The sequence below is a fragment of the Dendrobates tinctorius genome, unplaced genomic scaffold (assembly GCF_039654945.1).
Source record: "Dendrobates tinctorius isolate UK_male_01 unplaced genomic scaffold, ASM3965494v1 ptg000227l, whole genome shotgun sequence".
NCBI classification, from domain to species: domain Eukaryota; kingdom Metazoa; phylum Chordata; class Amphibia; order Anura; family Dendrobatidae; genus Dendrobates; species Dendrobates tinctorius.
The window spans coordinates 1-72,089 of record NW_027361894.1 but is presented as its reverse complement, the minus strand read 5'-3'; the positions used below and the strand labels follow the sequence as shown (position 1 = coordinate 72,089).

The following is a 72,089-nucleotide window of genomic DNA, read 5'->3' as shown; positions in this document are numbered from 1 at the left end:
GGATTCCTAATATTTTTAATCCCCAAAGTGGGCCTCCACCACCACCAGCAGCAGCTGCATGGCAGTGTTTTGTGCAGGCGGCAGCCTACAGGCCTGATGCTGCCGAACCATTTGGTTATGGCCGACCACCAGCACCACCTACCTCAGGCCATCATATTTCCCCCAACTCCTCAATGTCATCCCAAGACTTATATCCCAACTATGGATATGATGCAGACTATCAAAGTTTCTGATAAATTTTCTTGTCTCACCACCAACCAGTCTGGACGTCCCACCCCCCCTACTCTGTCCTGTTGACAGGGTGCCATTTTTTTGTAATTGCACGTATTTTTTTTTTATAAAACATTAATGTTTAGTAAAAAAAAATTTCTAAAGAAACTGTGTGTATTTTAATCTCTCCGTCAGGCGCCATAGATCTGACAGGCACACAGTAATTAGTTTCACTTCTCTCTCCTTGCCCACTTATCAGAAAACCCCACCCCTCCTAGTTATCTCCTGACTCTACAGGCTCTGTGAAACCTGATATCACAGTGACTCAGCAGACCTTCTAGTGAGCAGATGTCAACACTTTGGCTTCTCAGGCACATTGCGCCTGATTTCAACACAAATTGAAAGGTTAGTATTTTCTTTTTTTATTCATCACGATTGTGTATTTAGCTTGTTTTATGAAGGATTAATGCTAAGTTAGTGTACATAAGTACTGTTTTCTTAGACAAAAGGAGGGTGGCTTCTAAGGCACATTGCGCCCTAACACATACTCTTTCTCTCTTGCTTCAGATTTTCTGCAGCAATGGCCAGAAAACAGTATGATTCATCTAAACCCCTTCATTTAGAAGAAATGAAGATTTTTTTGTTAGAAGATGATGAGGAAGAACCAGCAGTAACTGAGGATTTAGAGGAATCTAGTGACATTTCATCTGACGATGAGGTAGCAGAATGTAACACTGATTCTGGAACAGAGCAGGATAGTGATGACACTGATACAGAGGAAACAGACACAGATCTAGCTTATTATTTGGGCAAAGATAAAAATACAAAGTGGAACAAAAAGGCACCCAAGAACAAACAGCGCAGAGAATCCCACAATATTATTACACACCTTCCTGGAGTTATTGGAAGTGCTAGAAAAGCTAAAACTGCAGTGGAATGTTGGAGTAATCTAATTACAGATAGCATGTTGGAAACTATTGTTCGGTTCACTAACCAGTATATTGACACAATCAAAGAGCAATTCTCCAGAGAGAGGGACATCAAAAACACTGATGTGATTGAACTGAAGGCATTTATTGGCTTGTTATACCTAGCTGGTGCTTTCAGAGCAAATAGGCAAAGTTTGGAGGAGCTGTGGGGGACAGACGGTGATGGCATCGAAAAATTCAGCCTTGTGATGAATCAGAAACGATTCAAAGTCCTGATCCGTTGCCTCCGTTTCGATGATCGAAGTACCCGGACAGAACGAAAAGGTTATGACCGGCTTGCACCAATTCGGGACATATTTCAACAATTTATTATGAATTGTCAAAAAAGCTATTGCCCGGGGCAAAACCTCACTATTGATGAGATGCTTCCAGGTTTCCGTGGAAGATGTGGTTTTCGGCAATATATACCATCAAAGCCAAACAAATATGGAATTAAAATTTTTGCCATGGTTGATGCAAGGATGATGTACACTATGAACATGGAAGTTTATTGTGGAAGACAGCCACCAGGTCCTTTCAATGTGAGCAACAAGCCTAGTGATGTGGTAAAGAGAATTGCTGAGCCAATGTTTGGATCTGGTCGAAATATCACTGCTGACAACTGGTTTACTGACTTTGATCTGATTGATTTTTTAAAAACGAAAAAGTTGTCATATGTGGGAACTGTTAGAAAAAACAAAAGGCAGTTGCCGCCAGATTTTCTATATACAAAAGGCAAACAACAGTATAGCACTATGTTTGGGTTCAGTAATGGAAAGATTTTAGTTTCTTACATCCCACGCGAGAGGAAAAATGTGATTTTGGTCTCTTCATTACATAATGATTACACCATTGATCCAGAGTCTGGGGAGCTAAGGAAACCAGAAATCATAACTTTTTATAATTTGACCAAAAGCGGCGTTGACACTGCTGACCAAATGTGTGGCAATTTCAATGTAAGTCGAAATACCAAACGCTGGCCGATGGTAATCTTCTTTACAATGCTGAATGTGGGTGGCATCAACTCACAAGTAATTTACCTCGGTAATGAACTTAAACAAATGCGCAGAAGAATGTACCTAAAACAATTGGCTAATGAACTGGTGAGTGGAGAGCTAAGCCTAAGAAGTACAAAGACGGTTGGAATGCCCCTTGCCCTGCAACACCGGTTGAAGAGATATCGTCCCAAGGACGTTCCAGAACAAACACCGACTCTACCACCTTCTAAAAGACGCAGTTGTACTACCTGCTCATTTGTATCTGGTTTCAGAAGGCTTTCTAAATATGACTGCAAAATATGTAAAGAATCAATCTGCCTTTCCCATGCAAATTTCGTCTGCCAGCCTTGCTTTTCTAAGTCTACCTGTGCTGCTTCTGCTGCAATTGAAACCACTGAAGATGAGTAGAAAATAATTAAGTAACATCTAAGTGCAATATCCTTTAAGTTTTTTTCCATAATTTTATATTTAAGCAATAGTTAAGTAAAGATAACTGGAGCCTATTTGGCGGTACTACCGAAAAGTGGTACTTTTAGTTTTAATAAGTTTATGGTTAATAAATGTTTTTTTTTGCATCTGATTTGGTGTAATCTCTTTTAATACATTCCTATGAAGGTCACTGACTACTTCTATAGTCCTGAAATTGAAATATGTAGCTACTATAGGTGGTTTTCTGACCTGTGCTTGTCAGGCACATTGCGCATGAACTGAGGAGAATCTATATTGCGCCTGACGGAGGGTTAAAAAAAAAAAGACATACATTAAACACCCATGACTAGGGAGGATGATGTAAAAGGAACTGACCCAGGATGGGAGGGGGGCATTATTACAAGAAGAAGACATTGAATGGGGATATTTTAACAAAAAGGGTTCAGAAGGTGTGACATTTTATCTCAAAGGGGGTCATTAGACGAGGAAGGTGCCCAAGATGGGGGACATTATAACTGGAAGGGTCATACAGTGCCCTTCGTGGTTATGGGCACAGCAGGTTGGTCTTTAAGGGAAACGCCTCCATCACAAAGGGCACTGGATGTGTGGAACCCGGCAAAGGTCTTGGGGCTGGGAGCGTTCCGCCATCTCGAAGAATTGGCTGGCAGCAGTATGGGGGCAGTGGCTGGCAGCAGTATGGGGGCAGTGGCTGGCAGCAGTATGGGGGAACTAGCTTGCCAGCAGTATGGCGGCACTGGCTGGCAGCAGTATCGGGGCACTGGCTGGCAGCAGTATGGGGGCACTGGCTGGCAGCAGTATGGGGGCACTGGCTGGCAGCAGTATGGCGGCACTGGCTGGCAGCAGTATGGCGGCACTGGCTGGCAGCAGTATGGGGGAAGTGGCTGGCAGCAATATGGGGGCAGCGGCTGGCAGCAGTATGGGGGCACTAGCTTGCAGCAGTATGGCGGCAGTGGCTGGCATCAGTATGGGGGCAGTAGCAGATTTAGTTATAAAGTCAGCAGCAAAATCCGCAAGTTTTCTTCGCTGCTGCTGCACGTGAGGTATTTTGAAAACAGCCAGAAAACAAAATGGAGAAAAGGGGATGGAAAAGGAAATGACCTCATAGTAGCTTTTTTTTTTATAAACAACTTTATTTGGGCTCAAAAAACGCTTAAAAAAACGCATCAAAATCGCGTCAAAAACCGCATGCGTTTTTCCTGGCAAGGGTATGCGTTTCTGCTCAGGAAAAAACTGATTGAAAAACGCAACGTGGGCACATAGCCTCAATATGAAACGTACAATGTACATTAGCGAGATAGTACCGCAGCTCTCTGATTCACAGACGTATAAGGTAATCCCAAGAGATCCTACTTTTGAGAAAAACAGAAAGTTTTAATCCTTATTTAAGACCTACCTGGATAGTCACTGACAGTAAAACGGCCACATTTCTAACTTATCCACACACTCTATTATTCCTGTTTTTTATGTCCTCCCGAAAATTCATAAATCTCTCACAAATCCCCCTGGCAGACCCAACGTGGCATCTACTGACTCTGTCCTTTCACCCCTTTCCGTTTTCCTTGAAAAAATACTGACACCATTGGTTAAAACCACCCGTTCATTCCTACTGTACACTGGACATTTTCTCAAAATAATCAATGACCTCAAGATTACATCTCCTGACAGTCTGCTGGTAACATTAGATGCTAACAGCCTTTACACGTCCATTTCCCATACTAAAGGCTTACAAGCCACGAGGTCACTACTGGAAACCTTAAGCATGTCTACTGGATCTATCCAACTTTGCCTGGACCTCCTTACATTGGTCCTATATGAGAACTTTTTCTTATTCGAAGACAAATATTATGCTCAATTACGGGGGACTGCGATGGGATCTAATGTTGCGCCAGCTTACATAAATGCCTTTATGCACGCATTTGAGGTAAATTTTGTATATCCAAGTGAGGTCTTCAATAAATCTATTTGGTGTTATCACCGTTATATAGATATTTTTTTCATCTGGACAGAGAGGATTCAAAAAGATATAAACTGGAGCAGTGGGCAGCAACTAACAGAATGGTTTTTAACAGGGAAAAATGCAAATTACTACATCTGGACAATAAAAATGAAAAAAGCATATACAGAATGGGAGGAATAGGGCTAAGCAACAGCACATGTGAAAAAGACTTGGGTATACTAATAGATCACAGACTGAATATGAGTCAACAGTGTGATGCAGCAGCAAAAAAGGCAAATGCAGTTCTAGGATGTATTAACAGAAGCATACAGTTTAGATCACGTGAAGTCACTATTGCCCTCTACTTCTCTTTGGTCAGACCTCATCTGGAATACTGTGTCCAGTTTTGGGCGCCACATTTTAAAAAAGACATCAACAAACTGGAGCAAGTTCAGAAAAGTGCAACCAGAATGGTGACCGGTCTGCAAACCCTGTCTTACGAGGAAAGGTTGCAGGATTTGGGAATGTTTAGCTTGCAAAAGAGAAGACTGAGAGGAGACTTACCAGCTGTCTACAAATATCTCAAGGGTTGTCACATTGTAGAAGGATCATCTTTATTCTCATTTGCACAAGGAAAGACTAGAAGCAATGGGATGAAACTAAATGGGAGGAGACACAGATTAGATATTAGGAAAAACTTTTTGAGTGATCAATGAATGGAACAGGCTGCCACGAGAGGTGGTGAGTTCTCCCTCAATAGAAGTCTTCAAACAGAGGCTGGACAGACATCTGTCTGGGATGATTTAGTGAATCCTGCTTTGAGCAGGGGGTTGGAACAGATGGCCCAGGAGGTCCCTTCCAACTCTACGATTCTATGACTCCCCCAACTCTCTTCAATCCTTTCACACCTACTTGAACTCATTAGATCAAGATTTACAGTTTACTATCCACTATGATGCCCACTGCATTCCATTTCTAGACACCATGGTACAGAAAGATTCTCAAGGTAACCTTACAACCGACTTATACACCAAACCAACGGACTGTAACAGCCTTTTACACTATTCTAGTAGCCATCCAAGATCTACCAAAAATAGCCTCCCAAGGTCACAATTTACACAGGTTTCTAAAATAGTTACCAACCCGGATCTACTTCCGATCCGTTTGGACGAGATGTCATCCAAAATTAAGGAGAGAAATTATCCATCTACACTGCTTGAACATGAGAAAACCAGGGCTGTGGAGTCAGAGCTCATTTTGGTGGAGTCGGAGTCGGTATAAAATGGACCGACTCCGACTCCTAAAATATATAATAAATTGGGTACAGTAGTTCAATGCAGAATGTGCTGAATATTTTTTTCATAGGAATTTGGGAAAGTTATGAAATGTCCTATAAATGGCTGTTCTATTCCTGATCTAAGGCAACATTCACACACACACCGGTTTTGCTGCTTTTTTCGAGGATACGCTTTTCAGCTGCAAAAGCAGATCACCTTTTTAAAAAACCGCATCAACTGAAAGGTTTTTGAGCTCATAGATAATGTTTTCAATAGCAAAAGCAGATTAGAAAAACGCCACAGAAACGGACATGCTCATTCAGCCCAAAAACAGATCCTCACAAAACAATGTGTCTGAATGTCATATCTTGAAACCCATTGGCTTTGCTGGGATGCCCAGAGTCACTGCATTTTACTGCAAAAAACGGATCCGCAAAAACGCTGTGTGTTAATCATGGCCGCTACAGTGAGGGGCAGCTGCCCCCTCCTAGAAGCAGGGGCACACACCTATCAAAACTCACTTGTATGCTGCAGTGCTCCCGTCCTGCACTGGCTCCAGACTGCAGGGGGCAATCTCCCCTCCTCTGTCCTGCCCTGCACAGGATCCGATTCCTGGGCCCCGAGCTGGAGAAAGTGAGAAAGTTGTGCACACGCTGCAGCTGGCAATAAGAGATAGTCTGCAAGAGGGAAATGCTGGAAATCTAACTGGAAAAGTGAGGAAATTGGTTATTGCCGCCAGAACCCCTAAAATTGATTCCATCTTGAAGAGACGTGCTGGGAAAGGGGCAATTGTCGATCAAGCCACTCGGTGGGGCAGCACTTATTGAATGATTGCGCGATTGCTTGAACTAAAACCGTTTCTTATAGATATGGCAAACCCTCAGGTAACCCTAAATGAAGGTCAATGGACACAGGTGGCTGAATGGAAGGAATTGCTTAATCACCCATTTACCGTGACTAAAAAATTACAAGCTGAGGATTTAACTCCTGGCATTTTCATAAGGGAGTGGAAAAACTTTATTTTGCCTGTTCCAAAGAGGAGGTTTAATCGCAGATGGTATTGCTGCTTCAATGAAATGGAGAGAGACACAGCGATTGGAAAATAAAATTTTTCTGGCAGCTGTTTATGTGGACCCAAGTCATTGTATACTGCTTGATGATCAACAGCTTGCTAAAGGAAAAGAAGCTCTGACTGAGGTAGAAGTTAGGATGAGTGGCCTACAGGAGGACTGCCAGGAGCAAGAGGACTTGGGTCCTGACAGTGTTACTGCTGCCATATCTTCATCCTCATCAGATGAGGAGTTTGACTTTGACAAGTATTTGGATGACGTAGAGCAGGCAAAACGTTGCCGCAAGGAAAAAGATTTCACGCCGTCTCCTATAGCAAGCAGATTGTCCAGATTTCAGCAAAATGTTTCACTTGCTCTCAAAGAAATAGAAAAATTCAACCGTTCATCAAAACTGACTGTGCATGAGGCAATTCCTTTATACCCGGAAATTGTTAGAGATGTTGCCCATGTGGTTACTGCTTTGCCTCCAACCCAAGTTAGTGCACAGAGGTTGTTCTCTGGCCTTAAAATTATTAGGACAGATTTGAGGTCATCTATGAAGGAGGATCTGATGGAGGCAATTCTATTTCTTAGAACAAATTCATAGGCTGCACAAATGTTATTTAGTATGTTTTTGTTGAAAACTGTTTTTTGCCACTTACATAGTTTATTACATAGTGCTTTATATATATATATATATATATATATATATATATATAAACACACACATACAATATATATATGTAATCGATATTACATAGTGTATTACATATTTACAATTTATTACAGTTTTTTGTGTTCTAAAGTTGTATTCCAATAAATATATATTATGTTCTAAATATCTTGATTATTGTATCACAAAAATGATTAAAATGTCTGATGTTCACATTGTACTACAGAAGTAACATGCTGCGGATTTTGTACCGCAGGAAAACCGCGCGGAAAAATCTGCAGCGTCTGCACAGCGGTTTTTTTTTTTCATTGATTTTAAGGCTACTGTAAATGACAATGCGGATATGCAACGTTTCTGCGCGGTAAAATCCGCTGCGGATCCGCTGCAAATCTAAATCGTGTGCACAAAGCCTTAGTTGGATACCTTATCCCCAAAGGGCTTAAATAGGGAAATTATTTGGCTCCGATATTGTTATATAACTAATATTATTCATGTTCTTACAGACACGTTGACGGCCTTCAATAATTGGTAAGTTGTACCATACTCCAATACCTGTTTATTTTTCTAAATTTATTTTTTTTCACTATTTTTCATCCTTTTCAATTTATCATGTTGCAATAAATTTATGATTCTTTATTTTATTGGTTCATAATATCCTTGTGCCACTTTCAAACAACATCCTATCTATATTTTTCATAATTTTTCATACTTAATTTTTCTATTATTTTTTCATTTTCGTTCATTTATTTTTTATTTATTTATTTCCAAATAATTTTATTTTTATTTCTCTCTACATTTTTCAAATTACTAACTACATTCTCCGTTTAATGACATTAGATTTACTCCAGCTTTTCGTACTATGCCAGTCCTTCAATTCATATGCCCTGCAAGCCCGATTCTTATTTGCATCCTCTCCAGGATTGGTTGCTGCCCCTTGGTTTTTATTCCTTTATTAAAGAATTCATGCTTGCCCTGATATTGCACAACATGCCTGTGCCCTTTGCCTGTTAGCCTCTCTGGCCATCACTAATCTTCGCTATGTGCTCTTGCAACTGTGGCCTTAAACACTCCCTCCTCTTCCTGGCAATACCAGGAACTAACATGGTGACTGCCGCAACTACCGCGCATGCGCGGTTACGCTATGTGGTCTTGCAGCTATGGCCTTTAATACGCCCGCTTCTTCCTGGCGATACCAGTAACAAATGTGGCGACCGCCGGTTACACTGTGCACTACAGCGCTGTGTCACTTCCGGGCCAGATGACGCACTTCTGGTCCGGTGGTACACAGGGCTGTTCTTAAGCCCGGATGTGCCCCACAGTCTCACACTAGCTCATCCAGTGGACGGGTCAGGGCGCAGGAGCGCCGCCTCCATGCCATCCTCACATTAACCCTGACTACCTCCCAGGTAATTGTACACTATACGATATACCCTCTTTTTGCCACTGTGTTAGGGACCTTTTACATATGGTGCCATTCGATTTATATAGGTTGAAACAGGAAAGATGTATATCTTTGTACCGTGTTAGCCAGTAGATAGAAAAATATTCAGGATTGAGAGTCCTCAGTAGTTGATACCTTTTAATGGCTAACTGAAAAGATGGTAATACATTGCAAGCTTTCGAGACTACTCAGGTCTCTTCATCAGGCTAGACTAATACAAAATCTGAAGTCACATATTTATGCACAATACAGCCTAGAAAAAATGCAATAGATAAGACAAGTGACGTGAAGCAGAACTATCAATATGGGAGAGGGAGAAACATAAATATAAACATTGGACCAGTTCATAGATAAGGAGTCTGGATGTTTTATGGTCCTCTGATTGGGGTCTAGTTCTGTGTTGCCCTGCAAGGTTTTAAAAGGAAATTCCTTAATTGATGTAAAAAGACATAAATCCATGCGACACATTCATTCCAGCACTGAGAGTGTCAAAGTTCGTCATAAATGGGAGTACAAATTTATGACGAACTTTGACACTCTCAGTGCTGGAATGAATGTGTCGCATGGATTTATGTCTTTTTACATCAATTAAGGAATTTCCTTTTAAAACCTTGCAGGGCAACACAGAACTAGACCCCAATCAGAGGACCATAAAACATCCAGACTCCTTATCTATGAACTGGTCCAATGTTTATATTTATGTTTCTCCCTCTCCCATATTGATAGTTCTGCTTCACGTCACTTGTCTTATCTATTGCATTTTTTCTAGGCTGTATTGTGCATAAATATGTGACTTCAGATTTTGTATTAGTCTAGCCTGATGAAGAGACCTGAGTAGTCTCGAAAGCTTGCAATGTATTACCATCTTTTCAGTTAGCCATTAAAAGGTATCAACTACTGAGGACTCTCAATCCTGAATATTTTTCTATAGGTTGAAAGCAATTTATGACGGCCATTGCAGACCTTGTTCACCCTTATGCATACATACCAGGTATATTCCACACCCTTAATACCTAGTCCTACTCTGCTTTTCTTGTGAGCTTTTTATACCTATTAATGCATATACCATTACCTGTAGCACCTGGGGACATCCTAAAGGGATCTACATTCTTTACCAGTGCCTTATTTCTGACACTACAGCTGCCATGGTAACATGATGAGTTCTCCTGTTTTTCTACATCCCTTGTGCCTTATTTCTGTAATATCCTTTATTCAGCAGTATCTTATATATTCGTTGATTATATAATATTTAACGTTGCTGTATTACATATTAGATATAGATCAGGACTTATTTAGTTAAAATCTCTTTATATGCTACTACACTTATGTCCTACATTTGAATTTTCAGTCCTGATATTGTACAGGATGGATGTCTGTAAATAAACTCACGATTTTTGCATAAATAACGGCCCAGTCAGTCGTCAGAGAGCAGCATACACCGCAGGGACTGAGGCTCTGCCGCCACTGAGGAGTCTGTCAGACAGGGGAGCCGACATTTTGCTGCTCTCTCCCTAACACCTCAGACGCGGCCTCAAGGTAAAAGTGGCGCAGGCTCCCGGTGGCCCCTTCATGTGACGGGGCCATGACAACGGCCCCCTCTGCCTCCCCCAGTAGCTAGGCTACTGCGCCACAACAGGTAAGACGGCCATTTCTACGCTTCTGAGTCTCCAGGCGTTTTCCTTGCGATTCTCTGACCCATGAACACTCCTGAGGTGACTGATTTGTAGCTGAAGGGTCTCACACACTTTGTTGTTGCCCGCATGTAGTTTTGCCCGTTGACAACCAAAATAAAGTACCACAGCTCAGAGTCGGGTCTCATTCACACGTCAGTTTCTCTCGCATGAGTGCGAACCGGTTTTTTTTTTTTTTCACGTAAAGCACTTGTACCTATGATGGGGCTCTTCACAGGTCTGAGTTTTACCGCAAACCGAGTGGACCACGGAAAATATCGGAGACTTGTCTGATTTTTGATCCGTGTATCGATATATGGGCTCATACTCACTTGCGAGAGACTCGCACAATTCTTGTGCGAGTCTCTCACAAGTGAGTATGAGCCCATATATCGATACACGGCTCAAAAATCAGGCGCTGCCTGTCTGTGTAGCCTTTGCTGATTTGAATTTATAGGGAGTCATATTTTCTAGGGGTCCCCCATAAACTAACCAGTAAAGGCCAAGCAATCAGCTGTGAGCAGTTATTAATAGCCGGGAAACCTTTTTGGATATTGTCCCTTTTCCCATATAAGTAACATCAGCCCCCAGCTGTGGGCTTTCCTTCTGCTGGTTATGAAAATTATGCAGGAGACCACACTATTTTTAAGCAATGCAATTCCTAATTTTACCCAAGATGTACATAACGGGCGCTGAATTCAACTTCCAACATTGTCGCCTGATCGCGCTGATCACAGGGAATCCAGGCGACAATGATCAGAGCTGCCTTCAGCACCCTGTGCCTGGGATCAGCGCGAACTGTACTACTTCTTTCCAGGGGCCGGTATGTGTCACGCTGATGTGTCATCAGTATGCAGCACGTATTTTATCTGTGCTGTGCAAAAAAACCTGACAAGGCTGCGGGTTTTTCACACTGACACACAGTCCGTGTTAAAAGCCTAACGTGAGCACCACCACTAAATACAATGGGTGTACGTGTCCATATTTGTATTCCTTAAAAAATGGACCGCATACGGTCATACAAAATGGACGTGTGAAAGGAGGTCTAACACTGTCTGCCTCTTAGACGTAATGGCACATTAGGGGTTCCAGCTTAATCCTGTTTTTCAAGGCTTCAGATGGAAGCCCAGAAAAAAAAGAGAGAAATATGGCAAAACACGCAAACGGAACATATGCTAAGGACTTAATGATCAGCTCAAAACAATTGTTACAATTCACTTAAGCTTTTTCTTCGTCATATCTGTTTTTGGTATAACTAGGTGACAATTTAAAAGGCCTCCATTACCGCATTCACTGGGGATAGAATTCAGATTTCATGCAATGACTCGACCAATGTACCGTCTATAGATCTAAATTAAAGGTTGAAGAAAGTGACTTAAGATGACAATGTAATAGGGGGAAAAATTTACAAAACTATCAAGTCCCATGTTGAATGAAACCTTTGCTGCAAAATGCCAGTTTCTATCGATAATGTGCACATGTTCTAGCTTTCTTTACCTGGTTAGCAGTGTTGTGGTGCGCCGTGCAATTAGCTGTGCCATTCCAGGGATGATATAAGACTCTGTGTGGTCGGATTGTACTTCCCTCACCCCCGGATGGGCGCCATTTCGCTGATCGCTTCTTCCAGGGGGCGTGTGAGGTGAGGGGTGCCAATGCTGATGTAAGTACTCTCCTCGTCAAAAATGAAAGCCACGCTGTGATTGGTTGAAATGGCCAACACAATTTCATAAATCTGCCTCAATTACTTTCATTTTTTCATGTTATATTGATTTTAGAACATTCATTTAGTGTATCCCCTCCCGCCATATTAAATTAATGTTTAAAGTGGATTGTTAATACAGTCATTTTTATAGCAGCACATACTATTAAGATTACTCTCAGGACTAATCCGTCCTCATCCCTGTAGCGCAAGATGGCAGTCAGTCATTTGTTGCCTTCTGTAACCAATCACAGTGAAGCTTTTATTTGTCCACAGCAGTTTAGAAAATAAAAGCAGCGTTCCCATTGGTTGCTATGGACAACCAGGCCTGCTCTTCTGCTAGACAGATTTAGTACATAAGGCCTATGGGCCACGCTTGTCTGTCAGATGTCCTAGGTCAGTGATGGCAAACCTTTCTGAGACCGTGCCGAAACTGCAACCTAAAACCCAGTTATTTATGATGAAGTGCCACCAGGGCTATTTTGTCTGATGAAAAATGTGTAGTGGCCGTCTCAAGGTACTGCAGCGCTGCCCTCATTCAAAGTGAATGAGAACTACTCAGCAGCGCTGCATAGGAGAGTCCGCAGCTGCCAACTCTCTTCCCTGTACAGCGCTTGCCGTCCCTAAACCCTGATGATCAATTCTATTATGAAAACAATTCATTGATTTTAAAGGGAAGGTGCCGTGTTTTTTCATAATTTAATTTAAAAAAGAAAATAGTATAAAAAGATATTGTCCCCTAAGCTTGACTCAGTGGTGTGTATGGATTTTTTTTTTTTCTGTAGTAATGCAGCCACTGGGGGCTGCCATCTTACCTCTTTGGCTGCTGAACGACACTTTCCATGCTCATTTACGGAAGTCCCTGGGCATAAGAGACAATAGTCGGCTGCTGACCCTATCTCTTTCATTGCAGCTGCATCAGGAGTGAACTGGCCACGCCTCTGTGGGCAGCTCAATTCACAGCTGTAGGTGTGGCCAGGCGCCATCTTATTAGAGCCCAGTCCTTTTCTTTTAGCTTCATTTACACTCTATTGCAAGCCCTGGATGCTGTATTGTTCCAGCATAACAGGGCTTGGATGTTCACTCTGCACATACCAGCTGTAGGAGAGGAACCAGGATGAGATTCTGGACACCAAGCTGCTCTTTCCAAAACACACGGCCAGCTGCTGCCCCTGCTCTTGCAAAACATAGGTGGAGCTGCTCCCTGCTGTTTCAAAACACTTGGCAATCTGCTGGACATCTAATCCTCTCCTGTGTGATACTGACTGCTGAGCCCTGTATCTAATCCTATCCTGTGTGATACTGACTGCTGAGCCCTGTATCTAATCCTCTCCTGTGTGATACTGTGTGCTGAGCCGTGTATCTAATCCTATCCTGTGTGATACTGTCTGCTGAGCCGTGTATCTAATCCTCTCCAGTGTGATACTGACTGCTGAGCCGTGTATCTAATCCTATCCTGTGTGATACTGACTGCTGAGCCGAGTATCTAATCCTATCCTGTGTGATACTGTCTGCTGAGCTGTGTATCTAATCCTATCCTGTGTGATACTGACTGCTAAGCCATGTGTCTAATCCTATCCCGTGTGATACCGCTCTCCTGAAATACTGTGCTGCTGTCACCCTGCTCCTCCACCATATATCTCCCTCTGTGCCCCCATAGAGCAGCACACTGCTCTCCTGAAATACTCTGTGCTGCTGTCACCCTGCTCCTCCACCATACATCTCCCTCTGTGCCCCCCATAGACCAGTACACTGCTCTCCTGAAATACTCTGTGCTGCTGTCACCCTGCTCCTCTGCCATATATCTCCCTTTGTGACCTCCCCCATAGACCAGCACACTGCTCTCCTGAAATACTCTGTGCTGCTGTCACCCTACTCCCAGAATCCTTGCTGCCTGCCATCCTCGGTGACCGAAGACCCCATTCCTCTCCTCAGATCCCGTCCTGGCGATGTGTGAAAGCGAGGCGACAGGGGCCTGATATATGGTGGAAGGAGCAGGGCGACAGCAGAACAGAGTATTTCAGGAGAGCAGTGTGCTGCTCTATGGGGGCGCTGTTGTGAGTTCATTTTCCCCTTCACTACTGAGGCCCGAGGAACTCCCTCTTCTGGTAAAGAAAGGTAGTGAGCCTGATTATCAAACACCTGAGTCTGATGATGATGACTGGCTGAGTGGAGTTACTGACTGGATATAAGGCTGCCGACGCCCTTCTGCCCTGCGGGTGATTTCTCTGTGGGATCCTTGGAGACCAGTCTGAATTCCTGCTCCTCTAAAGCTAAGTTTTCTGCTCGGCTTTTTGCATTTGTGCTTAGACTTTGTTTTGCTTTGTTTTTCTGGATTTCTGCCATTCCCTGCTGGGGTGTGCTGAATTCCTTTAGCTCTGTCTTCTGAAAATACCTGAGTGCTGATTTAGTTTTTGAAGCCTAGCTGCTTCAGGGTCTTTTTCATATCAGCTTGTTGGCTTATGTCTTTGATAGGGTTTTGGCAGATTGCAGACAGCAACCTTCCTTTCCTGTTCTGTTTAGCTAGCTTGGGCCCCATCGTTTGCTCAGCCTATCTTTCTATCTGTGTGAGTGTTTTTTCATCTTGCTTCACCGTCATTATATGTTGGGGGCTGCCTTTTACTTTGGGGTCTGCTCTGGGGCAGTTTAGATTTCCTTTTCTGTCTTTAGGCTATTTAGAGCTCCGGCTGTGATCGAGGGGTCTAGGGCATCGTAGGAACCCCCCACGGCTACTGCTGTTGTGTTGATAGGTTCAGGGGTCTGCAATCTGATAGTTGCCAAACTCTCTGGTTTTCTGGACGTAGCTTCTATTTTTGTGTCTGCCTCCTACGGTTACTCAATCATAACAGGGCGCCCTGTTTGGTGCCAGGGACTGTACATAGAGCGCTGTGTTTTATACACATGGATGGACCATCTGCTTGTCTGCTCCACAGAAATCCAGGAAACATTTCTGCTGATTGATGACCTGTCCTGATCCAGACTTTGAATGCAAAGACAGTCAGTAACTTTGCAAGCCCCATCAAAATGGCTGCTCACTGTGTTCCTAGATGTCATCCTCTCTTTTCTCTTAGCAAACACCCAGAAGGGGAGGAGAGGAGTGACACCACACCCATGTCAGCAGATTCCGCCCATAATTACTGCAGTGCAGTAATGTGAGCTAGTTGTACACTCGATTTTTGTGCCAAATTTCAGTAGCTGCTCCCCCTAGTGTTAACAAGTGGAAATGCCAAACTTTTTAAAATTATTTTTCATATTTTACAAAATTAAAAACGATATTTTTTAAGAAAATGTAAACATTAATTCTTCACATTTTTTCAATTGCTGAAAAAATTTTTTTTGGATGGCACCTTCCCTTTAAACTTACCTTTGCAGTCTTCTCTTCTGTTCAGCAGGGGGGCTCCAAGCTCATGCGTGCTTATTACACACCGAAACTGAGCCCCTCACACTGCCCTTTCCAGACACAGCAATTGGATTGATCTTTATGGGAAAAAAAATGTAGAATATTAAAAAATGTAAAATATTAGATAGATCAATAGATAGATAGATTTTAGCATAGAATGCAAGCAGATTCAAATCCACTGCTACATTTCACAGTGTGAATATCTCTTATCTCTAGCCATAATCACACAAATGTGATAACACTTACTGTATCTGGCAGCTGCTGACTTCTGAATCCTGGCATGGAGATGGCTGGCTTGTGGATAGCACCTGACAAGAATGGCAGGCAAGGAGGCTTCACCGTGATCTGAAAAAGTATAAATATTTGCTGCGGCTCCACATTTGACAAAATATATATATAATTATATATCTAATATATAAAGCTCAAAGTGTGTATGTATGTATGTATGTCCGGGATAGGCATCCGCACCGTCGCAGCTACAGCCGCAAAATTTGGCACAGTCGCTCGTCTGGACCCCGAGAGCGTCCTAAGCTATGTTGTGAGGCGAAATTTTAACCCCGCACGTTCCAATTCACCAAACAATTTTGCCCCCATCTACATACTGGGGAAAAAGTGTGTGTGTGTCAAGCCCCGCCCCTCATTATGATGTCATAATGCCCCTATTTGCATACTGGGGAAACAGTGTGTGCGTATCAAGCCCCACCCCTCATTATGTCACAATGGTTGCCATGGCGACGCTGATGTCATCATAAGTTGCATGCCCTGCCGCCGCTCATTATGATGTCATAATGGTTGACTATGGGATGGAGGATATGTGTGATGGGTATATGGGCACTGGACTATGGGATGGAGGATATGTATAACGGGTATATGGGCACGGGACTATGGGATGGCGGATATGTATATGGGCACGGGACTATGGGATGGAGGATGTGTGATGGGTATATGGGCACTTGACTATGGGATGGAGGATATGTTTGACGGATATATGGGCACGGGACTATGGGATGGCGGATATGTATACGGGCATGGGACTATGGGATGGAGGATGTGTGATGGGTATATGGGCACTCGACTATGGGATGGAGGATATGTATGATGGGTATATGGGCACGGGCCTATGGGATGGTGGATATGTATGATGGGTATATGGGCACGGGACTATGGGATGGAGGATAATTATAATTTGCTATAACTAACCACAGTTAGTTACTATGCCTGGGCAGCGCCGGGCTCTTCAGCTAGTACATATATATAATTGCCTTAAATTGTCTGTCATCCACTTCCATCTGGATGCCCTTGAATCCCACAATCCATCGCACCGGAAGAACGCCGACCGCCATTTTGGTACACCCAAGAGATGCCTCTCGGATACAGGCCGCAGCTGCAATCAAGTGGCTGTGAAAGTGGTGTAACGAGGGGGTATAACGAGAGGGGTGTAATGAAGGGGGTATAATGAGAGGGTGTAATGAGGGGGGAGTAATGAGGGGGATGCCACCGCCGGACCCCCCCCCCCCCCCGACTACACGCGCCGGATCCCGCCGCTGCCTGCCATCCACCTCCGTGCAGTCACAGCCGGCAGGAAAGACAGCGGTTTGAGGCCTGTGTTGGAGATTGGGTGCCGCCACCCTCTGGTGGCGCTGCACACCATCTCCAGCACAGGCCGCAAAACACCGTCTTTCATGACGGTTGTGACTGCACGGAAGTGGGTGAGCCGCCACCCCCAGCGCCATATGGGCACTGGACTATGGGATGGAGGATATGTATGACAGGTATATGGGCACGGGACTATGGGATGAAGGATGTGTGATGGGTATATGGGCACGGGACTATGGGATGGAGGATATGTATGACAGGTATATGGGCACGGGACTATGGGATGGCGGATATGTATAATGGGTATATGGGCACGGGACAATGGGATGGAGGGTATGTATGATGGGTATATAGGCACGGGATTATGGGATGGAGGATATGCATGACGAGTATATGGGCACGGGACTATGGGATGGCGGATATGTATGATGGGTATATGGGCATGGGACTATGGGATGGAGGATATGAATGATGGGTATATAGGCACGGGACTATGGGATGAAGGTTATGTAGGATGGGTATATGGGCATGGGACTATGAGATGAAGGATGTATGATGGGTATATGGGCACTCGACTATGGGATGGTGGATGTGTGATGGGTATATGGGCACGGGACTATGGGATGGAGGATAATTATAATTTGCTATAACTAACCACAGTTAGTTACTATGCCCGGGCAGCGCCGGGCTCTTCAGCTAGTCTAATATATAAAGCTCAAAGTGTGTGTGTGTGTGTGTGTATGTGTGTATGTCCGGGATAGGCATCCGGACCGTCGCAGCTACAGCCACAAAATTTGGCACAGTCACACGTCTGGACCCCGAGAGCGTCCTAAGCTATGTTGTAAGGCGAAATTTTAACCCCGCGCGTTCCAATTCACCAAACAATTTTGCCCCCGTCTACATACTGGGGAAAAAGTGTGTGCGCGTCAAGCCCCGCCCCTCATTATGATGTCACAATGCCCCTATTTGCATACTGGGGAAGCAGTGTGTGCATATCAAGCCCCGCCCCTCATTATGATGTCACAATGGTTGCCATGGCGACGCTGATGTCATCAAAGGTTGCAAGCCCTGCCGCCGCTCATTATGATGTCATAATGGTTGACTATGGATTGGAGGATGTGTGATGGGTATATGGGCACCGGACTATGGGATGGAGGATATGTATGACGGGTATATGGGCTCGGGACTATGGTATGGCGGATGTGTATGATGGGTATATGGGCACGGTACTATGGAATGGCGGATATGTATATGGGCACGGGACTATGGGATGGAGGATATGTATGATGGGTATATGGGCATGGGACTATGAGATGGCGGATATGTATGATGGGCATATGGGCACGGGACTATGGGATGGAGGATATGTATGATGGGTATATGGGCATGGGACTATGAGATGAAGGATGTGTGATGGTATATGGGCACTCGACTATGGGATGGCGAATATGTATGATGGGTATATGGGCATGGGACTATGAGATGAGAATATGTATGATGGGTATATGGGCATGGGACTATGGAATGGAGAATATGTATGATGGGTATATGGGCATGGGACTATGGGATGGAGGATGTGTGATGGGTATATGGGCACTGGACTATGGGATGGAGGATATGTATGATGGGTATATGGGCACGGGCCTATGGGATCGTGGATATGTATGATGGGTATATGGGCACGAGACTATGGGATGGAGGATAAAGATAAAGTGTGTACCTGCTCCTAGTTTGGCGGCTGTTAGCAATCTCAGCACCTGAACCGCCAGCGATTTTTTAATATAATACTAGATGTGTGCCCGATGCTATCGCAGGGCAGTAAGATCACGATTGGGGCAGCTTTATGGCGCCGCACACCATCTCCAGCACAGGCCGCAAAACACCGTCTTTCATGACGGTTGTGACTGCACGGAAGTGGGTGAGCCGCCACCCCCAGCGCCATAAAGCTGCCCCAATCGTGATCTTACTGCCCTGCGATAGCATCGGGCACATATCTAGTATTATATAAAAAAAAATTGCTGGCTGTTCAGGTGCTAAGATTGCTAACAGCTACCAAACTAGGAGCAGGTACACACTTTATCTTTTAATTACTGTGCTCATCATCTGCCTAATTAGAATGGTCCTATAGCCAGTAGTTATGTTCTCATCCTGATCTCCTTCTTCAAGAAATATGCCCCATCATGATCCCCTTCATGTAGAAATATGCCCCATCATGGTACCCTTCATGTAGAAATATGCCCCATCGTGATCCCCTTCATGTAGAAATGCCCCATTATGATCTTTTTCATGTAGAAATATGCCCCATCGTGATCCCCTTCATGCAGAAAAATGCCCCATCGTGATCCCCTTCATGCAGAAATGTGCCCCATCGTGATCCCCGTCATGCAGAAATATGCCCCATCATGATCCCCTTCATGTAGAAATATGCCCCATCATGATCCCCTTCATGTAGAAATATGCCCCATCACGATCCCCTTCATGTAGAAATATGCCCCATCATATTCCCCTTCATGTAGAAATATGCCCCATTGTGATCCCTGTCATGCAGAAATATACCCATCATGATCCCCTTCATGTAGAAATATGCCCCATCATGATCCTTTTCATGTAGAAATATGCCCCATCAAGATCCCCTTCATGTAGAAATATTCCCCATCATGATCCGCTTCATGTAGAAATATGCCCCATCATGATCCGCTTCATGTAGAAATGCCCCATCACGATCCCTTTCATGTAGAAATATGACCCATCATGATCCGCTTCATGTAGAAATATGTCCCATCGTGATCCCCTTCATGTAGAAATATGCCCCATCATGATCCCCTTCATGTAGAAATATGTCCCATCGTGATTCCCTTCATGTAAAATATGCCCCATCATGATCCTTTTCATGTAGAAATATGCCCCATCATGATCCCATTCATGTAGAAATATGCCCCATCATGATCCGCTTCATGTAGAAATGCCCATGATGATCCCCTTCATGTAGAAATGCCCCATCACGATGCCCTTCATGTAGAAATATGCCCCATCACGATGCCCTTCATGTAGAAATATGCCCCATCATGATCCCCTTCATGCAGAAATATGTCCCATCGTGATCCCCTTCATGTAGAAATATGCCCCATCATGATCCGCTTCATGTAGAAATGCCCATCATGATCCCCTTCATGTAGAAATATGCCCCATCATGCAGAAATGCCCCATCACGATCCCCTTCATGTAGAAATATGCCCCATCACGATGCCCTTCATGTAGAAATATGCCCCATCATGATCCGCTTCATGTAGAAATATGCCCCATCGTGATCCCCTTCATGCAAAAATATGCCCCATCGTGATCCCTTTCATGTAGAAATATGCCCCATCATGATCCCCTTCATGTAGAAATATGCCCCATCGTGATCCCCTTCATGTAGAAATATGCCCCATCATGATCCGCTTCATCTAGAAATATGCCCCATCATGATCCGCTTCATGCAGAAATATGCCCCATCGTGATCCTTTTCATGTAGAAATATGCCCCATCATGATCCCCTTCATGTAGAAATATGCCCCATCATGATCCTTTTCATGTAGAAATGCCCCATCATGAACCGCTTCATGTAGAAATATGCTCCATCATGATCCCCTTCATGTAGAAATATGCCCCATCATGATCCCCTTCACGTAGAAATATGCCCCATGATGATCCCCTTCATGTAGAAATGCCCCATCGTGATCCGCCTCATGTAGAAATATGCCCCATCATGATCCCCTTCATGTAGAAATATGCCCCATCGTGATCCGCTTCATGCAGAAATATGCCCCATCATGATCCCCTTCATGCAGAAATATGTCCCATCATGATCCCCTTCATGTAGAAATATGCCCCATCATGATCCGCTTCATGTAGAAATATGCCCCATCATGATCCCCTTCATGCAGAAATATGTCCCATCGTGATCCCCTTCATGCAGAAATACGCCCCATCATGATCCCCTTCATGCAGAAATACGCCCCATCATGATCAGCTTCATGCAGAAATGCCCCATCACGATCCCTTTCATGTAGAAATATGCCCCATCGTGATCCCCTTCATGTAGAAATATGCCCCATCGTGATCCTTTTCATGTAGAAATACGCCCCATCATGATCCCTTTTATGTAGAAATATTCCCCATCATGATCCCCTTCATGTAGAAATATGCCCCATCATGATCCTTTATGTAGAAATATGCCCCATCATGATCCCCTTCATGTAGAAATATGCCCCATCATGATCCCTTTTATGTAGAAATATGCCCCATCATGATCCGCTTCATGTAGAAATGCCCCATCATGATCCGCTTCACGTAGAAATGCCCCATCATGATCTCCTTCATGTAGAAATATGGCCCATCATGATCCCCTTCACGTAGAAATATGCCCCATCATGATCCCCTTCATGTAGAAATATGCCCCATCATGATCCCCTTCATGCAGAAATATGTCCCATCATGATCCGCTTCATGTAGAAATACCCCATCATGATCCCCTTCATGTAGAAATATGCCCCATCGTGATCCGCTTCACGCAGAAATATGCCCCATCATGATCCCCTTCACGTAGAAATATGCCCCATCATGATCCCCTTCATGTAGAAATATCCCCCATCATGATCCGCTTCATGTAGAAATATGCCCCATCATGATCCCCTTCACGTAGAAATATGCCCCATCATGATCCCCTTCACGTAGAAATATGCCTCATCGTGATCCACTTCATGTAGAAATATGCCTCATCGTGATCCCCTTCACGTAGAAATATGCCCCATCGTGATCCCCTTCACGTAGAAATATGCCCCATCGTGATCCGCTTCATGCAGAAATACGCCCCATCGTGATCCCTTTTATGTAGAAATATGCCCCATCGTGATCCCCTTCATGCAGAAATATGTCCCATCATGATCCCCTTCATGCAGAAATATGCCCCATCATGATCCCCTTCATGCAGAAATATGTCCCATCATGATCCGCTTCATGTAGAAATATGCCCCATCATGATCCCCTTCATGAAGAAATATGCCCCATCATGATCCCCTTCATGCAGAAATATGTCCCATCATGATCCGCTTCATGTAGAAATATGCCCCATCATGATCCGCTTCATGCAGAAATATGCCCCATCATGATCCCCTTCATGCAGAAATATGTCCCATCATGATCCCCTTCATGTAGAAATATGCCCCATCATGATCCGCTTCATGCAGAAATATGCCCCATCATGATCCCCTTCATGCAGAAATATGTCCCATCATGATCCGCTTCATGTAGAAATATGCCCCATCATGATCCGCTTCATGCAGAAATATGTCCCATCATGATCCGCTTCATGTCGAAATATGTCCCATCATGATCCGCTTCATGTAGAAATATGCCCCATCATGATCCCCTTCCTATAGAAATATGTCCCATCATGATCCCCTTCACGTAGAATTATGTCCCATCATGATCCCCTTCACGTAGAAATATGTCCCATCATGATCCCCTTCATGCAGAAATATGTCCCATCGTGATCCCCTTCATGCAGAAATATGCCCCATCGTGATCTCCTTCATGTAGAAATATGCCCCATCGTGATCCGCTTCATGCAGAAATATGTCCGTCCCATCATGATCCCCTTCATGGAGAAATATGCCCCATCATGATCCGCTTCATGTAGAAATATGCCCCATCATGATCCCCTTCATGTAGAAATATGCCCCATCATGATCCCCTTCATGCAGAAATATGCCCCATCATGATCCGCTTCATGTAGAAATATGTCCCATCATGATCCCCTTCATGCAGAAATATGCACCATCATGATCCGCTTCATGTAGAAATATGTCCCATCATGATCCGCTTCATGTAGAAATATGCCCCATCATGATCCCCTTCATGCAGAAATACGTCCCATCATGATCCCCTTCATGCAGAAATACGCCCCATCATGATCCCCTTCATGCAGAAATACACCCCATCATGATCCGCTTCATGTAGAAATGCCCCATCACGATCCCTTTCATGTAGAAATATGCCCCATCGTGATCCCCTTCATGTAGAAATATGCCCCATCGTGATCCTTTTCATGTAGAAATACGCCCCATCATGATCCCTTTTATGTAGAAATATGCCCCATCATGATCCCCTTCATGTAGAAATATGCCCCATCATGATCCCTTTTATGTAGAAATATGCCCCATCATGATCCCCTTCATGTAGAAATATGCCCCATCATGATCCCTTTTATGTAGAAATATGCCCCATCATGATCCGCTTCATGTAGAAATGCCCCATCATGATCCGCTTCACGTAGAAATGCCCCATCATGATCTCCTTCATGTAGAAATATGGCCCATCATGATCCCCTTCACGTAGAAATATGCCCCATCATGATCCCCTTCATGTAGAAATATGTCCCATCATGATCCCCTTCATGCAGAAATATGTCCCATCATGATCCGCTTCATGTAGAAATATGCCCCATCGTGATCCGCTTCACGCAGAAATATGCCCCATCGTGATCCCCTTCACGTAGAAATATGCCCCATCGTGATCCCCTTCACGTAGAAATATGCCCCATCGTGATCCCCTTCATGTAGAAATATCCCCCATCATGATCCGCTTCACGTAGAAATATGCCCCATCATGATCCCCTTCACGTAGAAATATGCCCCATCGTGATCCCCTTCACGTAGAAATATGCCTCATCGTGATCCACTTCATGTAGAAATATGCCTCATCGTGATCCCCTTCACGTAGAAATATGCCCCATCGTGATCCGCTTCATGCAGAAATACGCCCCATCGTGATCCCTTTTATGTAGAAATACGCCCCATCGTGATCCCCTTCATGCAGAAATACGCCCCATCGTGATCCCATTCATGCAGAAATATGCCCCATCATGATCCCCTTCATGCAGAAATATGTCCCATCATGATCCGCTTCATGTAGAAATATGCCCCATCATGATCCCCTTCATGAAGAAATATGCCCCATCATGATCCCCTTCATGAAGAAATATGTCCCATCATGATCCGCTTCATGCAGAAATATGTCCCATCATGATTCGCTTCATGCAGAAATATGCCCCATCATGATCCCCTTCATGCAGAAATATGTCCCATCATGATCCCCTTCATGCAGAAATATGCCCCATCATGATCCGCTTCATGCAGAAATATGCCCCATCATGATCCCCTTCATGCAGAAATATGTCCCATCATGATCCGCTTCATGTAGAAATATGCCCCATCATGATCCGCTTCATGCAGAAATATGTCCCATCATGATCCGCTTCATGCAGAAATATGCCCCATCATGATCCCCTTCATGCAGAAATATGCCCCATCATGATCCCCTTCACGCAGAAATATGCCCCATCGTGATCCGCTTCACGTAGAAATATGTCCCATCGTGATCCCCTTCACGTAGAAATATGTCCCATCGTGATCCCCTTCACGTAGAAATATGTCCCATCGTGATCCCCTTCATGCAGAAATCTGTCCCATCGTGATCCCCTTCATGCAGAAATATGCCCCATCGTGATCTCCTTCATGTAGAAATATGCCCCATCGTGATCTCCTTCATGTAGAAATATGCCCCATCGTGATCCGCTTCATGTAGAAATATGCCCCATCGTGATCCGCTTCATGTAGAAATATGCCCCATCGTGATCCCCTTCATGTAGAAATATGCCCCATCGTGATCCCCTTCATGCAGAAATATGCCCCATCATGATCCGCTTCATGTAGAAATATGCCCCATCATGATCCCCTTCATGCAGAAATATGCCCCATCATGATCCGCTTCATGTAGAAATATGTCCCCTCATGATCCGCTTCATGTAGAAATATGCCCCATCATGATCCCCTTCATGTAGAAATATGCCCCATCATGATCCGCTTCATGCAGAAATATGCCCCATCATGATCCCCTTCATGCAGAAATATGCCCCATCATGATCCCCTTCATGCAGAAATATGCCCCATCATGATCCGCTTCATGTAGAAATATGCCCCATCATGATCCCCTTCATGCAGAAATATGCCCCATCATGATCCCCTTCATGCAGAAATATGTCCCATCATGATCCCCTTCATGCAGAAATATGCCCCATCATGATCCCCTTCATGCAGAAATATGCCCCATCATGATCCCCATCATGCAGAAATATACCCCATCATGATCCCCTTCATGCAGAAATATGTCCCATCATGATCCGCTTCATGTAGAAATATGCCCCATCATGATCCCCTTCATGCAGAAATATGTCCCATCATGATCCGCTTCATGTAAAAATATGTCCCATCATGATCCCCTTCATGCAGAAATATGCCCCATCATGATCCCCTTCATGCAGAAATATGCCCCATCATGATCCCCATCATGCAGAAATATACCCCATCATGATCCCCTTCATGCAGAAATATGTCCCATCATGATCCGCTTCATGCAGAAATATGTCCCATCATGATCCGCTTCATGTAGAAATATGTCCCATCATGATCCCCTTCATGCAGAAATATGTCCCATCATGATCCCCTTCATGCAGAAATATGCCCCATCATGATCCGCTTCATGCAGAAATATGTCCCATCATGATCCGCTTCATGCAGAAATATGTCCCATCATGATCCGCTTCATGCAGAAATATGCCCCATCATGATCCCCTTCATGTAGAAATATGCCCCATCATGATCCCCTTCATGTAGAAATATGCCCCATCATGATCCGCTTCATGCAGAAATATGTCCCATCATGATCCCCTTCATGTAGAAATATGTCCCATCATGATCCCCTTCATGTAGAAATATGTCCCATCATGATCCCCTTCATGTAGAAATATGTCCCATCATGATCCCCTTCATGTAGGAATATGTCCCATCATGATCCGCTTCATGCAGAAATATGCCCCATCATGATCCCCTTCATGTAGAAATATGTCCCATCATGATCCCCTTCATGTAGAAATATGTCCCATCATGATCCCCTTCATGTAGAAATATGTCCCATCATGATCCGCTTCATGCAGAAATATGCCCCATCATGATCCCCTTCATGTAGAAATATGCCCCATCATGATCCCCTTCATGTAGAAATATGTCCCATCGTGATCCGCTTCATGCAGAAATATGCCCCATCGTGATCCGCTTCATGCAGAAATATGCCCCATCATGATCCGCTTCATGCAGAAATGTTGAAATTACCCATTCCACCACCTCCATCATTCCCTCCTCCTCCCATCACCGGTCCTCTTTCCACACACGCCACACTCACCTCAAGGAGGAGGCCGCAGGCCAGCTGAGAGGGCTCTGTGTGCCTTGTCTGGTACGCAGGGGCAGGCTGGCAGAGGCATTTGCCCCACTGGGCTGCATAATTAACATCAGACAGGGCCTCGCCGCTCGCCCTCCCCGCAGCCACAGCGCGTGTACATAACATGAGAGAAAACAAAATGGCCGCCCCACGCCAGCGCGGGAGAGGAGAGTGTGAGCGGCCAGCCACACACAGAGAAGAGACAGCGCGCGCGGGGCGGATGGGCGGGACTCAGGCACTGCACTGACTGCAGGCTGAGACCGCGTTGCTGTGGCAGCCGGCGGTGCGCTGGGATCGGAGCAAGTGGCGTCGCTCTAATCTCTTCTCTATGCACAGGACCTGTGATGAGGGCCCTCAGTGTCTGCAGGACTCCGCTGTGCTGCTTGTCATCGTGCTGGATGAGGGGAAGTGTATGTGTGCGGTCAGGAGGGGTTCACAGTGCGTACGGAGCAGAGCCGCGCGTGTACGGAGCGGAGCGTGTACGGTGGTGTGCGGAGCGTGTACGGAGCGGCGCGTGTACGGAGGTGTACGGAGCGGAGCCGCGCGTGTACGAGGTGTACGGAGCGGAGCCGCGCGTGTACGAGGTGTACGGAGCGGAGCCGCGCGTGTACGAGGTGTACGGAGCAGAGCCGCGCGTGTACGAGGTGTACGGAGCAGAGCCGCGCGTGTACGAGGTGTACGGAGCAGAGTCGCGTTTGTACAAAGCTGAGCCGTGTGTGTAAGCAGCTGAGCCGTGTGTGGACGGAGCTGAGCCGTGTGTGCACGGGGTGCACGGAGCTGAGGCGTGTGTGCACGGAGCTGAGGCGTGTGTGCACGGAGCTGAGCCGTGTGTGCACGTGGTGTACGGAGCTGAGCCGTGTGTGTAACGGGGTGTACGGAGCTGAGCCGTGTGTGTAACGGGGTGTACGGAGCTGAGCCGTGTGTGTAACGGGGTGTACGGAGCTGAGCCGTGTGTGTAACGGAGTGTACGGAGCTGAGCCGTGTGTGTAACGGAGTGTACGGAGCTGAGCCGGGTGTACGGAGCTGAGCCGGGTGTACGGAGCTGAGCCGGGTGTACGGAGCTGAGCCGGGTGTACGGAGCTGAGCCGGGTGTACGGAGCTGAGCCGGGTGTACGGGGTGTACAGAGCTGAGCCGTGTGTGTACGGAGTTCAAAAAGATTCACACTGCCATGGTCAGTCATCCATTCCTCCATGTCATCCGAACAGGGGCAGTCTTCACTTCTGCGGCTGGCGTCCTAGGTGCTGTGATGTAATGACCTTGCAGGGCCCCCAGGATGCCGGCCGCAGAAGTGATGGCTACCTTCCTCCAGCTGCTACGGAGGACAGCAATGGACGTGGGACTAGGGCAATGATGATCTTTTCGGGTCTGACTGAATTCTTTTGGCGTTTATTGAGCTATATGGAGATGTTTGATATATAAAACAATGTCTTTTCCTGGCCTATATGCCAAACATAGCCTTTTAAAGGGGTATTCCCAGAATCTAACATTAATCCGCTCAATATAGAATAAGTGATGTTACTGATCGTTGGGGAACCAACTGCCGGTACTTGCAGTGACTCTACATCACCTTGTCTTGAATGGAGCAGATGCGCGCATGTTGGACTTATCCTCCATTTATTATCTACTAGCTGAAGAGCCCGGCGCTGCCCGGGCATAGTAACTAACTGTGGTTAGTTATAGAAAATTATAATTATCCTCCATCCCATAGTCCCGTGCCCATATACCCATCATACATATCCACGATCCCATAGGCCCGTGCCCATATACCCATCATACATATCCTCCATCCCATAGTCGAGTGCCCATATACCCATCACACATTCTCCATCCCATAGTCCCATGCCCATATACCTATCATACATATTCTCCATCCCATAGTCCCATGCCCATATACCCATCATACATATCCTCCATCCCATAGTCCCGTGCCCATATACATGTCCGCCATCCCATGCCCATATACCCATCATACATATCCTCCATCCCATAGTCCCGTGCCCATATACCCGTCATACATATCCTCCATCCCATAGTCCCGTGCCCATATACCCGTCATACATATCCTCCATCCCATAGTCCCGTGCCCATATACATATCCGCCATCCCATAGTCCCGTGCCCATATACCCGTCATACATATCCTCCATCCCATAGTCCCGTGCCCATATACATATCCGCCATTCCATAGTCCCGTGCCCATATACCAATCATACATATCCGCCATCCCATAGTCCCGTGCCCATATACCCGTAATACATATCCTCCATCCCATATACCCATCACACATCCTCCAATCCATAGTCAACCATTATGACATCATAATGAGCGTCGGCAGGGCTTGCAACCTTTGATGACATCAGCGTCGCCATGGCAACCATTGTGACATCATAATGAGGGGCGGGGCTTGATGCGCACACACTTTTCCCCACAGTATGTAGATAGGGGTAAAATTGTTTGGTGAATTGGAACGTGCGGGGTTAAAATTTCACCTCACAACATAGCTTAGGACGCTCTCAGGGTCCAGACGTGTGACTGTGCCAAATTTTGTGGCTGTAGCTGCGACGGTGCGGATGCCTATCCCGGACATACACACATACATACACACTTTGAGCTTTATATATTAGATGAGACTGCTTGAGAAAGCAGAGCACAGTGCTGGGTTATGGGCAGTCCCATAGACAATGAATGGAGCAGAGCCCCAGCATGCACACTATGTTGATCTGCATATGTGTTCCCAAAAACCGCAATCTAACAGTGGGTACCTCTACTCGGCACTGAAAGCGCCACACCCATAATTTTTTTATTTCAGTGCCGGAGTGGTGCAACTAATCTAAGTTCCCTGCCAGTAGTATTATGCTCACCAGCCCGTCTTCAGCTGTTCCCGGCGCTGCTCCGCCATTTTGTGACTGCAGCTAATGACTGACCGGAAGTCAGAGGTAACAGTAAAAAGCTCTCAAAGTCTTTGAGAGTCTTGTTCTGGCGCTCTCAGACCTACATTGAGCATCGATTTACAGCTCGCTCAGCTAACAGTGGAGATATCCGGCAGGTCACAACCTGTAGAAGAGCAACACCGATAACAGAAGACGGTGGCTGGGGAGTCTAATGCTCAGAGTAGGGAGCTTAGATTGATGACGCCAACCAGAGCTGAAATTAAAAAAACCTGGAGTGGTGCTTGAGGCATCATATTTTAATGTCTGAAGCCATAACCTGGGCTCTTGAGGGGACGTATGTCAACGTTTAGAGATGGAAAGGATTAACCAGATTGTCTTCACTGGAGGGAAGTACCTGTGGATTGGAAGGTGGCATCACACAAACACTTAATAAATCCCACATTTAGCTCAAATCATAAATAATATGGGCCTCTATTCAACATTTCTCTGAGAATCTGCCTCCAGACTAACTAAAGGGGACATTACTAGTGTGAGACATGTAATTGACAGTCTGCTCTCCTGATCACCATGTCGCACACTGTTAATGCCCCTGGAGGCAGATTCTCTGCAAGATCTATGTCCCGCTCATAGATCTTAACAACTCATTTACTTTTTAAGAAAAACCTGTAAAAAGACATCGGATCACAGATATCAAGGCATCATTTTTTTCAGCTTCCTATGACCTATGGGCCCATATAGACAGCTTAGGAGGCTACAGCTGCCCTTTAAAGGGAATCTGTCACCCTTTTTTTTGACTATCAGCTGCCGGCATTGACATCAGGGGCTTATCTACAGCATTCTGTAATGCTGTAGATAAGCCCCCGATGTAACCTGAAAAAGAAAAACACGTTAGATTATACTCACCGGAGGGGGCGGTCCACAGTCCGATGGGTGTCGCGGTCCGGTCCGGCGCCTCCCATCTTCATATGATGCCGTCCTCTTCTTCCCTTCCTGTAGTGGCTCTGGCGCAGGCGCACTGCTCTATTGAGGGCAGAGCAGAATACTGCAGTGTGCAGGCACCAGACCTCTCCCGACGCCTGTGCACTGCAGGACTCGGCCCTCACCAGGGCAGAGCAGTGCGCCATAGCCACTACAGGAAGGGAAGAAGAGGACGGCATCGTATGAAGATGGGAGGAGCCAGACCGCGACACCCATCGGACCGGACCGCCCCCTCCGGTGAGTATAATCTAACGTGTTTTTCTTCTCTTTCAGGTTACATCGGGGGCTTATCTACAGCATTACAGAATCCTGTAGATAAGCCCCTGATGTCAATGCCAGCAGTTCATAGTCAAAAAAAAAAAAAAGGGTGACAGATTCCCTTTAAGCAGTTTGGCTTGAGCTATGTAAGGCCACTTCTAGATTTTCTCGCTGTTTTACATTTTAGCATACTTTGATTGTTTGCACTATTGGCCTTATCACTACTAGGTTATCATTATCAGTTATTGGTTCCATGTTCCACCGATATCATCACACTGATTATCTGTGTTGCCAGTATGATGAAGGCCTTATAGGCTGAAACATCCCGTGTATTCTCATTGTCTACCAACATGTAATTCTGTAGTGCCGGAGTTTTCGTCAAGTACAAGACCACCATTATGTATGAACTTGGCCTGAAGACTGGACAGAGTCAAGATATCACAATTTTTAATTCCATTAAATCAAATTTCTTTAAAACTGAGTATTAGAATCGTATTTATTATACGACAGTAGATTTAAAAGGCACAAAAATGAGGAACGATTCAATACAATAAAAAAGGACATGTAGTAGGTTTCCTATTATAAAGCTTCTCAGAGTGCATATATAATTGTCCTACACGTTTGTGGAACACTTGACATAAGTGCAGTCAGCAATCCACGCTAAACAACTTATTATACCGCAGCATCAGCACACACCACGGCCCTGGCTTCTAGTGGTAGAGGAAGGCTACCAAACATCCCAAGAGAAGACGAGCAGCACACACTTCATCTACGCTTACAATGGGATCGCTGCAGTAAGTGCTGGAAAAGCATTCACACCGGACAGGATTCACATTTGTGCGTTACGTTTTTACCATTCGGTACCCACGACGTGAGTGGTACCATTCGGGTTCTGTTCACACTTTGTGATGGTTTCTGTTCGTTCCATTGAGGACCCGGCAGCAAAATCACAGCAGTCTGCTGCTAACTCGATTTAAAGAACCTGGACAACCCGTTTTGAATCTCTACGTTTGCCCCCATTAAAATAATAACACAGTGGTTTGCAAATGTATTCACCCCCTTGATTTTTTACCTATTTTGTTACATTACAACACATTTAAAAAAAAAAATTAAAAATTAAGTTTATCGGATCAAACAACTAAAAATTGGCATGTGCATATGTATTCACCCTTATGCTATGAAGCTCCTAAAAATTTCCGGTGCAAGCAATTGTCTTCATAAGTCAAATGCTTAACCAAAGGAAGTCTGCCTGTATGCAATCTAAGTGTCCCATGTCGGTCACTATAGACTTTACCTTTTCTGAAAGGCCACAGAGGCTGCAGCACCGTTAACAAGAGGCGCCACTAACCAAACACCACCATGAAGACCAAGGAGATCTCCAAACAAGTCAGGGACAAGGTTGTTGAGAGGTATAAGTCAGGGTTGGGTTATAAAAAGTATCCCAAACTCTGATGATCCCCAAAGGATCAACAAATCCATCATCATCAAATGGAAAGAAAATTGTAGTTCAAGACACCTGCCAAGAGGGGGCGGCCCACCAAAACTCAGCCCGGGCAAGGAAGGCATTAATCAGTGAGGCAGCACAGAGGCCATACGATGATAAGACGTACACTTCACAGAGATGGCCTTTATTGAACAGTGTCCAGAAAAAAAAGCCTTTACTTACACACAAAAAATGTAAGTTTCATTTTGAGTTTGCCAAAAGACCTGCTGTTCATCAGAGGAAGCCATCTAACTTGAAGCAACTGGAGCAGTTTTGCCATGAGGATTAGGCCAAAATCCCAGTGGAACGCTCAGGCTATGTGCCCACGGTGCGTGTTAAAACGCACACCAAATACCGGACTCCTTCCCAGAAATCGCGCGGTTTTTTCCGCGCGATTTCACCGCGATTTTACCGCGATTATGATCACGATTTTGCCACGATTTTCGTGTGCGATATTCAAGCACTTTCCAAGCGATTTGAAGCATCGCTTGGAAAGTGATTGACAGGTTGGTCACACTCGTCAAAGATAGTGTTTGACAAGTGTGACCAGGTTTTTACTATTGAGGCTGCCTATGCGGCATCAATAGTAAAAGATAGAATGTTAAAATGCTAAAAAAAAATAAAAAAATCGGGGTATATTTACCTTCCGGCATCCCGCGCTGCATTCCCGGGCCACAGAGTTCTCAGTAATGCCTTGCGAGACCTGTGATGACGTAGTCTCGCGTTGCTCTAGCGATCTCGAGAGACCGCTAGAGTCACGCGAGACTACGTCATCACAGGACCTTGCTGCAAGGCATTACTGGGAACGCTTAGGCCGGGAATGCAGCGCGGGACGTTGGAAGGTAAATATACCCCGATTTTTTATTTTTTATTCTTTTTTTTACAGTGGTATGGTACCCAGGGCCTGGAGGACAGTCTCCTCTCCTCCACACCGTGGGTACCATCCGCACGAGACACTTAACTTCGCGCATGGTGGGCATAGCCACATGCGCGAAGTTAGCGATTCTCATGCATTCCTATGGGTGCGGAATCACGGCACTTCTTTGCGATTCCGCACAAAATGAGCATGCTGCGATTTTTTCCGCGATGCGATTCCGCCGCGGAAAAAAGCGCAGCATTAGCACAGTATGTGCGGAATGCCATAGGAATGCATGGGGGGCGTTCTGTACACGATTTTTAAACGTTTTTGCGCCGAAAATCGCGGTAAAAACACTTAAAAATCGCTACGTGGGCACACAGCCTCAAAGAGACTTATCCAAAGTGACATGCAGCTGTAATTGCCACAAAAGGAGGCTCCACAAAGTACTACTTTAGGGGGGTAAATACTTATTCACACTGACATTTTCCATTAGTTTGTCCTATTTGTTGTTAGCTTCACAATAAAAAGAAAATGTTCACAGTTGTAGGCATGTTCTTTACATGAAGTGATGCAATAAATAATAATGCAAACTCTCAAAAAAAAAAAAAAAAAAGTGAAATTAAAGATTGTGAGGTAGCAAGAGACGAAAATGCCAAGGGGGTGAATAATTTTGCAAGCCACTGTATTATTACAATTTGAGATAAACACATTTTTTCCCTTTAGTTTACAGCTTGACGCTGCTCTCTAGCTAATAAGCACTGCACTGGGACTAGGAGATAACAGCACACTCCTGTGATCCTGGCCTGCATAAAAACAGTACTTACAAGCTTAATAGAAAAGAGCTTGTAAGCAATGCATATCTTCTGCTGTCTAGCAGTGCTGGTCAGTCTCCAAGGCAACGAGCTAAAAATATAAGAAAAAAAATGTTGTAAATTGTAAATATGTAATACACTATGTAATATCGATTACATACATACGGTACAGACCAAAGTTTGGACACACCTTCTCATTCAAAGAGTTTTCTTTATTTTCATGACTATGAAAATTGTAGATTCATTCTGAAGGCATCAAAACAATGAATTAACACTTGTGGAATTATATAATTAAAGTGTGAAACAACTGAAAATACTGTATGTCATATTCTAGATTCTTCAAAGTAGCCACCTTTTGCTTTGATTACGGCTTTGCACACTCTTCGCATTCTCTTGATGAGCTTCAAGTGGTAGTCACCAGAAATGGTCTTCCAACAGTCTTGAAGGAGATTCCTAGAGATGCTTACCACTTGTTGGCCCTTTTGCCTTCACTCTGCGGTCCAACTCACCCCAAACCATCTCGACTGGGTTCAGGTCTGGTGACTGTGGAGGCCAGGTCATCTGGCGTAGCAACCCATCACTCTCCTTCTTGGTCAAATAGCCCTTACACAGCCTGGAGGTGTGTTTGAGGCCATTGTCCTGTTGAAAAATAAATGATGGTCCAACTAAACGCAAACCGGATGGAATAGCATGCCGCTGCAAGATGCTGTGGTAGCCATGCTGGTTCAGTATGCCTTCAATTTTGAATAAATCCCCAACAGTGTCACCAGCAAAGCACCCCCACACCATCACACCTCCTCCTCCATGCTTCACGGTGGGAACCAGGCATGTAGAGTCCATCCGTTCACCTTTTCTGCGTCGCACAAAGACATGGTGGTTGGAACCAAAGATCTCAAATTTGGACTCATCAGACCAAAGCACAGATTTCCACTGGTCTAATGTCCATTCCTTGTGTTCTTTAGCCCAAACAAGTCTCTTCTGCTTGTTGCCTGTCCTTAGCAGTGGTTTCCTAGCAGCTATTTTACCATGAAGGCCTGCTGCACAAAGTCTCCTCTTAACAGTTGTTGTAGAGATGTGTCTGCTGCTAGAACTCTTGGTGGCATTGACCTGGTCTCTAATCTGAGCTGCTGTTAACCTGCGATTTCTGAGGCTGGTGACACGGATGAACGTATCCTCCGCAGCAGTGGTGACTCTTGGTCTTCCTTTCCTGGGGCGGTCCTCATGTGAGCCAGTTTCTTTGTAGCGCTTGATGGATTTTGCCACTGCACTTGGGGACACTTTCAAAGTTTTCCCAATTTTTCGGACTGACTGACCTTCATTTCTTAAAGTAATGATGGTCACTCGTTTTTCTTTACTCAGCTGCTTTTTTCTTGCCATAATACAAATTCTAACAGTCTATTCAGTAGGACTATCAGCTGTGTATCCACCAGACTTCTGCACAACACAACTGATGGTCCCAACCTCATTTATAAGGCAAGAAAAGTCTTAGTTACTCACCGGTTAACGGTATTTTTCGGAGTCCATGACAGCACCACCTGAGAGGGGATCCGCCCTTTAGGAACAGGAAACCTACAGATACAAAAAGGGAGGCACCTCTCCCATGCATCAGTTGGATTACAGAGCACAGAGGACCACAATGGTTAATAGCATAACTTATACATAATACTATACAAAATTTAAATTACCCGTGTACGTATAAGAGGAAGAAGTGCACACCCATATTAAACTAAAGGGAGGGAATATACGGGTGCTGTCATGGACTCCGAAAAATACCGTTAACCGGTGAGTAACTAAGACTTTATTCGGTTGTCCATGACAGCACCACCTGAGAGAATTACAGAGAGTAATAACTACTTTAGGGAGGGACTACAGCCTGCAGCACCCTTATCCCAAAAGAAAGGTCTGTGGAAGCACCCAAGTCTAGCCTATAATGACTAAAAAAGGTGTTCGGAGAGGACCAAGTAGCCGCCTTACATATCTGGTCGATGGAGACTTCTGATCTCTCGGCCCACGAGGTCGCCATGGCTCTGGTGGAATGTGCCCTCAGCTTCCCGGGTGGCGACCTGCCTTTTGAGGTGTATGCTAAGGAAATCGCTTCTCTAATCCACCTGGCTAGTGTATTCTTTGACACTCTATAACCTTTCCTAGGGCCTTGGTGGGAAATAAACAGGGCATCATCTTTCTTCCAAGGATCGGTAGCTGCCACATATTCTATAAGGCACTTCCTAACATCCAGGGTATGTAGTTTCTCTTCCTTCTTATTAGCCGGATTAGGGAGGAAGGATGGAAGGACTACTTCCTGAGTCCTATGAAAGTTAGAAATCACTTTAGGTAAGAACGCTGGATCAGGTGTGAGTATTACCCTATCATCTTTAATCTGTATATAAGGAGGACGCCTAGATAATGCCTGGATGTCGCTAACTCTGCGAGCTGAGGTTAGAGCTACCAGGAAAGCTACTTTGAGGGACAGGTTTTTTATGGAAGCTGATGAAATAGGTTTGAATGGAGCTTCCGTCATGGCCGTGAGGACTAGATTCAAGTCCCATGGCATGAATCTATCCTTCACTACTGGCCTGGATCTTCCTGCTGCTTTAATGAATCTACTGATCCAGTGATTACCCGCGATGTTGCAGCTAAAAAGGGCCACTAAGGCTGCTACTTGTACTTTAAGGGTACTAGTGGAAAGCCCCATGTCCAGACCTTTCTGAAGAAATTCTAATATCTGATTTACAGGCGTTGAACCCCCAGCGACTATTCCCGAGCTCTGAAGGAATTTCTTCCAAATTCTAACATAGATTTTGGTAGTAATGGCCTTTCTACTTTTAAGAAGGGTATTAATTAAGTCTGGGGAGAAGCCTTTATCTTTTAAGAGTGCCCGCTCAAACTCCACGCCGTCAGATGTAGGCCAGCCACCTGAGGATGGAAGACTGGGCCCTGGGATAGGAGATCCGGGATGTCCGGAAGAACCCAAGGTTCGGACACCGACATGGTCCTGAGGCATGAGAACCATGTCCTCCTGGGCCAAAATGGGGCGATGACTAAAACCCTTGCTCTGTCTCTCCTGATCTTTCTCAACACCAAGGGTAGTAGCGATAGGGGAGGGAAGGCGTATGCCAGCTTGAAGTCCCACTTTATCAGAAAGGTATCTACCGCCAGGGGGTTCTCTCTGGGATTTAGGGAGCAGAATTGTCTCAATTTTCTGTTTTCTTTGGTGGCGAAGAGGTCTACCTCTGGCTGTCCCCACCTTTGTACAATCAGGTGGAAGATCGAGATGTTTAGGGACCATTCTCCCTGCCTTAGCAGATTGCGGCTTAAGAAATCTGCCATAATGTTTTCTTTCCCTTTTAGGTGTAGTGCTGTCAAAGATAGAAAATGTTGCTCTGCTAGTTGGAACAACCATTCTGCCACATTCATCAGGGGTTTGGAACGAGTCCCGCCTTGGTGGTTGATATAAGCCACGGTGACCTGATTGTCGGAGAGCACTCGCACATGATGGCCCTGCAGATACATAAGTATCTTCTTAGCTGCCTGTTCTACTGCTGTCAATTCTTTCAAATTAGACGACATATTTATCTGGTGCTGGTCCCATAGGCCCTGGACCACGACCTCACCCATATGAGCCCCCCAGCCGGATGGGCTAGCATCTGTAGTGACTATGCGGGATATGTCGAATTCCCAGGGAACTCCTCTGGATAAATTATCCTTGTCCAGCCACCACTCTAGGGACTCCCTTGTGTTTCGGGACAAGGTTAGCTGGCCCTCTAAGTAACCTCCGAGGATTCTTTGATGCAGTAAAACCTCGCCCTGAAGTGTTCTTGAATGAAACTGGGCCCACTGGACCGCTGGGATACAGGAGGAAAGCGAACCCAGAAGGGACATGGCTTTCCTGAGGGACATGGTGGGGTTATTGGAAGTGTTTAGGACCTGATAGTGTAAGCAAACAAGCTTCTCCGGAGGCAGACGGCATTCCTGTTTCTCAGAATCTAGAATCAGGCCTAAAAACTGCTGGATTTTCATCGGCTGTAACCGAGATTTTTTGATATTCAGCAGCCATCCTAACCGCTCCAGGGCAGACATTGCCCTCTGTAGCTGTTCCGTACAATGTTTTGCCGTTTTTCCTATAATCAGGAAGTCATCTAAGTAGGGTACTACTAGAATGTCAGATTCACGTAGATGGGCCATAACTTCCGCTACTACTTTGGTAAATACCCGCGTAGCGACTGCCACCCCAAAGGGGAGGGCCGCATATTGGAAATGTTCAACTGACCCATTTAACTGAACCGCCACTCTGAGGAAGCGCTGATGAGCAGCATGAATGGGTATATGGTAGTAGGCATCTTTTAAATCCAACACCACCATAAAGCAGTTTTGAAACAACAATTTTATTGTTGAATTAATTGTTTCCATTTTAAACGGCCGTATAACCAAGAATTCATTGAGGGACTTAAGATTAATTATAGTCCTAAAGGAACTGTCTGGCTTGCGGACCAGGAACAGAGGGGAGTAGAAACCTTTCCCCCTTTCTCCCTCTGGAACCACAGTTAGGACCTTCTTAAGGGAAAGATCATGAACCTCGGCCTCCAGGGCAGCTTGTTCTGATGTGGAGGACCTGATTGGGGTGACCCTAAATCGATCATGGGGAACCCGGGCGAATTCCAGTTGTAGACCCGTAGCTATCACCCCCCGTATCCAATTACTATCCGAAATCATGGACCAGGCTGGGTAGAAGGCAGCTAGTCTCCCCCCTACCGGGGCCTCTAGTCATTGGGGCGGCTTTTTAGTGTCCCGTGCTGGACCTTCCTGGCGCCCCCCTCCTCCAAACATGAAACCTGTACCTCTCCTTCTTTTGTCATCCCATCTGCCCTGATCTCTGGGACGACCTTCTACGGAAATATCCTTTCCTGGTAAAGGGGCGTCTATAAGAAGGATTCGGGAGGCTCGGAAACTTCTTTTTATCATCCCCGGCTTTCTCTAATAGTTCATCCAGGGCAGAGCCAAATAGATATTCCCCCTCACAAGGAATGGAGCAGAGTCGTGACCTGGCCTGGATATCCCCTGGCCAGCATTTTAACCAGAGGGCCCTTCGAGCTGCGTTAGATAACCCTGCGGATCTAGCCGCCATCCTTGCAGAGTCTGCTGAGGCATCAGCCAGAAAAGCAGCGGCACTCTGGATGATTGGTAGGGTTTTCTGAATGGATGCTCTTGAGGCTCCGTCTCTCAGATGGGAATCCAGTTGATCTAGCCAGACCATCATGGATCTGGCTGTACAAGTGGCAGCTATCGCTGGTCTTAGGGCGCCTGCTGACATCTTCCATGTTCCCTTTAGAAAGGAATCCGCTTTTTTATCCAGCGGGTCTTTTAGGGAAGCCATGTCATCAAAAGGCATGGAAGATTTTCTGGAGGCTTTGGCTACTGCCACGTCCAGCTTAGGGGCCTTATCCCATCTGTTCACCACTGGGTCATCAAATGGGTATCTTCGTTTGAAGGCCGGTGGCAAGGAGCCTCTTTTTTCGGGTTTTTTCCACTCCCTAACTATCAAGCTATCCGGCTTTCATTCTTTTTGGTACAGATATGATATGGATAGACAGATATGGATATATAGATAGAACAGATTTCTAATCTGCTTTTGATATTGAAAACATTATCTATGAGCTCAAAAACCTTTCAGGTGATGCGGTTTCTTAAAAAGCTGATCTGCTTTTGCAGCTGAAAAACGTATCCTCAAAAAACGCAGGAAAAATGCTGTGTGTGAATGTAGCCTTAGATCAGGAATAGAACAGTCATTTATAGGACATTTCATAACTTTCCCAAATTCCTATGAAAAAATATTCAGCACATTCTGCATTGAACTACTGTACCCAACTTTTTATATATTTTAGGAGTCGGAGACGGTCCATTTTATACCGACTCCAACTCCGACTCCACCAAAGTGAGCACCGACTCAGACTCCACAGCCCTGATTTACCTGCGTTATCTGACAACACCCATCAATGAACAAGGGGGATAACCCTTTAAGGGTATGTGCACACATGTTGGGTCTCTGTGGGTGAAAAATCTGCAGTAAAGTAGCTTTAAAGTGGATGACATCTTAACAAATGCAATCCACATACGGTGAACATTAATATATAAGGTGAAATCTACAGTGAATCCCTAGTAACAAATCTGCATATGCTTTGGCAGGGTTCACTAGTGGCGTGTTTGGCTGCAGAATTTTCTACATTTAAAATCTTAACTTAAAGGGTTGGTCCACTACTTGCACAATCCCTATATTTCCCCCAAGTAAAATAACACTTCTACTCATTTCTGGGATCGGCGTTGTTCCAGCGAGGTTGGGGCTGTTCCAGCGGGATAGGCGCTGCCTCTCCCGGGGATCACATGAGACTGTTAAAATGCACAACCAAGGGTGGAAGTATACATTAATCTTTGATGCAGAAATGCTGCCGATTTCAGCTTGCACACAATCCGCACTAAATACACAATGTATGATCCTGGCCTTGTACAGATTCTTTGGGAGGGTGGGGAATATTAGGATTCAATGCAAATACACAGCAAAACATTGCATGTGTATACATACTCAGAAACCATGACAGTAGTGTGAACAGAACTTTCCGGATATATCTGTCCTGAGAGCAGATACGTCCTTTACAAGGGTTATCCTTAAGAAACAGAAGACGACGTGATTCTTGGTAAAGATGTGTAGTAAAATAAATGAATATTTGCGACTGCTGAGCCCATCCCCCCATTGGCTGCCTGTTAACTTTTAAAGCCAGATACATACGGCCTAAAAGCCATTTATAGCATCTGAGTGATCGCTACATTAGGGGTCAGGGTAAATGAATGTGACATAACATGGGCAATAATACACGACGCCTGTGTGAGGCCAGCAGTGTGCGGGTGACAGATTGCCAAACACTGATCATGCAAATTACATGTGAATGGCCATCGTTAACCCATTAGTCTGATCATGGTTTTATAACTGTACGGAAGTATCATTAGGCCGACGGTGAAAACTCAGGCTTTTTGAGAAAGTCAATGGCTAAAAGCCATGATGTATATTAGCGTTTGTACAGTCGCTTTGTGCAAGTGTTTTATGTTTTTTCTCTTTTATCCCAGACTCGGAGCAATTTGTATTGCACAATTGTGGAGTTACAAAGTTGCACTTATTTGCAACTTTTTGCACGTCTTGATGCCCTTTCCGCATTTTTAAAAGGTGACTGGGATTAGCTGGAAGTGCGGGGCTATCTGGACGTATTAAAGGGGACGTTAGGATTTTGGAAATCCCCCAGATTTCCTTGATGAGACCACTGCTTGGCAGCGGCGTTGTCACTGGGATGTCAGCGCTGCAGACATTAATAGGGCAGCGGCGGATGCTCAGTGCTGCACCCTCGTCGCTGGACCGGGGGATGTTGAATAAAGCAGAGTTTTTTAAATCTGCAGCTATGATATTCTGGAATAGGAATATCCCTTATTCTAATTAGTGCCAAAAATTGACAAATTACGGTGGAAATCTTCGCCCCCTTGTAGTTGGGGTAGACTCTGGGATGTGGCGTATGGGCTCTGCACGAAGTTTATGGGTCTCCTTGGTCGTAGAGGGACCTGGAGGTCTACACCCACCTTCGGGGCCTAATATTAGGAATCAGCAGTCTCCTATAAAGGAAAAAGCAGGAGCCTAGAAAACCAGATGCATTGCAGAAGTAGACGAGCAAAGAACTGTTTTTAACCCTTTCGCTGCTTAGGACATATGTAATTGGTTATGATTATACAGTGGCAAGCTCTAGGCTTAGTACGTCCATCAGTTACATAGTATTGATATAGGAGATATTGCTGATACTGAATGAAGGCACAGTAATCATATACACAGCTTATTAACACCAGTATATCAACCATGGTACGAGGGGCAGCGGCTGTCACAGGTCCTGATGCCACGTACACACATAGCCCATGATTATGGTGAAGGTTAACGCATCCTGACCCGCCAACCAGAAATGCTCATCCAACTCCGATAGCTCTTAGTGCAGCCATTGGAGGGGCCAAGCCTTTCATGTGAAGAGGTGGCAGGAGGTAACTGCGGCTCTCTGCCGGGGACATCAGCAAGTTCCCGGGGATCAGTGAATGAGGTAGGCCCAGGATGCTTGTGCTGCTTGCAGAGAAGTCGAAGTTGGGATCCAGCCGGACGTTCACCCGCTCCAAAACAGGAAGGCAGGGGCTGGAGATTGTTGTTCGAAGACTGGTGAGCGGAGAGCCGAGTCCTGCGGAGGAAACAATAAGAAATCAGTCTACAGCAGACAACAATGGCTCCGGAGGGAGCACCGAGGAATGCTGGAGCAACAGGAAAAGCCTGGAAAGCCACAGGCTAAGACCTAAATATTGCTTTCTAACATGCAGGTGTGGGGGTCCGCACATAGATGTAGAAATACAAGAACTGCATAAATAACAATTCCTTAAAGGGAACTTGTAAGCAGGTTGTTGCTATGTAATCCAGAAGCCGCAAAACGTAGGGACAGAGACCCCAATTCCGGCAACGTGTCACTCGCTGTGTATTGTTGTTTTAATAAAATCAGCGTTTTATCAGCAGGAGATTATCACTACACGACTAGTTGTTTTGTGCTATGCAGTCCTCAGGCTCTGTGTAACCCCACCACAAATTAACAGCTTTCTGCCTATGCACAGCATAGACAGAAAGCTGCCATTCAGAGCTGTGGGCAAGGTCATACAGAGAACGGAGATCTGCAGCAGTGATTTTATCAAAATGACAGCAAGAAGCCCAGTAAGTGACAACGCTGGAATTAGGGTCTCTGTCCCTATAACACACTACTCTCAGATTAGGGGGGTATAAACCTGGTGACAGATTCCCTTTAAAAAAAAAAAAAGTGTTGCTACCCTATGTAAGAGCACCGTAACTTAGGGGCAGAGATCCTGATTCCAGCAATGTGTCATTTACTTTACTGGTTGCTGCAATTTCGCTAAAATCACTGTTTTCTCTGCTGCAGATTTAGCAGTTCTCTGAATGCAGAGCTCTGTATAACCTGCCCACACCACTGATGGCAGCTTACTGTGTACACTGTGCATAGACAGAAAGATGCCAGTAGTTAACCGAGCTAATAAATATGAAGGATTGAATGGCAGCAGGTTTACTAGGCCTCAAGTAATCTCCTCCCAATAAAACTAATTTTAATAAAATCCACAGCAAGTAGCCCAGTAATTGACAAATAGCTGAAATCTCTATGTTATGCTTCTCAAACTAGGTGTCAAAAACCTGGTGACAGATTCCCTTGTAGTAGATATCTAGCACAGCAATCATTACTACCTTATACACATCTATCCTGCATCATCACCTAGGCAAAAGGTCCAGAAATCTGTGCAGATTTGTTTCCCCAAAAACTTTATATTGGTTAAAAGTCAATTTTATCTGTTTAGAAGCTGCAAATCTACTACAGACATGGCAAGTTAGGCCAGTTTCACATGTCAGTCAGTTACAGTCGGGAGCAGCTGTATTAGCAGCGCTCCGGCTGTAAATATATTAATCCCCGAGATGGATTTACGCAGTGGGACGTGACTGAGCGCCGGACAGGTAATACATATATTTGCTTTATTATTTTCAACTTTTTTTCAGAAGAACGAGGGCTTCGCTATGGAATTACCAGTGTAATAAAGATTATAAAAATGTGTGAGTTGTCTTCTTTCATTAAAATAATTTATTCTTATTGTGCGATTGTGTTTATTTAACCCTTTATTTACTGTAGGATTAGTAGTGGATCCCTGTCTTATTGACACCCCTCCATTACTAGTCCGGGCTTAATGTCACCTTATAATAGAAAGGTGCCATTCACCCCTTCATTACTCCACTTGCCACCACTACAGGGCAGTGGGAAGAACCAGGCAAAGCTCCAGATTAGGAGCATCTAATAGATGCGTCTTTTCTGGGCAGCTAGGGGCTGCTGTTTTTAGGCTGGGGGGGCCAGGATCAATGGCCCCTTAACAGCCTGAGAATACCAGCCCTCAGCTGTCGGCTTTAGTCAGGTTGCTTGTCAAAAATACAGGGGTGGGGACCCCACGCAGATTTTTTAAATTACTTATTTAAATAATTAAAAAAACAGCGTGGGGACCCGTCTACTCTTCACAACCAACCTGGCTGAAGCTGACAGCTGAGGGTCGCAGCCCCCAGCTGTAAGTTTCGTCTGGTTGGTTAAGAAAATGAGGGGGACCCCACGTCGGGTTTTCATTCATTCTTCTCTCCTGCCGGCAAAGCAGGAGAGAAGAATTACAGCAGCGGTCAACACCAGCTGCCGGGAACAGCGCTTACTGTAGCTCTTCTGCCCGGCGCCGTCCATGTGGTCCTGATGCGGCACACGTGTGGCACACGGCGGTACCATGTGTCCACATGAACACGGATAGCTCCGGTACCGTTTTTTCCGGTACCGGAATTATCTGGACGTGTGAAACCACCCTTAAAGGGAGACCAACATTACAACATGACTGTTCAAACCAAGCTCAGGTGCTGTGGCCAAACAGTTCAGTTCTGCTTCCATCCTACTTTTTTTCCCCATTTGTCTCCATCTACCTTTTCTTCCTTGATTGTCAGCTTTCTGGCTTTACAAGAGCCACAGGAGGGCAGAGATAAATGGGAAGGTATGCTAAACAGTTTGGTCATGCCAAGGGTGCACCGAGCGCCTGTACTTGGTTTGAACAGTCATGTTGTGTTATACTAGCAACTGATCTATTTGAATGCCGCTGTCAGAAAAAGCAGCAACTAAATAGTTAAAAACAGCGATCGGCGCTCAGCTCTGGAGGTAGCCGATAGTCGGCCTCTGCTGCTCCTGAACTCACTACCAGACTGGCGGAGCCCAGAATCTTTATGTCCTAATGCAAGAAGAGGTTAACAATGTGACCGACCGCTGCTGCTGGACGGCAGAACATCTTTCTATCGAGATTGTAAGTAACATTTTGAAGCTGGCCAGCTCAGAACTTGCAAGCAAAATAGCAGCGGTGGTCGGTCTCCTAGGCAACAAGCAGTAAATGAGAAAATTGTTAAAGGGAGTCTGTCGGTAGAATCAACCCTACTAAGCCATGAATAACATGGCACCTTGATATCTGCGCTCCGATGTCTTATTCCAGATAAATCCAGATTTTTCTTAATATGTAAATGAGCTGCTAAGATCTATGGGCCCGACGTAGATCTCCCCGAGAATCTGCCTCCAGAGCCTATTGACAGGAGATGTTACCAGTGTGAGACATGTAATGACTGACAAGTCTGCTCTCCTGATCCACATGTCTCACACTGGCAATTTCTCTATCATTTATAATAAACCCTGGAGGCAGATTCTCGGGGAGATCTATGTCCGGCTCACAGATCTAAACATCTCATTTACATGTTAAGAAAATTGTGAATTTCTGTGGAATAAGACGTCGGATCGCAGATATCAAGGTATCATTTTATTCAGCTTCCTATGACCTACGTGCCCATATACTGTAGACAGCTTAGGAGGGTTGATCCTGCTAACAGATTCCCTTTAATATCTCAAGAACGGATGCAAATTTTAATAAGCTTTAAATTGCAAAACTGCTCGTTTTTAGAAGAATTATTCGAGATTATTTATCTGTGAAGATGGCAATATCATTTTAATTATGGTTCTCATAAATTCAAGGACTATCAGAGGGTGAAAATCTTGATTAAACTGTTCTATACATATGGGCACTTCCAGGAAGGAGCTACAAAACACTGGGACAAAACCACATGTGTCCTGACACCAAGCCTTCACATGTATAAGTGGTGTCAGGGGTCAATCACCCTGCACTAAGCAGCCTGGAGTGACGACCTGCAGCCACTTGACCTGCCGTGTAATTTTAAGCTCTAATTTCTGGAGTTGACAACAAAATATAGCACAACCAACAAATTGCAGATTTCCCCTATTAAATCACACAGATTTTCACAATGAGGACGTGTGGTGCACCCTTTATGTGTCAGTGACAATAATAAAAGGCAACACTTTGACAATATCCTAAAAGTTACTGTTGAATATTTGGGATAATGTGGATTGTAAATCAGAGTCAACATGTTCTAAGAAATTAATTGCCAAAAAAATGTATGAAGACAGCAAGGGCGCCCCCTAGTGTCTTTATCATAATAGACAATGTGTGTGCCAATGTTACTATCATGGGAGCTTAAAATAATTTTCATTACTGAATATATAAGTATTTTGTTCCAATAACGACTATTTACTGAAGGTAAACTAATCAAATTTGTAGATGATGCAAAGCTAGAAGGGATACCTAACACCAGAGAAGACATAAAAGATTCAGAAGGATCTAGATAAGCTGGAACAATGGGCATTGACTAATAGAATGGTATTTAACAGGGAAAAATGCAAGATTCTACATCTGGGAAAGAAAAATCAAAGTGACATCTATAGAATGGGAGGAATAGAACTAAGCAACAGCACATGTGAAAAAGCCTTGGGTATACTAATAGATTACAGACTGAACATGAGCCAACAGTGTGATGCAGCAGTAAAAAGGCAAACACAGTTCTAGGATGTATTATGAGAATCATAGAGTCTAGATCACATGAAGTAATTATCCCCCCTCTACTCCTCCTTGGTCAGGCCTCATCTGGAATACTGTGTCCAGTTCTGGGCACCACATTTTAATAAAGACATTAAAAAACTGGAGCAAGTTCAGAGAAGAGCTACCAGGATGGTGAGCAGACTGCAAAGTATGTCCTACGAGGAACGGTTAAAGCATCTTGGAATGTTTAGCTTGCAAACAAAGAAGGCTAAGGCCGGCTTCACATTTGCGGATAGCAGAGCTGCAGAGGGCTGTGGACTTCCTCCGTGAAGCTCCACCCACTGCCGCACCTTCTCTGTTCAGCTCCGCCTACGTCTGCATGCGTACCTATCTTTAACATGTGTACCTATCTTTAACATTGGGTACTCAGGCCATGCAGATATATGCGGACGCATGTAGACGTAGGCGGAGCTGAACGGAGGAGGTGCCGCAGTGGGCGGAGCTTCACGGAGGAAGTCTGCAGCTCTGCCATCCGCAAATCTGAACCTAGCCTAAGAGGAGACTTAATAGCTGTCTACAAATCTCTGAAGGGCTGTCACATTGTAGAAAGATCATCTTTATTCTCATTTGCACATGGAAACATGAGAAGCAATGGGATGAAACTGAAAGGGAGAAGATACAGATTAGAAATTAGAAAAAACTTTTTGACAGGCTGATCAAAGAGTGGAACAAGCTGCCACGAGAGGTGGTGAGTTCTCCTTCAATGGAAGTCTTCAAACAGAGGCTGGAAAGACATCTGTCTGAGATGGTTTAGTGAAACCTGCATTAAACAGGGGGTTGGACACGATGACCCAGGAGGTCCCTTCAAACATTCTGTAATTCTCAGCTAGATTGCAAAATGCATAGGCCAGACAGGATGGATTTCCCAGCTCAGAAAAAGGGCGGTCACACCCTTATATGCACAGAATGCACATTGAACAGAATAAAAAAAACTGGGGTCTGAGCTGAGAAAGTAAGTTAATGTGTAGGCAGAATGTAAATGCATATTAACACATGCCCATTACATAGAGAAAACCAAAAACAAGGCACAAAACACAAATATCCTAAAAATCCATCCTGTCTGGCCTACGCTCTTACAGATGGTTCAGTCCCTTGGTCCTTGTTCACTTTTACGTCACTTGACAAGTGGAAAGGTTTTAAATACAAGAGTTAGGACTGTCCCACAAGGGTTGCCGAGACGTGGCGGGATGGCTTGTACATTCTTTTGATCAAAATTATGTTTACTGAATACCCTTATTACCGTCATGCATTTTTTGCAGTATAATTTTTTTTATTTTAGGATATTTGTGTTTTGTGCCTTGTTTTTGTTTTAACATTGTGATATTGTCGTCTATAATATAAGCGTCAAAACAATCAAGTTCAGGCTAACAGAAATAAGAATATCTGTCTACACACACATATATATATATATATATATATATATATATATATATATATATATATATATATATACACACACACACACACACACACACACACACACACACACACACACACACACACACACACACACCCCCACACAACTGTCTGATGTATCAAGAGATATATATACTTTAACCATACATTAAACGAAAATAAAAAAATAGAGATGCAAGAGGAACACTTTTTTCGGTTGCTGCATTCCCCACAAAAAAATGCAATAAAAAGAGAAAAGATGCAGTATGTACGTCAAACTGGTATAAGTAAAAATGTGAGCTCAGAGTTTTTTGGAAGCCCTTGCCTAGTTCCAGTAATGGAAAAATAAAAAGTTATGGGTCTCAAATAATGGCAACACAAACAATTTTTTTTTATTTTACAAAGTTTAAGTTTTTTTGAAGAAAATATAAAAAAAAAACCCATAAAACAAAACTGTATACGTTTGGCAGGCTTTATGCTTACCTTCAGTCACATGAGGCTGCAGCTCCAGGAGTTTCTGCTGAGATGCTTCATGTCCCGATTTTGCAGCTCTTTCAAAATGTCTCAAAGCTTCCGGTCCGCTGGTCGTAACGCCGAAGCCTCGTTCATAGCACATGCCGAGGTTGTACCGGCTCTGAACATCCTGATGAATCAAGACAAAGATATTAATGAAATAAAGTGAAATTCCATCTAAATACAAGGCAGACTAGTGGTTGCCACGACAGCTTATCGGTGCCCCGCGTTCATGTGCTTTAAAATATCGAAGTTAGTGATCTATAGCGGTCATTAAATGGTTAACAGCACTGCGTAGAGTTCAGCAACATCAGCTGCTGTTAGAAGCGGATGCCGGCTGTGTAAAACAGTCAGCGTCTGCCAGCAATGATGCGGGCTCAGCTGCTGAGCGTGTACTGAATATGGGGACCGTGGTAAAATTACATGACCAATACATACTCCATTTTCAGCTGCCATCCAAAAATATTTTGCCGCCTTCTCAGGATCCAAATGAGATTCTTTACTATAGAAGACCCCCAGATAAGCTTGTGCCTGGGAAGGAAACAAAAAGCCTGAGCATGTTCTTCATAGATGATCATTAATTTCACTATATAATACAATACCGAAGTTATGCACAATTTAGTGATCAAACAAGTGTATGTTCAAATCCCATAGGAAAAAGGGAAAAAAAGGGTTTAAAAAAAATCCCCAATAAAAAATTCAGTATAGCAACATTGTATTCAGTATTATAGCAACAGTATAATTCAGTATAGCAACATTGTATAGTATTCAGTATAGCAACATTGGCAAAAGTGCAATTTAAAAAAAATATAAAATTATTTCACCCATAAAACACTGACAAGCAAAAATTTTAAACTCAGAATTGCTATTTTTTGGTTGCCAAACCTAGTCCAAAAGTGCAATAAAAAGTGATCAAAAGATTGTATGTATCCCAAACTAGTAGCAATAGAACTACAACTCGCCACACAAAAAAACAAGCCATCACACAGCTCCCTTGACAAAGTAGGTTAAAAAAAAGTCACGGGTTTCAGAGAATGTTTGGCATCACTGTATATATAGTCGACTCTCACTAACAACAAAAAAATTGTTTTTTTTTTCTCCATTTCTTCCCACTTGCAATTTTTTCCCCAGTACATTATATAATAAAATGAATGGTGTCATTCAAATCCACAACTCGTCCTGAAAAATTAATCCCTCATATGTTTTTTTTAATAGAAAAATAAAAAAGTTATGTCTTCTGGAAGAAGAGGAGGTAAATTGCTTGTAGCAGGAAGGTGATCACCATGTTTGCTGCGCCCACAGGTCAGGTGGTGATCCCGAGAAGTCAATGCAGAGTATATTATTTGTAAAGCCTTTTGGGTTCCTGCACCGGACCCACCTCCTTCACTCCGGCTTCAGCAGCTTCTTGCAGCATTTTCACTGCTGACCGAGTGTCCTCAGGCTTAACATTCAGGAGATAACGGGCATAGCGATATTTGGCCTGCTGGTGCCCCCCTCTGGCAGCCAAGAGGTACAGCTCCACAGCATGTAGGGAAAGCAGAAACATTAGGTGCTGATAACTGCAGCAAAAGCCATTTACAGCTTCTTGGAGAACATCAATATATCTGCAATGATCTAATCTCAAAAAAAATTGAGGAACTTCAGGAGATCAAAGAAAACAATGTGCAGGTGAAGACACCTAATCACTGGTTTCTTGGATCTATTGGAGCGCTGCCTCTATGTAGGTCACGTGCATTACCCATCAGTTTAAGGAACAGAGGTAGACGTCCTTTCACTTCTATGAGAACCGAGTTGCGGTACGCCAGAATAGCCACAACAGTGTGTGGCACTGTGGTGCTCCCATTCTGTACTTTTAACGATTCCCGGAAGGACAGACCCCACTTAATCCTATACAGATGACCTATCTCAAAAGAAGGGTCATCAGTATCTCAGTACCAGACAAACTGGTTATTTGAAGACATAATTCCTGAATTCCCATTCCACCAGGCCTGGAGGCCTCACCTTGTGGATTGCAGTTTATCTAGAGAGCCTTAAGTAACGTTCGGAGGAAGCCACATTGAAGCACGTACTTTTGACAGGTCTTTGCTGACACCTTTCCCCGTCTCATAGCACACTGCGGTGTTGTACTGGGCCTTGCTGTATCCGGCCGCTGCAGACTCCTGGAAGAAGTGGAAGGCAGATCTGTAGTCTCCACTGTCCCGAGCACTGATGATTCCTGGTAACAACACAAGAGAGAAATTGAGAATGTCATTTTATCAGGTTAACATCCCCTTCATATATGGCCTCTGCAGTGGCGGATTATAATGAGGTCAATATGGGCGGTAGCCCAGGGCCCAGTGGTGTGGAGGGGCCCACAAGCCCAGGGTAAATTGCCCCATTATAATCCGCCACCGGCCTCCGCAGCCCCTCACTGATAAATCCCTGCTCTGTGCGCACAGGACCTATGATGAGGTCACAGGAGGGGAGGCGTCAGGGGACACATGATCGAGCATCTCAGTTGGAGGCCCCTGATCATGTAACTCCTGACTCCTCCCCTCCTGTGACCTCATCACAGGTTCTGTGTCCTCAATGTATGTAACTATGCAGGACTCTGCTGTGCTGTTTGTCATCGTGCTGAATCAGTCAAGTATGTGTGGGGTCAGGAGGTGTGCGGCGCGGAGCCGCGCGTGTAGGACGTGTGCGGAGCCACGCGTGTACGAGGTGTTGAGAGCAAAGCCGCATGTGTACAAGATTTACAGAGCGTGGCGGCGAGTGTACAAGGTGTATGGAGCAGAGCCGCATGTGTACAAGGTTTACAGAGCAGAGCCATGTGTGTACTGAGTGGAGCCGTGTGTGCGAGGTGTATGGAGCGGAGCCACGCGTGTACGAGGTTTACAGAGCAGAGCCATGTGTGTACTGAGTGGAGCCGTATGTGTACGAGGCATACAAAGCGGAACCGTGTGTGTATGAGGTGTGCGGAGCCATGCATGTACAAGGTGTATGATGGGGAGCATTCATACCCCCCAACCGTTCCAGATTTTGAGAGTCTGCGCCACTGCTCCGACCGGAAGCAGACTTTTCCTGCGGACACAGGAGTACATGGCGGAGCTCCGAGGAGCACTTGAAAACTCGCACGTGACGTTCCATCGGAAGTGACGTGCTGGAAGCTGACCGTAAATGAGGTAATTTCGGGAGGAGATTGTGACTGAACCATGGAGGCACTTCAGGGAATGCTTCAGATCCATCACCGTGTCCTCCTCCGACAGCGGGATCACCTTGGACCCGGGGATGTCGGCCATGTGAGTGGATCATGATATGTTCTGCACCAGGAGGCTCAGGTGGGCACTACAATGTGAGCCAGACTGGCATGGTATCTTAATAGAATTTTTCTCTCTCTCTGTTCTCTCTCTCTTTCTCTCTGCTCTTTCTTTCGCTGTTTTTTTCTCTTTCCCTTCTTTCTTTCTATTCTCTTTCTTTCTTTCCCCCTTTCTTTCTCTCTCCCTCTGTTCTTTCCCCTTTCTTTTTCTCTTTGTTCTTTTTTTCTGTCCCCTCTTTCTTTCCCCCTCTGTTCTTTCTTTCTCTCTGTTCTTTCGTTTTCTCTCTCTCTCTCTCTCCTTTCTCTCTCTGTTCTTTCTCTCTCTGTTCTCTTTTCCTCAGTACCAGGCACTGTGCCCACAGTACCAGCCACTGTGCCCATAATGCCAGCCACTGTGCCCTCACTACCAGTCAGTGTGATCAGCAGTGCTAAATGGGTGTGGGTGTGACTAGTTGTGAAATGGGTGTGGTCGGGCGGACGGTAACCAATCATCATAGTGGAAGTTGTCTGTTTCCATCAACTTTGTTATATGTGGGCAGTGGGCACCTCTAGAAAGGTGGGCACGAGATGGCGGGTCTTGTTACCTCTGCCTCACACATAAGTTACTATGAGGTGTACTTTATTCCTGCCATGTTTCTTTCTTGGCCTATTGAGAGAAATGTTTTGACCTGTTGAATGTTATACAACCTGAGGATTGTGCATGTGTGCGCTGCCCGCATGTAGTAATATGTGTGTGTGTGTGTGTAATATATATATCTCTCTACTCCGACCCCTATATAAACCCTGCCACTCCGACCGCCGTCCACTTTCCCCATGCTCCTGTTCCAATCCTGGGGTCTTTTTTGTCCCCCCTTGGTCCTCCACATGCTGAACATCTGGGACATGACTAATATTTCGCTATGTGCGCTTGTTCGTCGGCAGATGCAGCGTTGTGTCCAGTGTGTGAGGAGACGACGACTAGTCTGTGGCGTTAACCTCTCTGCTGCCATGTTGGGCACAGCCTGTGATGAGGAGCGTCTCTTCCTGTGTATGCGGCCACAGGCTGCACACCGGAGGCTGCTTCTTCTATCTGGGGAAGTTCATGAAGCAGAAGCCTCTGTGTGACTCATGTGAAGTAACTTGTCTGACAGGTCATGGGTCCAGGTCAACATGTGATTGCAGACTATTAGCTGGTTTCAATGTTAGACACAGGTGAGTCAGGACTAGATGTTGGGTGGAAGCCTTCCAGTATTTGTAAGGCCTCGTGCACACGCTGAGTATTTGGTGAGTTTTTACACCTCAGTATTTACAAGGCCTCGTGCCCACGCTGAGTATTTGGTGAGTTTTTACCTCAGTATTTACAGTGGCATGTAAAAGTTTGGGCACCCCTGGTCAAAATTACTGTTATTGTGACCAGTTAAGCAAGTTGAAGATGGAATGATCTCTAAAAGGGCTAAAGTTAAAGATGACACATTTTCTCTGTATTTTAGGCCAAAAATATTATATATTGTCATTTTTTACATTTTAAAAATTAAAATAAGGAAAATAGGCCAATGCAAAAGTTTGGGCACCCTGCATAGTTAGTACCTAGTAGAACTCCCATTTAAAAATATCACAGTTGTAAACACTTTTAGTAGCCAGCCAAGAGTCTTTCAATCCTGTTTGATGGATTTTCATCCATTCTTCCTTGGAAAATTCTTCCATTTCTGTGCGATTCCTGGGTCATCTTGCATGCACTGTTATTTTGAGGACTAGCCACAGATTTTCAATGATGATCGAATCGGGGGACTGTGAGGGCCATTGAAAAGCCTTTAGCCATCGCCTTTTGAGGTAGTCTATTGTGGATTTTGATGTGTGTAATCATTATCCATTTGTAGAAGCCATCCTGTTTTCAAATTCAGCTTTTTTACACATGGTGTTATGTTTGCATCAAGAATTTGTTGAAATTTCATTGAATCCATTATTCCCTCTACCTGTGAAATGTTCCCTGTGCCATTGTCTGCAACACAACTCCAAAGCATGATTGATCCATCCCCATGCTTAATGGTTGGAGAGATGTTCTTTTCCTGAAATTCTATGCAATTTTTTCTCTGCACATACCTTTGATCATTGTGACCAAAGAGTTCTAGTTTAACTTCAACGATTCACAGGACTTGTTTCTAAAATGCATTGGGCTTGTTTAGATGTTCTTTTGCATACCTCTGATGCTGAATTTTATGGTGAGGGTGCAGGAGAGGTTTTCTTCTGATGACTCTTCCATGAAGGCCATATTTGATAAGGTGTCTCTGAACAGTAGAACAATTACCACAACTCCAGAATCTGCTAAATCTTTCTGAAGGTCTTTTGCAGTCAAGTGGGGGTTCTGATATGCCTTTCTACCAATCCTACAAGCAGCTCTCTCTGAAATTTTGCTTGGCCTTCCAGACCTTATCTTGACCTCTACTGTTCCTGTAAACTACCATTTCTGAATTACATATTGAACTGAGGAAAGGACAACTTGAAAACGCTTTGCTATCTTCTTATAGCCTTCTCCTGCTTTTTGGGCCTCCACCATTTTCATTTTCAGAGTGCTAGGCAGCTGCTTAAAAGGACCCATGGTGGCTGTTTTTTCGCACAAGGTTAGAGGAGGCTGTGTGTTTATAAACCTGTGGAATCTGCATCAGCTGGCCTTTCATAACATTAAGGGTGAACAAGCCATAACCCTTACAGGCTAATTAAGGTCTGAAACCTTGGTCAAAGTTACCTGAGCACACAAATCTCCAAAGGTGCCCAAACTTTAGCATCGGACCATTTTTCTTTTTGTAATTTTTAAAATGTGAAAAAATGACAATGTGTATTACTTTTTAGCCTAAAATACAAAACAAATGTGTCATCTTTAACTTTAGGCCTTTTAGAGATCATTTTATCTTTAAATTGCTTAACTGTTCACAATAACAGTAATTTTGACCAGGGGTGCCTAAACTTTTGCATGCCACTGTATAAGGCCTCGTGCACACGCTGAGTATTTGGTGAGTTTTTCACTCAGTATTTTATTTGTAAGACCTCATGGACACGCTGAGCATTTGGTGTTTTTTACCTCAGTATTTGTGAGGCCTCATGGACACGCTGAGTATTTGGTGTTTTTTACCTCCGTATTTGTGAGGCCTCGTGCACACGTGTCTTTTCTGAGTTTTTTACCTCAGTATTTAACCCCTTTCTGCTCCTTGACGCACAGTATGCATCATGAAAACTAGTGACTTCCTGACCCCGTCACATGACCGGGGGGCCCACAGAGTCTGAACAGCCCGGGGCCCAGGCTACCCTCAATCCACCCCTGGGCCTCTCCTATAAGTGTCAAATTATAGAGCAGCCAGCAAGCCAGTCGTTGGTCGCACCAGCACAGTTAATTAAAAGAATAGTCGGGAAGGAAGGAGAGTTGCACATGCGCTGTCTGTCCCCATACCATTGCTTGTCTTACCTTCCATGGTGACTTCCGTGCTTTGTTGACTGCCCGTGACTGTCTACAGTCATCTTCAGGCATGTGTGTGATATGGCACCAGTGTCATATTTTTGTCAAATTTTATATATCCTGTTTTTACTCACATACCTCCTGATGAAGCTAATGCATTAGCGAAACACAGATTGAGCTTTTGCTTTGTGTTGTCAGGCCCTTGCCTCTGTGCAATATGTCGCTAGGTAATATGACATTCTCTAATGTTAATGCTGCGGCTTGATATTTATTATTGTAAGCGCAAGGAGTTATAGTTGTCTTCCACCTGGATACAACTGTCCCTTTGTTAGCTTATTAGATATTCTACCTGCATTTAATAAAGTCGGTGCAAACTATCGGCCTCACACAGTAACCTGTGGCATCTGGATGGGACCCATGAGAACTACGACTTACCTGACTGCACCTGTGGCTCCATTTGATTAACCAGTTTGGCATAGTGCCACATGTGTGTCACGTCAGACCGGCTAATCAGAAGAAGGTGTACGAAAGAGGTGGATCACAGGGTTCCCGTCTGGCCCAAGCGTGGACCATGGACCAGTTCCTGTGGGCAGATTTGCACCAGCTCTAGTATTTACTGGAGGTTACTAGTCAATTATTGATTATCTTTTTGTCATGTTGGGACGGATATACTTTTCACGCTTAAGATAAGATGCGTTTCGCCATTTACCGTACTACTGTCACCTGTGTTCTTGCATTGCTTACCTGTAAGAGTCGCCACTTCTCTTCTGCTCAATTGACAAGGCATGACTGCCAATGCCCTGCTGATTGACGGTGGTCAGAGATGGCTCCGAGTCGGTGCCAAGTAGTTGCCTTTGTTAGCAACTAGCTGCCTGTTAGTTTTTAGGCCTGCAGTACCAAAATTAAAGTAGCCCTGGACATCCCCTTTAATAGGTCTTTCCTGCTTACATCAAGGGATACATGGAATATAGGTTTGGCACTTACTACTCAAGAAGTGAAACCATTTCTTGCTTCCATCCAGGGAAATAAAGACTAATCAGACCCCGCACTCACATGCAGAAGGGGGCAACAACACGAATATTCACCTCAATACTGCTCATAGCTTAAAGAGTAACATTTTATATATTAAGGTCATCCAAACCTGATGATTTTGGTGGCCAACCGTCTAATGTATATGGGTGCGTGTCAGGCTAAAAAGGCATTTCCCAATGGCAGGTGTTGGGAAAAACAGGATTTTGGTTGCTTACCGTAAAATCTGTTTCTCATAGTCTTCATTGGGGGACACAGAAACCATGGGTGTGTTCTGCTGTCACTAGGTTGACATTATGCATGAAAAAAAATGTTAACTCCGCCTCCGCAGTATACACCCCTCCGACAGGCTGTAGGACAATCATTAGTGAAAAAGCAGTTGGAGTAGACATTATCATATAAGCCAATCATATAATCATTACAGATAACAAAATCATGGGTGGGCACTGTGTCCCCCAATGAAAACTCTGAGAAACAGATTTTACAGTAAGCAACCAAAATCCTGTTTTCTCTTTCGTCTCATTGGGGGACACAGAAACCGTGGGACATCCAAAAGCAGTCCCTGGGGTGGGAAAAGACAAACTTCCTTCAGGTCGGAGAACTCACCACTGCCGCCTGCAAGATTATTCTGCCTAGGCTGGCGTCCGCTGAAGCATAGGTATGGACCTTATAGAACCTTGAAAAGGTATGCACGGATGACCATGTGGCTGCCTTGCACAACTGCATGGCTGATGCCCTGTTGTGTACCGCCCAGGAGTCGCCCACCGCCCGGGTTGAATGGGCCTTGACCCCAGCAGGGGACACCCTGTCCTTCACCCGGTAGGCTTCGAGAATTGACATTCTGATCCAGTGGGCAATTGTCACCTTAGAGGCCGGCAGGCCTCTTCTCACCCCATTGGGGGTAACAAAGAGGGAGTCCGCCTTCCTGAAGGGAGTGGTCCTGGCCAGATAGACCCTTACCGCCCTGACCTGGTCTAGCTTATTCAAAGAATGCGCCAGAGGATGGGTTGGAGCGGGACAAAATGATGGAAGTATTATATCCTTGTTCAGGTGGAAGGCCGATACCACCTTGGGAAGAAAGTTAGGAGGAGGCCGCAAAACAACCTTGTCCTAGTGCATAATTAGGAATGGAGGGCTACGAGAAATACCACCTTCCGGGACAACAAACACATGGGAGCTTCCTGGAGGGGCTTCAAAGGGTGAACCTGTCAAGGCTTCCAAGACCGAGTTAAGATCCCCTGGAGTTACAGGGGATCTGTAAGGAGAGGTCGCATGTGCCACTCCTTGCAGAAAGGTCCTAACCTGTAAGCGGGAGGACAAATTTCCTTGAAAAAAAATAGAGAGCAGATACCTGGCCTTCCAAGGAACTTAGGGCCAGAACGCCATCTAACCCTGCCTGGAGAAAAACTAGGACAGATGGCAGGGAACGGAGCATAGGTGTGATGTGATTAGACTCACACCAGCCAAAATAGGCCTTCCAGGCTCGATAATAGACCCTGGAAGAGGATGGCCTCCTAGCCTGGATGATTGTATTAATGACTCCAAAATGGTCCGAAAATCCCGCTGCTCTCAGTATTATGGTTTCAACGGCCATGCCGTCCAATTGAGCAACCGAGAATTCGGGTGGTAAAACGGCCCCTGAGCCAGAAGATCTGGTCTGTCGGGGAGTCTCCAGGGGGTGCCTGCGAGAAGATTGATAATTTCTGCAAACCAGGCCCTCCTGGGCCAGTACGGGGCGATCAATATGACCGGCACCCTTCCGCCTTGATCTTCTTTAGCAGTCTGGGCAGGAGAGGAAGGGGAGGGAACAGGTAAGGGAGTCTGAACTGTGTCCAGGGAATGTCCAGCGCGTCGACCCCTATTGCTAGAGGATCGTGGTATCTTGGGACAAACTGTTGGACCCTTCTGTTCTGTCGCGATGCCAGGAGGTCCACATCTGGAGTCCCCCATAGCTGGCATATCCGATGGAACACGTCCTGGTGCAAGGACCATTCTCCTGCCGCGAGCCCCTCCTGACTGAGGAAGTCGGCGGCCGTGTTGTCTGTGTCGGGAATGAAAACTGCCAAAATTGCCGGAATTACGGTTTCAGCCCAGTTGAAGATTCTGGATACCTCGGCCAGTGCCCGGGAATTCTGGTTCCCCCTTGGTGATGTATGCCAACGCCGTGTCATTGTCCGTTTGAATCCGGACTGGCTGGTTGTTGAGGTAGCTCTCCCAATGTAGAATTGCTAGGAAGACTGCCCTCAGTTTTAGAATGATGATCTATAGTGAGGATTCTTGCCTCGACCATCGTCCCTGGACCGTCAGGTGACAGAATACCGCACTCAAGCCCAGGGGACTGGCATCTGTAGTTACTACCTGCCAGTGGACAGGGGGAAAAGGCCGTCCTAGATGAACGAGGGGGGAGGTCAGCCACCACTTGAGGGACTCCTTGGTCTGAATGGAAGGGAGGAAGGGGCGATCCAGCGAAGAGACGGACCTGTCCCACTGAAGGAGGATGTTCCTCTGTAGTATCCTAGAACGGAACAGGGCAAAGGGTATTGCCTCTGAAGCTGCCACAATCCTTCCCAGGACTCTCATGGCAGCGTGACAGGATAGAAGCCGGAATTTCAACAGAGCACGAATTCCCTGCTGGAGGGTAATCCACTTTCTTTCTGGGAGAAAGACCCTTGAGCGGCGGGTGTCGATTACCATTCCTACGAAGTCTAGGCGTTGTGTTGGCGTTAGGTGAGATTTCTCCCTGTTTACGATCCAACCAAACGGGACAGCGTGTTTAAAACTACCGCTAGATTTTCCTGGGCCTGAGCGAAGGAGGGCGCTTTGACGAGAATATCGTCGAAATATGGCACCAATAGTATGCCTCTGACTCTTAATATAGCTACCATCGCTGCCACAATCTTTGTGAAAATTCTAGGGGCTGTTGCCAGCCTAAATGGCAGGGCCACAAACTGGAAATGCTGCTTTTGGACAGTAAAACGCAGAAACCTCTGATGTCCCTGAAAAAATGGGGACGTGTAGGTAGGCGTCCCGGATGTCTATGGAACAGAGGAGTTCCTGATCCTCCATAGACGTAATTACCGACTGAATCAATTCCATCCTGAAATGGCGTAAGCGGACCTATCTGTTTAGCCTTTTGAGGTCTAGTATGGGACGAACTGAGCCATCCCTTTTTTGGCATCACAAACAGGTTTGAGTAAAAGCCGGCAAAACGTTCCTGTTCGGGAACGGGGATGATTACTCCTGCGTTGAGGAGAGAGTCGATTGCCGCAGAAAAACCTAGAGCCCTAGCAGCGTCTTTTGGTTGCGATAGAAAGAAGCGATCTTGCGGAAGCACGTTGAAGTCTATCTTGCATCCTGTCGAAACTACCTCCTTTAGGCTAGTTTCACATTTGCGTTTCAGGGCGCAGCGACGGCCTGCGCACGGCCGCCGCTAAGCCCCGCCCCCTGCCGCGCCTCCGCCAGTAGCTCCGCCTAAGGGCGCATGACGCTGCATGCGTCCTGCATCTTTATCACTGGGGACGCAGGCCGTACGCAGTATGTGTTTGGCGGCGCATGCGCCCTTCTGACGCTGCGCCGAGCGCAACCAAATTGCTACAGGTTGCATTTGGCGCTGGTCGGCGCAGTGTCAGAAGGGCGCATGCGCCGCCAAACGCATACTGCGCACGGCCTGCGTCCCCAGTGATAAAGATAGGGGACGCAGCACGCATGCAGCATCATGCGCCGTTAGGCGGAGCTACTGGCGGAGGCACGGCAGGGGCGGGGCTTAGCGGCAGCCGTGCGCAGGCCATCGCTGCGCCCTGAAACACAAATGTGAAACTAGCCTTACCCAGATATCCTCTACTGAACTCTGCCAGACATCTCTGAAGAGTAGAAGGCGGCCTCCTAGTCAGGGAGAGGTACTGGAAAGGAAGTTGGACTCCCTGCTGGCACCAGGCTGAAGTGGCCCTGACCTGGTAGTTCTGCTGTTGAACTGCGGGAATGCCATGACGGGGTGGCCTGAAAGGATACCTTCCTCCTATCTCTCGGTGCTTGCGACCTCTGTGGGCCCTGAGCATAACTGCCTGTCGCTGGGGTACGGTGAAAGGGCTGAGCCCTACGTTTGAAAACATATCGACGAGGCTTGGCCTGGGGGAGAAGGAAGAGTGTACCCCATTGCATCCTTAATGATTTAATCTAGCATTGAATCAAAGAGCCGGGTGCCCTGAAACGGCAGATTGGTTCTCAAAGAAATCACTGACCAATCAGCCTGCAAAGCCTTTAGCCAGACCATCTGCCGGACAGCTACCACGTTACTGGATGCTTGAGCTGCGCAAGACGCGGCATCCAGGGCTGCTGATACCATATACTTTCCGGCATGGGAGATTTGATCTGCGATTTCTGCCAGTTCCGCTGGTGGTGCCCCGGCCATTATGCCCTGTCTAAGCTGTTTGGCCCATTCTGTAACAGATTTAGCTACACAATGTGGCGGCTGCTGCCTCAAAGGCGGATTTTGACAGAGATTCTATCCTCCTATCATTGGGATCTTTTAGGGCTGCCCCACTGGCGAGTGGGAGGACTGTATTGGTAGTGAGTCTGGACACTGGTGGATCCACCGAAGGGGAGGCGGTCCAGTTGGCGGTGAGATCTGGAGGGAAGGGATATAGAATCCCAAAATGATCTTCTCTCTGAAATTGCCTGGTTGGGTTTTCCCTTTCCCTGGCCAACACTTCCTCAAAATCCTTGTGGGAGGTGAAAACCCTAGAGGGGGACCTATGACGCTTAAATGAAAAAGCCTGATCATTAGGTTTTGATGTGGCGTCCCCAATGTTAAAAGGTCTCATTGATTGAGGCAATGAGGCCCTGAACCATATCCTTGACCTGGGACTGTTCTGGCCCGTACTCAGAATCCTCCTCTGAGTTTATCTCCGATAATGCCTCGCCTGATTCCGGGGATGAGGACCGGGAGGAGGTAGACGGCCAGAGGAATTCTGGTGGTGAGATGGAGTGAGAATGAGAAGGAGACCTGGGTTGATGGTCCTGTCTAAACCTTTTTCGGCCTCTAGAAGGCCCAAAAGGAGGCTTCTTTGGTGCTCCTATGTCCACTGGAGTCTTAAGTGGCAATCTGTTAAGCGCCGTTACCAAGGTCTGTGATACCCTGGTAAGGTCGGCCACAGACTTGGATAAGGAAGAGGCCCATCCTGGACACTCTGTCTCCCGTGGCGATGAATGGCAGCAGGCAGGGTGGCTTCCTCCTGTTCCAGGGGTAATGTGGGAGCTATGACAGGCAAAATGGGGGGGCTGCACCTGCTCTCTATCATAGGTGACACCGTAGGTCTGCTGCAATCTGAGCAGAGTGGCGAGGACTGACCTGAAGGAGACCTGACATTGCATTTGGTACATACAAAATATTTGACCAAGGTCACTGAAGCGGATGAGGAGGAGGAGCGGGACTGCTCTCCCTTGGGCATACTGACAGGTTTTACCTGGTGCCGACCGTCGGGGGTAGAAAGCAGGAGTGAGGGAGCAACCTGTAGTGCAGTACTCACATACCCACGACCTGTGTGCCCGCCGCAGCTGCCGCCCGAAGGCTGATGAAGGTGAGAGAGAGAGCGCGCGAGGTGAACAGCCCTGCCTAGAAGCCTTATGAAATCCCCGCCCGGAAGCGGTGGGCGGGGCCCTGCTCTGGCCTCCTGGAGCACCAAGATGGCGCTGGTACAGGAGCCGGAGGGCGGAGTCTGCCGGAAGCCGGAATCTAGCGTCGGCCTTGCTGGGCTCCTGCTGGAGCCCAGGGCCATAACGCCGCCACGGGAGGAGGCTGGAACCGCGCTGCACCGCGTGCTTGAAAGTAAGCTATAGAGCTATTGGCTGTAAGCCCGAGAGCTGATTACAGCGGTCACATTCAGCCAGAGCAGCTGGTAAGCGGATCATACAACGCTGCAGCCTCTTACCTCCGGTTCACCCCGTAACAGGGGTCGGTTATCTACATGAAAAGATTGCTGTCCCAAACTTTATCTGCAGGGCATCTCTCTCGATCATCAGGCTCTGGTGGGTGAGTGATGGGAGACGAAGGTCAGGACCAGGAGCGGCCACCTGAACACGAGTCCTGTGTTAGGGGGATAGGGTCCTGCCCGTGGGATTTATGAGGATACGGGGTGGCAGTACACACCGTACTCATAATCCCGGTGGGGGAGTACAGATGTAGCAGATCTACTCTGTATCCCTCCATGGTTACCTGAAAAGGAACGACGCACACGGAGGTAGGCATGGGTCTGCGAGAGACCCCTGTCCACCTCCTACTGACACAAAGCAAAACTGACTGTCCTACAGCCTGTCGGAGGGGTGTTTACTGCGGAGGCAACTTTTTTTTCATGCATAGTGTCAACCTCCTAGTGACAGCAGCACACACTCACGGTTTCTGTGTCCCCCAATGAGATGAAAGAGAAAAGGTGGATCGGGCATGTTGGATATCAACATGCCCGATCCCTTCTTCTTACAGTAGACAGCCTGAAGTCAGACTTGTTTGACACAGTAAACGCATGAATGCTCCGCTGAGCCTGCTGTGCATGTATATGGAGGGAGTTGTGGTGCATTTCATTCTAAGTGGTTTAATAATATACTATGGCAGACATTTACCGAAGATATTGAGCACTGTAGGCACGCTGGTCTCTGTGACGTCCAAGAGTCGTGAGGCAGCACCCATTTCATTCTAAGTGGTTTAATAATATACTATGGCAGACATTTACCGAAGATATTGAGCACTGTAGGCACGCTGGTCTCTGTGACGTCCAAGAGTCGTGAGGCAGCACCCTGGAAACCAGGGGAAGAGTCTTGAGGAGATCATTTGCATATTCCCAGTGCCTTCTGGGATAAGTGAAGAGTCTCCGCGAGCTCAACGATCACTGGGTTTTGGCCGTTGCAGCTGAAAAGAGGAAATCGGAGAAACCAGAGGAAGAGTCTTGAGGAGATCATTTGCATATTCCCAGTGCCTTCTGGGATAAGTGAAGAGTCTCCGCGAGCTCAACGATCACTGGGTTTTGGCCGTTGCAGCTGAAAAGAGGAAATCGGAGAAACCAGAGGAAGAGTCTTGAGGAGATCATTTGCATATTCCCAGTGCCTTCTGGGATAAGTGAAGAGTCTCCGCGAGCTCAACGATCACTGGGTTTTGGCCGTTGCAGCTGAAAAGAGGAAATCGGAGAAACCAGAGGAAGAGTCTTGAGGAGATCATTTGCATATTCCCAGTGCCTTCTGGGATAAGTGAAGAGTCTCCGCGAGCTCAACGATCACTGGGTTTTGGCCGTTGCAGCTGAAAAGAGGAAATCGGAGAAACCGCGCGCCTGTCGGCGCGGGAATTTTGGCTCATCTTTCATCTTTTTAAGAAATCTCAAGATGGAAGAGGCCAGGAGCCATTTGGTGAGCTGCATTTCTTGCTACATGTTCACAGATTTACCAGTGGAAAAGCCAAACTTCACATGCCACAAATGCAAGCTTGTGACCCTGTTGGAGGAAAAGTTGCAAAATCTCGAAGAGAGGTTAGCTACGTTGAAGATCATTAAGGAAGGTGAAGAGTTCTTGGACAGAGCAGAATTATCTCTTCATGTTACAGAAAGAGAAGAAATTCGAAGTGCACCTGAAGAAACAGAGGAATGGAGACATGTGACCCAGAGAAGCAGGAGGATCAGGAGGCAGTCAGCACCCATACTGCTCAGAAACCAGTACCAGGCTCTCACGCAGGAAAACGATGAAGAAATACATCAGGATAAGACTTTGCCAACAAATAGCAACCTTGTACGCCTTCAGAGTCCTCCTGGATGGAGAAAGAAAAATGTTGTGAAGAAGAAACGGAGAGTGGTGGTCATGGGGGATTCCCTGTTGAGAGGAACAGAGGCCGCTATCTGCAGACCGGATATAACTTCAAGAGAAATGTGCTGTCTTCCAGGTGCAAAAATTAAAGATGTGTCTGACAGGATATCAGGACTCTTCAGAACTACAGATGACTACCCATTCCTGCTACTACATGTGGGGACAAATGACACCGCAAGAAACGACCTGGAAACCATCTGCAGAGACTTTGAAGACTTAGGCAAGAAAGTGAAAGAACTGGGAGTGCAGGTGGTCTTCTCTTCCATCCTTCCAGTGGATGGCCATGGAACAAGGAGGTGGAATAAGATTCTGCAGGTGAACAACTGGCTACGTCGATGGTGCCGTCAGCAACGATTTGGATTTCTGGATCACGGAGTGAACTACTTATACGATGGACTACTTGCTAGAGATGGGGTGCACCTTACGAAGACTGGAAAGCAGGTATTTGGAAGTCGCCTTGCTACACTTGTAAGGAGAGCTTTAAACTAGAACAACATGGGAAGGGAAGCAAAAGACCAGAAAAAGCCATACACCTGACAAATGCTACTGAGAACTCGGCTATTAGAAGTGGAAAGGAAGAACAAAGACAAAAGAATCTAATTAAAAAAATATTGGAGAAAGAGAAACCAATCACAAACTAAAATGTTTCTATACTAATGCACAAAGCATGGGCAACAAACAAGGAGAATTGGAACTACTAACACAGGAAAAGAAATATGATGTCATTGGAATCACTGAAACTTGGTGGGACAATACACATGATTGGAATACAAGACTAGAAGGATACAACTTATTTGCAAGAAACAGACTTGATAAACGAGGAGGGGGTGTCGCATTGTATGTTAGAAATGCGTATATCTGCACAGAGATTGAAACTTCAGAGACTGGGAGTTCTGTGGAAACTGTTTGGGTAAGAATACAAGGACAGAACAATGGAAAGGACACCATTGTAGGCATTTACTACAGGCCGCCTGTGCAAGCTGAAGATATGGATGAACTCTTTATGCATCAAATGGCCAAGTTATCCAAAAAATATGACATAGTTGTCATGGGAGATTTCAACTATCCAGACATTTGTTGGGAATCTCTCTCAGGCAAAACTAACAGGTCAAGGAAATTCTTATCCTCTCTTGCTGACAACTTTATCTTCCAAAAGGTAAAGGAGAAAACAAGGGGAACTGCAACCTTGGATCTAATCCTTATAAACAGGGAGGAAATGGTTGAGGAGGTAAAAGTGGCTGGGACCCTAGGAGGTAGCAACCATGCTATTTTAGAATTTTGGATAACTAGAGGCGGAAGACCTGTGAAGACTCAGACGTCAAGGTTAGATTTCAGAAAGGCAGATTTTAAGGGATTCAGAAAGAGAATTGGAGGGATCCAATGGCTGGATATCCTTAAAGACAAAAATGTCCAGGAAGGATGGGAAATCTTGAAAAATGAAATTCTCAAAGCACAGTTGTTAACAATTCCGAAAAGAGGGAAGAATAGGAAGCATTTAAGGAAACCAGGATGGATGAACACAGAACTTAAGCACATGCTAAAAAGGAAGCAAAAAATGTTTATAAAATGGAAAGAAGGAGGCATATCTAAAGAAGAATATAATGCTGTCTGCAGAACCTGCAAGGCACAAATCAGATTATCTAAAGCTGAAAATGAATTGAGGCTTGCAAGAGATGTCAAAAGCAATAATAAAGGATTTTGGGGATATGTCAAAAGTAAAAGAAAAGTCAAAGATGCTATAGGATTTTTACAGGATGAAAATGATGAAATGGTAAGACAGGATGTTGAGAAGGCTGAACTTTTAAATTCCTATTTTGCATCTGTTTTCTCTCAGAAAGGAAATGTAACATCAACTGTTATTCACTGTCCTATTAAGGGAATAGAAGAATCCAGGATATCTATAAACAGAAAGATAGTGAGGAAACACTTAGCTAACCTAAATGTATTCAAGTCTCCAGGTCCAGATGAATTACACCCCAGAGTACTGAAGGAGATAGCAGAAGAAATTTTTGAACCCCTCTCCATAATCTTTGAAAATTCTTGGAGAACAGGAGAAGTGCCAGAAGACTGGAGAAGAGCAAATGTTGTTCCTATCTTCAAAAAGGGGAAGAAGGTGGACCCAGGCAACTATAGGCCGGTGAGTCTGACTTCTATACCAGGAAAGATCTTTGAACAAATTATTAAACAACATGTATGTCAATACCTGGATAAGAATGAAGTGATTAAACAGTCAGCATGGGTTTGTAACTAATAAGTCATGTCAGACTAATTTAATTTCCTTCTATGATGGTATTACTGATTGGGTGGATCAAGGAAATGCTGTAGATATAGTATATCTTGACTTCAGCAAAGCATTTGACAAAGTCTCTCATACAATCCTTATTGAAAAAATGACTAAGTATGGAATGGACAAGGCAACTGTTAGGTGGATTCATAACTGGCTTAGTGATCGGACCCAAAGAGTGGTCGTAAATGGCTGCACATCCAGTTGGAAGAATGTCTCAAGTGGGGTACCACAGGGCTCTGTCCTGGGCCCTGTATTGTTCAACATCTTTATCAACGATTTAAATGAAGGAATTGAGGGTAAACTGATTAAATTTGCTGATGACACAAAGCTAGGAGGGATAGCTAATACTAGAGAAGAGAGAGAGAGGATTCAAAAAGATTTAAATAAACTGGAGAAGTGGGCAGCAACTAACAGAATGGTTTTTAACAGGGAGAAATGCAAAGTACTACATCTGGGCAATAAAAATGAAAAAAGCATATATAGAATGGGAGAAATAGGGCTAAGTGACAGCACATGTGAAAAAGACTTGGGTATACTAATAGATCACAGACTGAATATGAGTCAACAGTGTGATGCAGCAGCAAAAAAGGCAAATGCAATTCTAGGATGTATTAACAGAAGCATACAGTCTAGATCACGTGAAGTAATTATTTCCCTCTACTCCTCTTTGGTCAGACCTCATCTGGAATATTGTGTCCAATTTTGGGCACCACATTTTAAAAAAGACATCAACAAACTGGAGCAAGTTCAGAAAAGAGCGACCAGAATGGTGACCGGTCTGCAAACCCTGTCTTATGAGGAAAGGTTGCAGGATTTGGGAATGTTTAGTTTGCAAAAGAGAAGACTGAGAGGAGACTTAATAGCTGTCTACAAATATCTAAAGGGCTGTCACATTGTAGAAGGATCAACTTTATTCTCATTTGCACAAGGAAAGACTAGAAGCAATGGGATGAAGCTGAATGGGAGGAGACACAGATTAGATATTAGAAAAAACTTTTTGACAGTTAGAGTGATCAATGAGTGGAACAGGCTGCCACGAGAAGTGGTGAGTTCTCCTTCAATGGAAGTCTTCAAACAGAGGCTGGACAGACATCTAACTGGGATGATTTAGCGAATCCTGCTTTGAGCAGGGGGTTGGACCAGATGGCCCAGGAGGTCCCTTCCAACTCTACGATTCTATGATTCTATGATTCTATGATTCTCCAGATTCTTTCTTTGGTTCCAAGGGCTAAAAAATAAAAGCGAGTAAATCTATACATACCATCACCTTTCGTCAATGCTAAAGACTATTAGGAACCAGCAAAAGAGATGCATGCACCCTACAACATGAATAACTGCGCCGTTACCTCTCGAGCGGACGTAGACGTTTCATCGTCTCTTGTGAGTGGTCCATATGTGGAGCCAACCTCAAGAAAGTCTTCGGTCTGTGATACTTCTGGAGCAGGAAAGACAAGAATGAGTCGATCATGTAGAAGAAGAGACGAGTGGTAAACCCAACAGTCTCACCAGGCCGTTACCCCTAAGGTTACCTGGCACATGCACAAGGTGATGTCGGGAGCTAGCGGGCCCTATGGAGTAGATCGGTAGAGAGGAGTCTCTGTCCCGCTGATTCGCTCCACCTTGTAAGTGGAGATCTTTCCAGGCAAGCGGCTGGACGGCTTGTGGGACGTGACTTTTCACAGCTTTACAAACACAGCAAAAAAAGAAACAGCTGAAACAATATATTATAGGTTATATTTTGATATTTACCCCACCTGCCTTGCCGCATAGACCAGTGGGGAAGACCAGAGGCGTATCTAGGCTTTCTGGCACCCGGGGCAAGAATTCGGTTCGGCGCCCCCCCCGCCCAAGTACATATGCGACTTGAACACTTAGCCATGTACCCACGAGCTGCTCCTCCTAATGCTCTCAATGTTCAGTAAAAAACTGAGAGAAGCAGGAAGAGAAGCTCGTTGTCACAGGATCATACCTATGAAAATCGCATATGAGTGAAGTGTCCATGTGATGAGTACGGCAACCTGCAGAGCTGAATCCTGACACTGCAGCTTCTGAATTCTCACAACGAATGCACTGCACACTTTTAGGATTCTCCCTTGCTGATGTACCGTCATGTCAGCACAAGTATGTGATTTATATACTTCTGGCCACATTCCGACTAGACGTGCCCGGCCTCGCTCTGTTCATTTTCATTGAGTGAGGCCACACATGTCTAGTCAGCATGTGACCGCATGTATGTAAATTACCAGCACGAGAGAATCCTGACAGTGTGCAGTGAGCACTGTGAGAATTCAGAAGTCTGCAGTCACATAGAATGACTGCAGACTCAGCACAAACCTGGAGAACCCCTTTAATGTTCCTAACAAATAAAAACATGAGAATAAGTCAGTATCACAAATAACATTTACATCCAAGTACCTTATAGATGACGTCGTCTCTGCAGTCAGTCACCTTTTCTTCTAGACCCCATGATGAGTTTTCTCATCCACATCTCGTCTCTGTAGACGTCCATCTTCTCCGGTCTTCTGCAGAAAATCTCCACACGATGCCCTTAAAGGTAGAAGTGTCATTATAATGCCCCTAAATAAAAATATCTGCAATATACTGTCTCCTCACACTATTCCCCTCTAGCATCCCACCTGTTCACCATACTGTCTCCTCATATATTTACCCCCTCACTCTCTATACTGTCTGTTCACACATACCCCTGACTCCCCATACTGTGTCCATCCAAATACATTAACCCATTCGCTCCCCATACTGTCTGCACCAATCCCCCATACTGTTTCCTCATACATACTCTTTATTTTGTGTCCTCAAATCTCCCCACACATTAAATCCCCCCATCCCCAATCCCCCACACACATTAAGTACCCCCATCCCCATTCCAAATCCCCCCCACACATTAACCCAATCCCCACTCATTAACCCCCATCAGCACTCCAAATCCCCCCATCCCCACTCCAAATCCCCCCACACATTAACCCAATCCCCACTCATTAACCCCCATCAGCACTCCAAATACCCCCCACCCCCACTCCAAATACCCCCACACATTAACCCCAACCCCACTCATTAACGCCCCCATACATTAACCCCCATCCCCATTCATTAACCCCCGCGCACAATAACCCAATCCCCACTCATTAACCCCATCACCACTCCAAATCCCCCTCACACATTAAATAACCATCTGCACTCCAAATACCCCCACACACATTAACCCCCATCCCCACTCATTGATGCCCCCACACATTAATCCACATCCCCATTCATTAACCCCCCCACTCATTAACCCCCATCACATTAAATAACCCCCATCTCCACTCCAAATCCCCCCACACATTAACCCCATGGCATCCCCACTCATTAACCCCCCACACACATTAACCCCCATCCCCACTCTAAATACCCCCACACATTAACCGCCATCCCCTCTACAAATCCCCCCCATCTCCACTCATTAACTCCCCCTCATCTCCCATCTTCGGTGGTTCTTCAGCTCCACAGAGGAGCACACTTACCACCAGCGCGTTTGCTTTGGGCGCCGGGGAGTGACGTCAGCAGCGTGATCACATGACCTGATCACGCTGCTGACGTCGCTCTGGCCCGGCGGTCAGAGCTTCAATTGTACAGGCGTCTGTATAGACGCCAGTACAATTGCTCCCTGGGAGCCGGCACGGCCTCCTTCTCTGCGCCGGCTGTCAGCTTGACAGCTGACACAGAGAATCGCCGACTCTCAGGCCGGGGGGGGCGGCAGAACGCAGCCGCCAGGGAGGACACTGCGGCCCGCTGCATTAGGCGGCCCAACTGCGCCCCCCTGCTGGCTGCACCCGGGGCAACTGCCCCGGCTGCCCCCCCCTAGATACGCCACTGGGGAAGACCATCCCAGCCAGAAGGTGGTCTAAAGACAATCTTTTGGCCTTTGTCAAGCTAATTAGGGGTTTATGGATCCATTTATTATATGTGTCGGGGGCTTTTAGCAGAAAAATCAAATATACATCACTAAAGCAGCGTATAAGTATCCCAATACTCCTCCTATACTTTTCCTGCATTAGTGAGTTTCCCTTGTGCCAAAGAACTGCGAAAGAACACCAACATACCGGGCACCTTACGTAGGATTTTCCTTAATAAAAAAAGACATCTCCTGCCCACAAGACATTGACAAGTTTCTAAAACCTGGAGAGGCTGCGTCACCCCAAAAAGTCTTTTAAAGAGAATTTTGTCAGTAATCTCAATCCCCCAAATTCACATAGATGGGAAAGGTCTTTGAAATGTATATTAATTGACATCTTTATATGTAACGTCTGTTGCTGCATTTCCAAGTAATCAGCATTTTCATTCATATACAAATGTAATATTAAGTGCTCTGGATATGACTGAGCACTTATCAAGCCTCTGTCTCCCCACCCAGCATCAGCATCTTTAGCTTGATTTATAACTCACTGTCTGATTTCCTTGCTTGACATTACACAAACCGTGAGCTATCAGTCAATCTAAAGAGGCTGGTGCTGGTGGGGGGCAATATCCAGGAAAGGCAGAGGCCCGGGAAGTGCTCTGTCACACAAAAAACACTTAGCGCCTCATTTGATATGAAGTAAAATGCAATAAAAAAATGAAATAAAAATTCTCAGGAATGCAGCAACAGATAAAAGATATAAAGGTGTATATGGATTTACATAACAAAGACCTGAACACCCATATATAAAATTTGATGGGACAGAAAGGAGCAATGTAAAGTGTGCAACCAGAGAAACAACAAATAATATGTAAGGGCACCTACATGCGAGACACCATTCTTGGCTCTGCCCACAAGTGTCCAATTGTTTATAGGGACTCGGTCAGCACAGAATGACTGTTCAAACCGAGTACAGGAGCTCAGTACGTCACAGCGACCAATTATTTATATACACCTTCCCGCCTGCTTGTTTTATATTCGTCAATCAAAGAAGAAGAGGGAGGAGATAGAGGGAAACCAAGAAGCTGGGAAGGAGTATATAAATGATTGGCCACCATGAAGCACCGAGCAGCAGGACTGAGTATGAACAGTCATTCTGTGCTGACAGTCCCTTTAATTGTAGGGGTCTTTCGTCCAGATTTAGATTTTCACCTATATCCCAACCATTAGTACAAACCAATTTTTTTTTTTTTTTACATGTCTCGGAATGACAACTCCCCGACCTCTGGGGTTCTGCTATTATTAGTGGGGTAACAGAGCCTCCTTGTAGAGAATTTTTAGGCTATTCTGCATGTTCCCACCTGAACTCACATTTCTGACCATTGACTACAATGGTTGTAGACAATGGACGCTCTTCATGCAGTGGGTTTCCTTTCAGGCTAACATAAAGGGGGCTGATTAAAGAACGCCATTTGACCCCTAGAAATTGCCCTTAAACATTTCTAAATTCCCAAATTAAGCAAGATGGTGTCTTTTTTGCCTTTGTTTGGCTGGAATGATTCAGCGCACCATTTATGTACCTGTATAGGGCTTACCTATACTGGGAGCCATGGTAAGAAAACAGATGGCATGTGGTCGCCGTTATTTTACAATGGGCCCCTATCACAGACCGATGATGTGGCATCCATGCAGACTGTACTTGCAGTATACCTAAACCCCCATCCCTGGAATTATCCCACTTACATAGATGATTGCACTGGGAGAAAGATTTCAGGATCTGCTCCAGACATGTTCGGCGAGGGGCTCGGTCTTCCCGAGAAGAGTTGGTAGAGCAATGGAAGGAAATCTGCCGAGCCAAGTGCAGGAAGAAGACGGCTGCTGC

The 72,089-nt window shown here is 45.5% G+C and overlaps 1 protein-coding gene across 1 annotated transcript; it reads right to left on the bottom strand.

Annotated features, from left to right (window-relative positions):
* Nucleotides 1–40,808: 40,808 nt before the first annotated feature.
* Nucleotides 40,809–72,083, bottom strand: LOC141059347 (DAP3-binding cell death enhancer 1-like). Its single transcript, XM_073555670.1, has 8 exons — nt 71,951–72,083; nt 67,842–67,994; nt 67,659–67,747; nt 50,505–50,650; nt 49,814–49,931; nt 48,874–48,966; nt 48,406–48,565; nt 40,809–42,212 (listed from the first exon to the last, which is right to left on the bottom strand). The coding sequence occupies exons 4-8, from the start codon at nt 50,540–50,542 to the stop codon at nt 41,953–41,955; spliced, it is 669 nt and encodes a 222-aa protein (XP_073411771.1). The 5' UTR covers nt 50,543–50,650; nt 67,659–67,747; nt 67,842–67,994; nt 71,951–72,083; the 3' UTR covers nt 40,809–41,952.
* Nucleotides 72,084–72,089: the final 6 nt, after the last annotated feature.

Coding starts and splice junctions, on each gene's coding strand:
- LOC141059347 (XM_073555670.1), bottom strand. CDS start 50,542: ATGAGACGGGGAAAGGTGTCAGCAAAGACCTGTCAAAA. Junction 48,566..48,873: donor GGATGGCAGCTGAAAATGGA/GTATGTATTGGT, acceptor TTGATTCATCAG/GATGTTCAGAGCCGGTACAA. Junction 42,213..48,405: donor GCAGCCTCATGTGACTGAAG/GTAAGCATAAAG, acceptor TTTCCTCCGCAG/GACTCGGCTCTCCGCTCACC.